At 46.9% G+C, this 71,261-nt stretch overlaps 1 protein-coding gene and 1 long non-coding RNA gene across 2 annotated transcripts in view; one reads left to right on the top strand and one right to left on the bottom strand.

Moving 5' to 3' along the window:
• MYOM2 (myomesin 2) overlaps nt 1-30,418 on the top strand; it is an 82,151-nt gene extending 51,733 nt beyond the window's left edge. Inside the window, exons 21-37 of the mRNA XM_059909387.1 lie at nt 271-385; nt 1,470-1,626; nt 1,716-1,822; nt 4,125-4,169; nt 4,725-4,861; nt 8,914-9,058; nt 9,178-9,237; nt 10,600-10,667; nt 16,030-16,143; nt 16,333-16,420; nt 16,947-16,985; nt 21,613-21,718; nt 26,126-26,283; nt 26,534-26,570; nt 27,450-27,472; nt 28,570-28,625; nt 29,752-30,418. Coding sequence (XP_059765370.1) covers nt 271-385; nt 1,470-1,626; nt 1,716-1,822; nt 4,125-4,169; nt 4,725-4,861; nt 8,914-9,058; nt 9,178-9,237; nt 10,600-10,667; nt 16,030-16,143; nt 16,333-16,420; nt 16,947-16,985; nt 21,613-21,718; nt 26,126-26,283; nt 26,534-26,570; nt 27,450-27,472; nt 28,570-28,625; nt 29,752-30,069 — 1,773 coding nt within the window. The 3' untranslated portion in view covers nt 30,070-30,418. The remainder of the gene's footprint in view (nt 1-270; nt 386-1,469; nt 1,627-1,715; nt 1,823-4,124; nt 4,170-4,724; nt 4,862-8,913; nt 9,059-9,177; nt 9,238-10,599; nt 10,668-16,029; nt 16,144-16,332; nt 16,421-16,946; nt 16,986-21,612; nt 21,719-26,125; nt 26,284-26,533; nt 26,571-27,449; nt 27,473-28,569; nt 28,626-29,751) is intronic.
• Nucleotides 30,419-40,267: 9,849 nt separating this feature from the next.
• Nucleotides 40,268-43,591, bottom strand: LOC132356541 (uncharacterized). The gene is made up of 3 exons (XR_009499907.1): nt 43,243-43,591; nt 42,166-42,232; nt 40,268-40,764 (listed from the first exon to the last, which is right to left on the bottom strand). It is a non-coding gene; the product is annotated as an uncharacterized LOC132356541 (long non-coding RNA).
• Between the last annotated feature and the right edge of the window lie 27,670 nt (nt 43,592-71,261).

Raw genomic sequence — 71,261 nt, 5'->3', positions numbered from 1 at the left:
TGATTTGATTTTAATTCTGCTTTAAAGTATGCAAAGAACAAAGAAGAGGATATATCAGAATAGTAGCAACCCTGTTTATTCTCGCAAAGTGAGGTCATGAGCCTGCCCGTCTCCTTTTCCCTTCTGCACTCCTGACTTCCTCTGCACGGCTATTCCGACTGGAAGAATAGGCTATTTGTAAAAAGAAAACACATCTGTAATAAAATGTGATGAAGAATGAAGTCATTTTCATCTATCTGTTCACATGTGATGTTTCCTTCTTCTTTCAAGGTCTGCAACCTGCACCAAGGAAAAACCTACATCTTCCGTGTCCGGGCAGTAAATGAGAGCGGGGTGGGGAAGCCCTCAGACACGTCGGAGATGGTACTTGTGGAGGCCAGGCCAGGTGAGCCTCACCTGCTCGACTGTTAACAGGGCAAACCTCACAGCAGGGTGATCTGGAAGGAGGGATGCGTGTGTGTGTGAACGGACGGCGGACGCATGGACGGTACCCGTCACATTTACAGAAGGAGTTGGATTGACAGACGCAGTACAGCATGTCTTCAAAGACCCACTGCACGCCCCCACCCCCAGCATTCCTGGGCAGCAAGGGGCACGTGAGGTCATTCTGCAAGGGTGGCGGGGTCTTCATTTCAGCAGTAGAACATGCAGGGATGACGATGGTCTTTTATGTTACTGCTGAGTTTTGATCAGAAATTATAAAGCCGTTGGCAATTTTCTTGGTTAAAAGTAGTAAGAGCCCAGCTGAGGGGACCTTGGCGGGGAAGTGCTTCCGAGGGGAGGTGGGTGAGCTCACGGGATATGCGGGGAGGAGGATCTCTGGAAACCATGTTTTCCCTGGATTTCTCCCCTCCGTGGAGATTGGCTCCATGGATATCCTGCCGCCCGGCTCTGGGCTCCTCTGCCCTCCTGGCAAGGGGCGCGTCTGTGTGCACCTGGCTCAGGCCAGCGTGTCTCCTCCAGTTCTGATTCCTAAGGGGCAGATGCTGACTGGCCTGTGTTGGGCCAGGTGTCCACTTGGTCAAAAAGGAACAAACAAACAAACAAACAAACAAACAATCCCCCAAAGGAAAAAGTGGAGAAAGTAGAGCCCGGGTGTGTGGGAAACAAGTGCCCTAACCACGCTGCCCAGGCCCCCAGGAGTGGCGAGGGGTCAGATCCCAAAGGGGAAAAGGATTGTTATGGCCGGGATCGGCAGCCCAGAGGGTTTTCTCCAGTGGTGCTGGATGCAGAAAAGGAAGTGGACAGACATGTGATGACTTAAAACCCAAACCTGAACTTCTCTGCTTTCCATCAGCTGCCCAGAGGGCTTGCTCTTTCACATCTGCCCCATGTCCTGGGTAGACCATAGGCAAAAACCGATAATTTGATATACAACAAGCTCTCCGCCTGGGCCATCCCTTCTCCAAAAAAAAGACTCGGAAGGACACTGTGTTCCTAAGATGCTCCCTGGCGTTCTCGCTCCGCAGGCACCAAGGAGATCAGTGTGGGCGTGGATGAAAAAGGCGACATCTACCTGAGCTTTGACTGCCAGGAGATGGCGGACACCTCTCGCTTCACATGGTGCAAATCCTACGAGGACATTGCGGGTGACGAGAGGTTCAAGATCGAGACCGTGGGGGACCAGTAAGTTCCACTCTGGAGTTGGCAATCACCACCTCTTAGGAACGCCTACAAACACAGTAATTAACATACTGGCTTTTCTTCCCTTTCAGCTCGAAGCTGTACTTTAAGAATCTGGATAAAGTGGACTTAGGGACTTACTCTGTGTCCGTCAGTGACACGGATGGTGTGTCCTCCAGCTTTGTCTTGGATGAGGAAGGTAACACCTGTAGGACATAGGCTTGCCTTTTGGGGTTTTATAACACTTTCAAAGATTGACCCTAACAGAGAAAAGACTGATTTGCTTAGAAAAGGGGTGTGTGTTTGCAGGAGGCTGGGGGTGGGGAATCCTTTTTAAAGCCAAAAATTACTTTGGAAATTACACAAACTCTTGAGTTTGTACTCTAGCCACTAAATAAATCACTGGTCCGGGAGTATTTTATTTCTTGCTGTATATATTGCTTTTATAGCCTTCCACTTGTACTTTTATAGATGAGTTTTAGTTACGTTTCATTAGTTTGGCAAGTAGCAGGTTAGCAAATAAGTCCGTAAAATTAATGAGAGGCGCACAGATGAAAGAATCCTCCCTTTTCTCCCAACATTGAATAATCGAATAATCGGATGATAAAAGAAAACACATACATGTATATATATATATACACACACATTTATATGTATATTTTTTTTATGTGTGTGAAATAATATTTAATTTCCATAGTTAAAATCACTCACTCTCTTATAAACAGAAAACAGCAGAAAGAAGTGAAGGAAGTCGGTTTACTATGACCCGGGGAAAAGCAGCCGTTTCTCTTAGGCAGGTCCCCGGGTCTGAGTCCCCCAGACAATGAACTGGCCTCGGGAGGAGATTCTTCCACTGCCTGGGTTGATGTTTGTGTCCAACCCTTATCTACCACCCCGTGCTGGTCAGAGACAGTTTTACAAGTTTGTACGATGATTCGTCAGTGATGTGGAGGGAACTGTGTAGCACTGGACAGAACCCTCAAAACTCCATGTTGGGCCTTTAAAAGCTTCTGAGTCTCTGAGAGCCCTCAGTTAAAATGCCTGAAGCTTGTTAGTCTAATCCTTTCCTTATCAGCTGGCATCTTGTTTGGCTGCAGTGAAGGGTGTGGTCCCAGGAGAGGGGTACAAGGGGGTTCGCCTAGGACGGGTGGGGAGGGGACAGGGTCTGATGGCTGCAGGTGTCCGCAGGTCCCATGCAGATGTTGGGGGCATTGGGGTGAGCCCATGTGCATTTAACGGGACCAGCAGGAGAACAGCAGAGGGGCTGCACCATCTCTGCTTCCTGGGTTCCCTGGCAAGCTCACTGCTCACAGACGGGGCGGGAAGGGACCGGAATCTGCTCACCTGCCTTTTAAGCTGCCCTTTCTGACCCTCACTCAGTGGCCTTCACACAGCTTTTTACTAGCAAAACATCCTTAAAAGAATTCTGACAAGTGATGTACTCCTCTGCTCCATTTGAAAGTTTGCAGATGACGTTTTCACCTTAATTTTAAATCGTTGCAAAGGATGAACATTTCCAGCACATTTTATGCTGTATACGGACCTCAAGTACATTTCAGGCAAAACCTTGATGCTGCAGCTTTAGTTCATTTGATGTATGGAAGTTCCCACTGTGAGACCTAATGGGGGTGTCAGCCCTCACCCTCAAATCAGCCGTCTAGGTGGAGGTACTTCTGGTCACAGAAAGTCTGCTTCATTGTTCATTTCAAATAAACAGGTGCATACGGACCTTTGTGACCATGGTCTCATTTCTAAATTCTAATTTTAAGAAGAAAGGAAAGAAGGAAGGAAGAAAGGAAGGAAGGAAGGAGGAGGGAAGGAGGGAGGGAGGGAGAAAGGGAGGAAGGAAGGAAAGAAGAAGGGAAGGAAGGAAGGGGGGAGGGAAGGAGGGAAAAGGAAAGAAATGGTTTAGAACCTTCAGTTTTTCTTAACTTACTCTTGGGACTCCTAGGGGCAATGCATTTTTGTTTTTTAACGTATCATTATTATTTATTATTTAAATTCATGATAATACACCACAGTGAAATTCTGGGTGGGTGAGAGAGGTGCTGAAGCAGGACACTTTTAACGCAGAAGGAAAATCACAAACCAGCCACGTTCTCAGCCAGCCAGACCAATTTCAGGAAAGAGTTCATACGGAATTAGAGGATCTGGAAATGGGTCCCTTTACATACCCCCTCTGTAAGTCTTCCTCTCTTCGAGGAATGCACCTGCCCCCCCAGTGCCTCCCACTCCTAGGGACCTCTGCCCTAACCCGTCCTAACGGGTCCCTTTAGTAAGTGGGTTCTTTAAATGGTGAGGATCTTAGCTGCAGTCGGTAATTCACTGGAGGAAGTATTCAAAGTTACAGTTACCCCACGTCTCCTTTGAACTCCCAGTTCTAATTTCTTTCACAGCCTCAAATTAAACTTGGTGATGTGATGTCAAATCTCTGCTTTGCTTTTAAGCCAGCTTCTGAACGTACAGGTCAAAACCAGTGATTATATTTTTCTTCATTTTAGAGCTGAAACGTTTGGTGGCGCTGAGCAATGAGATAAAAAATCCCAGTAAGTGAGCCTGGAGCTCAGAGCAGGATTGCGCTCTGGGAAGGCATGTTCGTTACCGCGTGCAGCTCTGGAAGGGACGCTCTGGGGAGAGGATGGCCTCGTTTCGTGCTCCAGCTTACACACTTGTCAACAATTCGCTCAAAACAAGTATTAGCTAATATTGTAACGCGTAGCAATTTTCATTGCATGCAGTGTTTTGGATTTCGGGTTGAGTGTGGCTGTTGAATCCAAGTGAGAATTGTATCAACTGGGATCTTCAGTTATTGGATTACATGGAATTCAGAAAGAATATATCCATCTGTGGTCACTGGGCCCATCAGGAAAGCAGACCATGCACGTGCAAGGCTTCACGGGGCAGGGAGGCTTTGAATGCAGCGCCAGGCTAACTAGAGTCTTATTTCTTTGTTTTGGTTTTCATAATCCAGTTCAATACTCCGGGGTTTCACATTCTCCAAAAATTTAATAATGAGGATTGATATTTTCCGACAGTATACAGCTATTCTTTCTCACAAGGATTCATGCATTATTGACTTGTGATTTCTTTTCTTCCTGTAGCAATTCCTCTGAAGTCAGAATTAGCTTATGGGATTTCCGATAAGGGCCAGGTCCGCTTCTGGCTGCAGGCTGAGCACTTATCACCAGACGCCAGCTACCGCTTTATCGTTAATGACGGAGAAGTCACTGACAGCGAGGTGAGTTCATGTGTGTGTGGCCTCTGGCTTTGGAGATGGCCAGGTATTACTTGGGAAGGTCAGTTCCTGAAAGTCAATATTCTGGGTCTGTTTTCATCCCTTTTCGAGCTGTAGAAGTTGGGGTGTAGAAGGCTGACTACATGAATGAGACATGGTTGATTCTTGCAGTGTTCAGAGATTTGGTCTCGGGTAGATGAGAGATCAGGAGGCCTTTAAATCCAAGCCTGTTGGAATTAAAAAATGACAAACTACGTTTTAGAGACTTGGTGTTGTGAAAAGGTTCAGGTTACGTGGGGTGGCGGTTATCCTCAGTGGATCAGTTTATTCAGTCTTGATGACAGTTTTGAAGGGGTATATTTTTGCCCTGATGTGAGCAATGCCTCCCTAGGCCCCCCTCCCACTGAGAGCTCCCCATGGAAGGCGTCGGCTGGGAAATTAGTTTCTGCACCTTCCCTGAGCTTTTAGGCTGCCCCCTTGGCCCGGCAAATCTGGGCAGAGAAAAATGTGTAGGATGCTATGATACAAATACTTTGCCCTTCTTCTACTTTTAATTGTATAGAATGAAGCTTACAGATATTACAAGGATTCCTTTTTTGCCTGTGGAACATTGTGTTTCCATATATGTCCTCTTGTCTAATTATTACAGCGCAACTGGGAACCCAGTTGAAAGACGACCTGTTTGATGGAGCCTTTCTTTGTTGTTCAGCGGTGCCCTTGGGGTCTCTCACATCCCACCATCTTTACCCCCTCTGCTCTCTTTTCCCTTGATACCCAATGCATCGTGTCTATTTAGCTATCCTACTGAGTCCTAAGTGCCTCAGCGGTGTGTCTGCTGCACGGATATTAACGGGATGGTTGAGATGTAGGGATTGCCCACGCCAGGTGCCCGGCCCACTTACTCTCCCTCTGAGCTGGGCTCCTCATCCCTAGTCTGGCCTCTGTGTCTGATGGGTTTTTAGTAAAGCTTGGTTAGACGAACGTCTCTCAGGAAGAAATCGTTTATGGACAAAGATTACGTGAGTTTTCTTATCCAGTCCATCTTCCCCATGAGAATAATGACATCCTTGAAGAACTGTACAAATTGGGGAGTTGGCTAGTAAGTAGAAAGCATGCGGTTTCCTCCTGGCTGCAAAAAAAGCCCACAGTATGGATACTGTGTATGAAAGAGCATCACATGATCAAGGTAATTGGAGACATTTTCTTTGAGCAGAGATCATGCTACGGAATGCAATGGAATTTAGTGTAATTGCCCTTTATTTGTAGAACATCTTTTGATGAACATTTCCTACCTGCTGTGGAGAGCTTGCTTTAAAAACGGATGTCTTTGCTACCTGGCTCATCTTTTGGAATACGGCTATACTATTTCATTCCTTAATTAGCAATCCACAGGTGACTTTTCCATGTGGAGATTGATGCTATTTTGTGAAAGTCACATAATAGCCTGTATTTATGGCCCCCATAAAATCATTGACCATCATCTTGCTGCATAATGGCAATCGCTAGAAGCCTGATTCTTTTCACAAACCTGCCCAGAGCCTGCGGTGCAGAAGCTGAGAAAATGGAGAAGGCTCTGGATTGTTAAGAATCCGGCTGGTGAGCGTGGTTCCTTCTCCCTTTGCAGACCTAATTAGAGCAGGTTCCTAGAGGCCTCTACTCACAGATGTTTGATGGGGGTGAACGTCTTACAGACTCAGAGCAGCACCGTTGTCTGATCAACTTGAAATTTGCCCCCCGTATTCAAAAGCAAATACTCAAAACTGCAAAGAAACTCAAGGACCCCCCGGCAAGGTGCACCTGTTGCAGCCCTCAGACTGCTGTTCTTTGTGCAGCCGCCAGGAACTACCGGAGCCTCCGGGGAGGGAACGGTGTCCTGCTACCCTAATCAGGAGGCCTCCTGTAATCGGTACCGCCTCCTGAAATGACCGCTCTCTCAAAATGTAATCTGAGCTCATGCCTTCTTGTTCATTGCTCTCTCTCTCACTTTATATACACCAAGTTCCCATCAAGAAAAAAATCTAAGCGATGTTGTCCAAGTACACAGTGTGTGCTTTACCTACTTGAAACAATATTGGAGTTTCCGATTTCCAGGTGATTTTTTAATGTTTCCTGGAAGTCAGGGCCTCTGGGCAGGGGTGGGCTTTATTCACTTAAAACCTGAAAATCATATTTGATCAAACAGAACCTAAGGCATCACGTTAACCCTTGGGACCTCAGACACTCATCTTCCTTTCCCCGTGGACGGCAGCTTATAGTCTGCAGATTGTTTTTGATTGTCCGCCGTAGCCTAGAAAAATGAGACGTAAACTTGCCCTCCTGGAGCTTATCCCAGAGTTGAAGAAATACAGCTTCAGTCAGAGAATGATATAGAAAGAATACAGAATGAAGAGCGTGTAAAACAGTACAGTGAGCACCGACTCAGAGAAGGCGGGGGTGTGGAGAGGCTGGAGTAGTTAGGGGCGATTTCAACAGCAGTGGATTCCTGGGTTCTCCTTCGGAGGAGGAGTGCAGAGAATGGGCCCCGGAACACGTGTACCCTGCAGCCTGCAGACGCGAGAGCTAGCAAGGTGGGGGGCCGGGGGGCGAGGAGGGTGGGCTGACCAGGGGAGTGGCCACAGGGCATCTTGGAAATACACTTGGATTAAATGGAAGGGGTCAGAAGACAGAGGTGCCTCTTCCAACGTCAGGCAGGAGAATTTAGAAACGATGCCCGATGCTGAGGGAAACGGGCTTAGGGATGTTGAACAAAGGTGCTATTTAGCTAATATTCATCTTCTCAGCTCTCTTGTGACACTGGCATTTGGAATCCAAAATGTAAATGTCACCTGAAAGAGGAAGAAGAGCATTGTGAAAATAAATACACATGGTGTGTCAGAAAATGGCCGATCTTACACATTTTCCGTTAGTTACCTGCAGATGGGAGTTCGTTGTAATAGTCTCATCGAGGTAAGGGTTGTAGAAGGAGTGCAGGTTCTCAGGGGAAAGAGTGGACTTTGCTCCTGCGCCTCCTGTTTCTTGGCTGCTGACCACAGGTTATTGGCGATGACTCGCTCATCTCACCCCACAGCCCCACCTTCCTGGGACAGCTCATTGCTCAGGCTGGGAAGCCTTTGCGTAAATCCCAGCTGGGCTCCTCTGAAAGGAAGCAGGAACGCCTGCAGGAAACATCACCAGCAAAGGTTGTCATGCTTTTGTTCATTCTGGGCGTAGCGTGGTGGGGGTCAAGGCCAGAGGAGGCAGCCCTCCTGTGGTGTTGGGAGTGATGTTCCTGAGGGGAGACCCGGTCCCGGCGCCCCTATGCTGTCCTTGCCCTGAATGACGGCTGCATCGAAGACGAGTCATTCTTTGGATGTTCTCCTTCTGCCTCCCTGACCCCTGCTAGATTGCAGATATCATATCCAAGGGCGGAATAAGACATGGTCCATTCGCAACCACACCTCAGTCTCTGTAGCTCATCACAGGCGATGAGAGCAGAGTCCGAGGGAGACGTGAGCTCTGGATGGGCGGCACCGGGAAAGGGTCCCCATTGGAGGCTGCCGGGATGGGGGATGCAGAGCCTGGGCACCTTCAACCCTGGTGCTGGTGGCGGTGTTGAGTAGGGGGCGACCAGTCGTGATGCCCGTGTCCCCAGAGTCCCCAGGACTGAAGCCCTCGCGGCTGTGGAGATGGTTGTGTTGTTGCCTGTGGTTTTGTGATCGGACATGGCCAAGGGCACCCCGTTCTCTTTCCCCCGTGTGCTGAGTTATCTCACATCAGGTGCACATTCCCGAGGAGTGTGCAGAGTTTCTGCTGGATTCTTTGTGTGTAGGTCACTCCCCACGCAGACCTAGGGCTTCATCGCCGAATGTCGCTCGTTTGATCTTTGGTTCACCAAGAGGTCTCTCGTTTGCCCTTTGGTTCACCAAGAGGTTCAGTGGCTGAAATTTCTTTTTGTGTGTTTTTTGGGCACCACGATCCCTTAAGATACAATAGTTGATGCAACTGTTAGGTGCCAGCGGGAAAACTGGAGGGAGGAATTTCACGGTGGAATTCTCCCCTTCCTTCTGTGCTCCCAGACACACAGAATCAAGTGTGACAAGTCAACTGGCCTTATCGAGATGGTGATAGATGAGTTTACCATCAAAAACGAAGGCACCTACACTGTGCAGATTCAAGACGGAAAAGCCAAAAATCAGTCTTCTCTGGTTCTCATTGGAGACGGTATGCTGTGTGGAAGGTCTTCATATGTCTGTAAAGGAAAATTCAAAGCAAATTCTTTCGACCAGAGAGAAGCAAATGTATTTCATTTCTATTTTTTTCCCCTTAAATATTGGATTTAGCATTCAAGGCTGTCCTAGAAGAGGCTGAATTTCAAAGAAAGGAATTTCTCAGGAAACAAGGTAGGTGGTTGGCTGGCTTCCCCACCACTAACACAAGACAAAGGTTTAGGGTTTGAGCATTTGCTTGGAGCAGATCCTACTTAATGCCAAACGACTCTAACTTCAATTTTAAATGATCGAGAAGTCAGACCACGTCGTAGCTGTAGAAGTTTGGATACTTTTCTGTTCTTTGACCTTTCCCTTTATTTCGACTGTATTTTCTTCTTGCTTCTACCTTGAAAAGCCCTGGAATCTATTGTTGAGTGTTCGTATTTTCCTGCAGTGATAAGGAAAGGGTGCCTCCATTACATGTCCAGATGGAGTCCAGTGATTGTGACAAAAAGGAATAAAGAACGGGGGTGGGTGAGTTGGGGGAATTATTAGGAGAAATGGAGAGAGGTCACTAGACCCAATTCCAATAGCCAGGAGCTTGTTATTTTACTTAAAATTGTGTGAACTTTTCAACTTTTAGATGTTTTAACTTTAATTACAAACAATACTTTTTAAATATATCGTTTTAAAAATGCATATTAAAAATAAATAAATAAGTAAAAAATAAAAATGCATATTAACTAGATACAAAGGAAAATGGATAAATTTTAGAAACTGAACTACAACCCAAGGGTTTATTTGAAAAATATTTTTTATATGGGATTTCTATAGTTTTTGAAAAAAAGTTAGAATACAGCTTTAAAAATATAAAATGAAGACATTATTTTCATTGTTTTAAGTTATTTTTATTTTTAGTAGTCAAAAATATTTATTTTACTCATTTCTACAATATGAGTTTTTTTCTACAATATGATTCTACAACTCTGTAGGATGTATTTATATGGAAGAAATCAATAAATACTTTCTAAAACTGCTTTGTATTTTTGTGTTGAATGTATTATTAGCATATGACTCCTGCATTTATATTAAGTAAAAATGATATTTTTGAAAGATATATAAATTAATCTTTGATTTCAAATGCTATATAAATATCGTGTGTTGACATAATTGCTAGGTCAAACTGCTTTTTCTTCATCTTACCTCAATTAGTTCTCCTGTTTTAAAGTTTTTCTATACTATGCTGTTGGATGTTGTTAGACACATGTCTTGAGAAAAAAATATAATATTTCATTATTCTTCCTTCTAAAGAGCAATAGCTATTAGACATCACTGAGAAGGAGAGATCAGACAGCATCATCCAGCTAGAAATAGAGATTTCAGTATCAGTATTGCACAAACGGACTTCGGAGCCCTGAAAATTAGTTTTATTAAATTATCTTGGTTTCAGACTGAACAGCTACTTTCTTCTGCCCAAAATGCATTTGTATGTGTGTGTGTATATGTATACATTTTTTTCCCTTTATTTAAACTTTTTTCCCTTTTTCCCGCCAGGCCCTCATTTCGCTGAGTATCTGCACTGGGATGTTACAGAAGACTGTGAAGTCCGGCTGGTCTGTAAGGTGAGGAATCGGTTCTAGCCAGAAGAGAGTGACACTCCCATTCTCGTGACAGTGGAGACAGTCAGGAAGCAGCTACGCTCAGATCACACTGGTGGTGTAGCGCGGGGGGTTGGATTAGGGGCGGGTGGTACTCAGACTTTCAGTCTCGTCTGTGGTCTTTGTCAACAGATTACAGGGGCAACCAAACGAAGATTCAAGTAGGTAGTTTATAAAATATTTATTTAAGATTTCAGTAAGTGAACTTATGGGAAAGTGTGCTGTGGTGAAATTTATCCGGTAATTTCTGTGCTGCTCATACGATTTCTTTAGGAAATAAAAGGTATGTTTGGGGAATAAGATGCTCTTAAGTTTTTGTTTGAGCAATTCAGTAATAAAGTAAGCCTGAATTACTACTAACTATAAAAACCTGTATTTTGGGGAACAGACTTTAAGTTAATGAGCCCCTGCTATACGGCTGTCTCTGTAGAAGAAGAGGCTGTGGGGAAAGCTCGATCGTGCATCATTTCTGTTCCCAAGCTACTCACAGACGAGAGAGAAAAACAAGCAGACAAGTCAACAAAGCGGTGAATCCTGAGCTGAGTGCGGGGGGAATGACTGAGAAGGATACAGGTCGACGAGGGTGGAAACTGCTCCCCTAGGCTGAACTGTGAAACAGCCGCGTGGGAAACTAGGAGCCGAAGGATTAGAGGGTGAATTATGAGTCGGCCGCTGTGGAGAGCAGTATGGCAGCTCCTCAGAGGTAATGCGTGGAATTACTATACAATCCAGCCTCAGATAGATACGTGTGCACCATGATGGTGGCCGCGTGATTCACAATAACCCAGTGTGGAGGTGGCCCAAGTGCCCATCAATGGATGGATAAACAAATGTGGTAAATTCGCGGACTGTCATTCAGCCTTAAAAAGGAAGGAAATCCTGTTACCTGCTACAACACGGATGATCCTTGGGTGAAATAAGCCAGACCCAAAAGGACACGCACTGTATGATTCCACTTACATGAGGTCCCTAGAGCAGTCAAACTCATAGACAGAAAGTAGGATGGAGGGGGGCCAGGGGCTGAAGGATGGGGGTGGGAAGTCAGTGTTTAATGGGGACAGAGTGTCAAGTTGGGAAGACGAGAAAGTTCTGGAGATGGTTGGTGGTGATGGTTACACAGCAACGTGAATGTGCGTAATGCCACAGAATTGTACACTTAAAAATGGTGAAGATGGTAAATTTTATATTATCTGTATTTTACTACAATAAGAAATACATAAGGTTGGTAAGACAGTTGGGGGCTGGACCAGAGGGCATCCAGCAGGGCAGAGGTGGGCTCTGGTCTGCAGACGGCGGGGAGCCTGCCTTTGGGGTTTTCAGAAGGAGTGTGATGACTCTGGCTGTTGCTTAAGGCCAGAGGGGAGGCTCAGTGAGAGATGGGAACTCAGGCGAGCATAGTGGTCACGTGCACAGAGGAGGAGATACGCCGGAAGACGGTTTAGGAGCTACGGTTCCGGCCGGAGTTGGTGAGTAATTGGATGTGAGCGAGGACAGTGTCTTGGACGATCTTAGGTCTCTGTCTTGGAGACCAGCTAGTGCTGTGAAACTAACCAGCACTGCAGGGGCAGGACCAAGTCTGAGGATTTTGAGGATAAATTCAGTTTTGCAAGTACTTCGTTGGTTACGCCTGTAGCACAGGCGATATGGTGTGCTACCATCGTCACTGTGAGCCCGGCCCTCACAGCAAGCTGAAGCTCGGCTGTGGAGGTTTATGAGGTGGCAGGACACGCGTGGCGGTGAGAACGACGCCCGTGGGTCAGGTTTGCTGAAGGTCAGCCTTTAGAGACAGAAAGATAACGGAAACTTGGAGAATTTTGGAAAATATCATGTTGTCAGAGTAGAAAAGGAGAGAAGAATTTTTAAGGGAATTACTGAGGGGAAGTCCTCAGAGAAATAAGAGGAGAAACAAGAAGCGGCTTCATGGAATGAAGAAGGTGAGGAATTCAATGAGTGAATACCACACCGCAGTGTCCTGAGTGAGGGGAGGGCTGACGTGGGGCCTGCCGCCTCATCCGGGTGGGCCGGTGGCCGGGGGGTGGGAGTCTGAACGGCGCTGGCTGATGGGATGGAAAATGGGTGAAGACTGAGCTGAGCCCATCACACCCTGGGAGTCCCAGCGGATCGTGGACGTGGGGGTCAAGTCCTTCTCTCCCTGCTGTCTGAATGGGGACATTCAATCATGTTTAGACGCTGAGCGGGAAAACAGAAGACAAATCAAGGGTGAAGGCCACCTGTCAGAATGGCCATCATCAAAAAGACAAGAAATGACAAATGTTGGCAAAACTGTGGAGAAAAGGGAGCCCTCGTGCACTGTTGGTGGGAATGTAAATCGGTGCAGCCACTGTGGGAAAACAGTGCGGAGGTTCTCAAAAGATTAAAAACAGAGCTACCATACGATCCAGCGATCCCACCTCTGGGAGTCCGTCTCGAGGAAGTGATGTCACTGTTGTGGAGAGACACCTGCACCACGTGTCCGTAGCAACATTGCTCACAATGGCCAAGACGTGGACACAACCAAGGGTCTGCTGACGAATGAGTGACTAAAGAAGATGTCACACACACACACACACAGGAATATTATTCAGTCATAAAAAAGATGGACATTCTGCCATTTGTAACAATATGGATGGATCTTGAGGGAAATAAGCTTAGTGAAGTAAGTCAGACAGAGAAAGACAGACACGACATGATTTCACTTATATGTGGAATCTAAAAAAAGCCAAACTCATAGAAACAAAGAGACGAGTGGTGGTTGCTAAGGGGTGGGGGAGATGTTGGTCAAAGGGTACAAACTGCCAGTTATGAAATGAGTAAGTTCTGGGGTCTAATGCCCAGCGTGGTGACTGTAGCTAATAACACTGTATTATATACTTGAAAGTTGCTGAGAGGGTGACCTTGAGTGTTCTCACCGCTCACACATACACACAGTGGTAAACATGTGAGGTGAAGGATGTGTTAACTAACTTCATTGTGGGAACCATTTTGCAATATATACGTGTATCAAGTTGTGTACATTGTACACCTTAAACATACACGGTGGTAAATGTCAATTAAGGCAGTGGCTATGTTGTAGTCAGTTGGCTCTTTTTTCTGACCAGGGTGTCCTGAGTACATGCTCACAATGGCGGTGGGACAAATAGGAATTCTGCTCCCAATGTGCTCTGACATCCTCCTAGTGGTGTAGGCCCTCCTGTGAATATTTGATAATATTTTAAGTTGCCTGATCAAAGTGAGTCATAGATCTTTAAACACAGATATTGGAGAAGCTGAATAACTATTGCTTGAGAAGTGAGTCTTTTGCAATTTAACCCACCTAGTCTGCATACTTGTGTCCCATCACTTCTGTGATTCCGTGAACCCTTCTTCCACATAGGTTTTTGCCTAATAATACTTTGGCAGGTGGTTATTTTTCTATTTACTTACATAACAAAACACATGGAGAAAAATCAATGTGAGGACGTATTCATATTATAACTTTACAGAAAACCATCTTTTAAAAGAAAAGTTTAAGGCAAGAGAAACCTCAGTCATGAACGGAAAGAAATCTGGGAGAGAGATTTCTCACACACCTCCAGTAAAGCTTTGGGGAGGACGCGCTCAGACAGTGAGAGTCGGGCAGGGCCCCGTGTGTCAGGAGGGATCCTGATGTGACCTTTTCCTAGATACTTATGTGCATGTGAGGTGCGCGTATTGAAAAAGTGGTAGAGGACTTCCCTGGTGGCGCAGCGGTTAGGTATCTGCCTGCCAACGCAGGGGACACGGGTTTGAGCCCTGGTCCCGGAAGATCCCACATGCCATGGAGCAACTAAGCCCGTGCGCCACAACTACTGAACCTGCGCTCTAGAGCCCGCGAGCCACAACTACTGAGCCTGCACGCACCACAACTACTGAAGCCCCCAAGCCTAGAGCCCGTGCTCCGCAACAAGAGAAGCCACCTCAATGAGAAGCCCGCGCACCACAATGAGGAGTATCCCCCGCTCGCTGCAACTAGAGAAAGCCTGCTCGCAGCAACGAAGACCCAACACAGCCAAAAAGAAAGAAAGAGAGAGAGAGGGAGGGATGGAGGGAGGAAGGAAGGAAGGAGGGAAGAAAAGAAAAAAAGTGGTAGAGACATTGCAGAGAGTTCAGAGAAGCGACAAATGAGTTATTTGGGGACGGAAGACACCCCCCCCACCCCGAGCTACAGGACAAATAAAGTAACTGAGGATATAGGTTTTAGGGAACAGAGGCTGAAGGTCACTGGAAAGGTTTTTATTTAGCACCCAAGGACCGACAGTGTAAATATCTTGGAAAATGAGAGTAAGAGGGAGCAGTGCTGAATTAAGGTGGAGGAGAGTCGGGGATTGGCTTGGCGTGGAAATGGACACAAGGGAGATTTTGAGGTGTTAGGACAAAGTACATCGTCTGCTGGGATTGTTTAGCTTCGCTCCATCCTACTGCTGACTGTCACCACGTGGTCCTGGCTTCAGAAGGAAGAACCTGCTGTCTGGGGATTGTCTCCCAGGGCTGTCACCAACGACAGCAACTGATGTAGCTGCTATGGGAAGTCTAAAATACGTTGCACTGCTACACTCTCGGAACTAATCACGTGCTCTCAATGTTTGTAATTTAGTTTTTGTCGCTGGCATCTGTGTTGTTGAGTCTGTATGGGATGTGAATGCAGAACGGTCCGTGTCACACAATTCAATGTGATCAGTACGTTCTGCTCCTACAGAACCAGAATTCTTCTTCTTCGTGGGTCGTGTAGGTCAGAGCATGTGACGTGAGATGCTTACTCATCTTTGGAATTCTGCAAAGCTGAGTTTCGAGTTCAAGCTTAGGGCAGAGATTGAATTGCAAGGAATTTTAGTAGAAGGAAAGTCCTCGTGCCCAGTGGGCTCGTTTTGTGTTAAAGTTTCTTTCCCCTGCGTCTGTGTGTCCGCAATGTCATGTTGCCAAAAAAGCAGTCACTCAACAGTTTTATAGACCAATAATGATATTTTATATTATTTATAAATTTAAAATACACTGCTTGCTTACATCTTGTCTTTATTACTGACATCTCACATGAACCAAAAAACCTTGCACCGTCTAATCTCATGGGTTAGCACGAAGAGGAATCATTTGTTCTTCCGAATGGAACTGTCACGACTTAATTATTTTAGAAGCTGAAATTTAGAGATGTATTTGCTATTATTAGAACCGACAGCTTTCCCGTATGCTTCTGTCTGAGACTGTCTATAATAAAAATTGATTTTTTTTAGGTCTGTGACTTCAAATCAGAATAGACTTTTTTCTCATGAGCCACAGCGATTCACATACTCAGCGTAAGACTCCTGTCTTGTAGGTTGCAAACACCAAGAAGGAAACCGTCTTCAAATGGCTAAAGGACGACGCTCTGTATGAACCGGAAAGGTCGCCTGATCTGGAGAAGGGGGTCTGTGAGCTGCTCCTACCAAAGGTACATTGTGTTAAAGAAGACAGATAGAAGCAAGATGAGAAAGTTCTCTCAAACGACTTGCGAATTCTGCATTATCTTCCAGTTTGCCTCCTGAATTTCCATGGTTTGCAAAGAGAATGTATTAGCCTGTATTACATTTTGTATCGTGGCGTCAGTTTTACGTACATATGGGATGTGTTTTATTTGCAGTTGTCAAAGAAGGACCGCGGTGAATATAAGGCAACCTTGAAAGACGAGAGAGGTCAAGATGTGTCTATCCTTGAGATAGCTGACAAAGGTAGAATAAAACCTTCTTCCTTCTACTAAAAGGAAATCCACTTCTCCAGCAGGATGGAACTGTGTAATGAGGACACAGCGTCTGTATCCTTAGTACATACTGTTTCTTTAGCGGGGACACAGGAAAAGAAAATAGATTTGTACTTGAGTTGCATTCAAAGCTGTTTGAGTGTTTTAGAACAAGGTATGATATTACTCTGGGCTTCAATGAAATGCCGTCTTACACCATCAGGAGCCAAGTTCTATCCTGTGACAAATGTATTAAAATGATCGAAACAGTGATGAAGAGGTTCAATTAAATGTATGGTTGGATTTATGTCGAGCAAAATGTTCTTGTTCCTTGTTTAAAAAGTGAGTAGATTAGAAGGATTTATCGCCACACATGAGCCTTTTATGGATAACTATTGCCGTTTTAATGTTTCATTTTTCAAATGAACTTCCTGATTTCCTGTATCAATTTAATTAAACATGAAAATGCTGCTGATAAAATTAGACATCATAATGGTACGTTTCCTTCTTCCTTTCAGTGTACGAGGATATGATTTTGGCCATCAGTAGAGTCTGTGGTAAGTAAATGCCTTCTAACTTTCAAGTCATTTTGGTGCTAAAATCGCTATTTCCTGAGAAGGGCATTTTCCACAGCTAATGGAACCACAGTGCATCTCCTGTGAACAGGCCCCAGATTCAACGGCAGAACAGTTATCTGACTGCCTCGGTGATGCTTTTTAAGGGGGTTTTCGACATTATATGCAGAATATGTTTTTCTTAAAAACAAAAAAAGAGACAAAACAAACTCAGTTTGGAGTCCCTAATTAGCCACTTCTTGTAATTTGCCTTAGGTCAACTCCGATGATGCTTTGTCCATAATTGCTATCAGCGTCTGCATTACAAATGCTGAATAGCAATAATGAATTTTGAAGCCTCTGGTTTTGTGTCTGGTTTAATACATACTAAACCACTTTTTAGCTTTGCAAATAAATTCTTCCTCTCTATTTACCCTTCCATGGAAACTGTGAGTACAAAGATATTGGTTATTAATTTGATAATAGTAGCTTATATTTGTAGAGGACTTTCTGCTGATTATAAAATTTTACGGCTGTGGGCTTTCTAGAGATGACCTAATTGATATCATCCGATCAGGCACCTAAGGCCTGGAGCAGTTAGGTGGCTTAACCGTGGGGCTCTGGCAGCCGGAGTCAGGACCAGAAGCTCACATCTCTCCCAGGTCTGAGCTCAACTGCTGCCCCGTAAGGTTTTTTGGTCATTCTTGTGGAAAACTTCTGATGTTTATTTTTTCATCACTTTCTCAAAACATCCCTGTAAGGTGGACTGTTCCTTTTTGCTTTTGCTTGTCACAGAGATGACCACATTTTGAATGCGTTTTACGCCTGATGATTATTAATGGGCCTAATACCACTCCACGGTGTACATGCCACTTTGCGAAGGTACATTAAAGCCACTTGAAAGGCGGCTTCACGCTTATGCTCCGTGGGATGACCTTGCATTAAAGCATCATGTGACCTGTAACATTGGTCATGCGATTGATCGTGGTGTCTTGAAAAGTGAAGGTACCAGTGAAGGGGACAGAGCAACACAGAAGGTAGTTTCCTATTGTATTCTCGTGATCTTGGGTCCCAGATGCCCGAGCCTGGAAGGACCACGTGCGTCTTACTGAGAGTTAGCGGGGCGGACAGAGAGAAGGCACGGGACACGCGACATCACCAGTTTCAGCCTCTGTCCTCCCGAGGAGCCAGGCCCTGGGTCTACTGGACGCTGCATGTCCAGTGCTGTTGCAGCCGGAAAGGAGCAGAGCAAGTGTTACTTGATCTACGATGTGGATGTGTTAGTAGCAAGCGGGGGCTTCTCCGCAGCCCACGTGCGCGGCCCGTTATCCCAGAGCCGCCCCATCTTCCTGGCCATCCCACTCAGGCTGCAGTGGGCTTTCCCCGCAGCCCTGAGGTGTCGTGGCCGCCTGGGGTGTCGGTCTGGGTGTGACATCTGTGGTTCCCACGTCCCCTTGCTGCATCCATCAGGGACCTCAGTCACCTCCATCCTCCGTCCTCTGACCTCAGGAAAGCTGTGTCTCTGCCTCTTCTGTGTCTTCTGAGAGCCCTGGGGGGTGCTGACACACAGGCACATCCTCAGACACGCTCACACGTACACACACCCTCACTCCTCCTCCCCCTGCCTACCGCGCGTGGAGGTGGCCCGTGGTCCAGATCGCAGAAAACGGCCCGGTCTCCACACGCCCGGGGCGGCTGGGAAGTGGCCGTTGTCTCCACAGGCCTCTTCCCTGCAGCTCAGAGACCCCCCCACCCCCCAGGAATATTTGTAATCCTTGAAAATGCCATGATGCCTGCTCGGGTTCCAAGTGGGCTCTTGTCGCCTGCAATCAGTGGCTTTTTAGACCTAATGCAGCCCCGAGTTGGTCTAACTGATAGCAGACAGCACTGAGCGCGTCGCTCCTGAAACAGCCGGAGTGAAGATGCGTCCGCGTCCTCCGCGCTCTGCTGACGGTCACGTGGACGCTGTGACGCGAGTCACGGTCTCGCCATGCGTGTCGGGTGCCTGGTGGCCTCTGCCTGTTGAACGAGGGTCCAGCTCCGCCCGGGACAGGCGTTTTGGGTCAGATTCTATAGTTCCAGGGAGCAGCATCAGGCGTAATGCTGGGCTGATACAAGGAGTACGTCTTCTGAATTCTCAAGTAGAGAGCTGTCAGAACAGTGATTTCCTGTTTCCTGGAGCACAGAAACGTTTCCCTATTCATTTTCTTGGCTTTTAAACCAAATTCCCCTTCGCAGCTTGGGGTGGGGGGCGGGGTGTGGGGAGATAGTGTTCCCAGAGCTTCTAAGACCAAACAGCCTCTGGGGTTTGCATGTTGGGAAGCAATCAGTGGCTCTTCTTGGGGACCCCCCCCCAAAATTTTGTTCGAATTTCAGGGCCAACTAGAGGCTTTGGATAAACATGGGATCCTCACGTCAGCCTCCTGGGCTTCCACCTTCCCGACCCTGATCCCATAGAGAGGATCCTGCAGCGGCTTGTGGATGGCAGAGTGTAGGGGGCTTTCCTGCCGGGTCAGCGAGCAGCCCACAGAACAGAACTGTTTGTTCTTCGTGTCCCGAAGGTTAAAGTCTGTGCTCGGCTGCAAAGCAAACCTGCTGTTATGGAGGGAGTTAGGGTTCCTCAACCTCCTCATCCTTCTAATCAGGAATTTGGACAAGGCGACATCCAAGTTCTCATGCAGATGTAAAGTTCTATAATTCTCTGGCTGCAAACATACCCGTTATAAAAATCGATGCCAAAGTTACAGTTCTCTGCGTGGATGGTGCTTTGTGTGTGTGTGTGAACATGCACATGCTTCTGTGTATGTGTGTACATGCCTTGGACATTTCTCTTCAATTCCATGCTGACTTTTGAGACGCAGAAAGCACGATTGGAGACTCAAACTCCTCGATTAGATTTTCGGCATCTCCATTAACTGTATCTGACAAGACGTGCTGAGGGACTCTTTGTATTTTTGCAGAACCTGAGAAGAGACCCACATTATCTAGATGAGAACTCTGGTCACTGAGAAGTTGTGTGATTTGTCCTGGGTCACTCAGTTAGCTGCTAGCAGAGTAGTCTCGTGTCCCTAGATTAGGAGTCCTGTCTTGCTTCTGCTGCACTTCGGAACTCCCCCCTCATCACGAGGTGTGTATTCTAAGACGTTACCCACCCAGCTCTTTAACGTTGGCAATCCTTCAATTTTACAAAAATGTCTAAGGTGTATTTTACCTAAAGGGGGCCAAGCTTAAACTATATACCTTGATTTTTAATATTTATAGAACTCTGAAATGTCTAATCAAATAACTTTAAGAATCAATTGTAAAACAGAAACACCAATGGCAGAACTTACTTTTGGTGTGGCGACTGTGTAGATTAAATACCTATCTGGTTAAATTTTGTCTAATAAGATATAAATGCCCCTTAAACCGTCAAAATCAAGGCTCAGTAAGGATGCAGCGGGTATAAAATCAGAAAATAGGGATACAACTTCCTAGGTCATGTTGCCCTGGTCAGCATCATTCTTGGAAATCAGGCTCTTGTAATCTGATTACTTGGAACATGCATCCTGCCATCCTTTCCTCCCTGTGGTGGGCGAAGTTAATTATCTGTTGATTTTCTATCTGAAATGAAACCCGTCTGGTTCTGTGGGGTAGAGTTTAATTCTGTGTGCAGGGCTTGATTCTCAGTGTTTAGGGAAAGTGCCAGGCACCATCCTTGCATTTGAGCTGAGAACTGCTCTCCTTCTGTCTGTCTGTTTCATGGATGGTACCCTTCCCTCCTCCCCGCTTGATTGGAAAACCTTGTGGGCTCGTGATCATTTATCGACTGCAAGTGTAGTCTGAAAAATGACCCTCGACTTTAAGCTATTCGGCCTCCTTAAGACTGCAACATTTCCGTATTTTTGTGTTCAAGGATGTGCAGCTTGTTACCCTCTGCATCTGGTCAGCCCACTGCCCTCCCCCACGTAGGGAGAAGCAAAGCAGAGGAAGGGGTTTGGAAAAATCATTTTCTGCCTTTCTCTTTGGGCAAGAGTAGAGAGAAAGAGGACGCCAGAGGCCACAGAGGTGGGGCATTCAGCTAGACGGGCTCCAGCCACGGAGCTCCATAAGGGGATTCCCATCCCTACATCATTTACATGGATTTTCCAGAAAGTTCTATAGGGGATTGAGTGCCTGGAGGCTCCATTCCCTTCAGGGAAAAGGTTATTTTAGCAAATGCCAGGAAGAAGGAGGGGAGAAATGCAAGAAGGTGGGTGCGATCTTGCAGACAGGGCAGACCCCGTCAGTTTGGAATCCCATCTATATGGGAAGCTTGTGTGTGGTCTAATTTATAAGTTGATTCCTGTGGTAATGTCTGGATGGAAGTGGTCAGGGACGTGAGAAGTGCCCTTAGGGAATATTTTCTTGGGGCCATTTGAGTTCCTTGATGCTATTGTCAAAGAGATTTTCAGTTAATTTTGGTGTGGCAAAAGCTTATTTAATGAATGAACATGGCCTGGGCAAATTGTAAGGATTTGTGGCTGATGGATGTTAGAATATATGCGTGAGGATGCATTTACAGCAGGATGTAACCTGGCCACAGGGCTTGTCCATTCTCACACAGCACAGACTGCTTTCCTCAGATCTGAGTATGTTTTATTTTCTGCAGGACCCTCTGCTTCTCCACTGAAGGTAGTCTGCACCGCAGAAGAAATAAGACTTCAGTGTTTCATGCAATATTTCAGCGAAGAAATGAAAGTGAACTGGTACCGCAAGTAAGTGTCCGCGTGCCGTGGACTGTGGCCGGGCCATCCATGGGGCGGTGCCCAGGGCTCACGGCTGGGACACGCGCTCATAGCCAAGTCTGCTCAAGACTTTGTAGTTTTGAGAAATGATGACAGCCTTGGGCTCGGGGCGGGACCATCACAGAAACTGGGGCGGCGGGTGGTGGGGTGGAGAAGGAGAAAGATAAAGAAGTGCCTGAAGGTACTGGAGACAAAGTTCTTCAGTGTCTTGGTTTGGACAAAGGTGGTTTTACTGGTGACACACATTTTGTCTGGCATCCAGCAGAGCTAAAGGAAAAATAATATTCGGAAAAGATGCTCCAGATTTCCAGTCTGTTGGTTTCTCACTAGATTGATTAAAAAGAAAAGGACCAAAGCAAACTTAATTGTACGTAAAAGAAGAAAGCGAGAGAGATGAAGCCCTGTACAAACAGCAGGTTTTCTCTGTATTTCATGTCTGCTGCTGGTTGCCTGTCCAGGTGGGCATGTTTGCTACTAAAACACTGGAGACTCTCATTATGGTCACAGCGTGTGGACGAGTGCCTGCCCCCAGCCCCCTGGGGTCTGCCCTTCTGACCATCCCCCCAGGGTTATCTCTAACGCACCCCGTCAAAGGGGGAGGATGGAGCGGGGACCGTGGTGTCTGTCTCTAACCTGAGGACATGGGCAGTACTTGCAGGCCAAGTTTTCAGTGATGTCCATATACCAAAATTGTCTGCTCCTCCACGGACTGGGACCTCAGAGTGTCCACGTCGTGCCTTTAGATGTTACTTTCCCTAATTAACATTTCAAAAGGCAAACTTCATGCTTATGACTACTTTACTTGTAAAAGCATTATTTAGGTGAATCTATTCGTGAGTAAATCGAAGTGCTGAATGGATAAATGTCTTGGGATATCTTTTTCCTATTTACATTTTGACGTGCTGTGCTTTTGTCTTAGATGTTATGATCAGAAGCATAAACTAAGAAGATGTATTGACGACTTAGTGCATCTGTGTTTGGAATCCTGTGTCTCTGCTTTTTGTAGTTAGTATGGAAATCTGTATCGGGTGTAGTCACTGCAGATCCCATACTAAGGGGTTTGTGGGGAAGTGGCTTTTTCTAGAGGACTCTAATAACAGGAGCTTTGAAGACTGAAACTCTGGTGTAGTTTTGTGATGTAATCGTTGATAAGGATTTATTTTTTAAAACCGATGAGTAAATGTCTATTTCTAGCTGAATCAGACCTCTCCTGGAAAAGGAGAATGAATCACTTCCTTCTCTGGGCTTCTTTGTTATTTACAGCCTATCATCTTGCAGTAAGTTGTGTGCAGCTGTGATAAGTGTCTTATCTTCCCTGGTAAACGCGTCTGTCCCCTGCAGGAGGCTGCTGCTTCTCCAGCTTTGCCTCCCAGGGCACGGCTCGCTCTGTGCTGGGTGCCAGGCGTGCAGAGGTTAAATACATGCCACACCCCGCGTGAACACGTGCCCGGGCACGCGGGTACATGTATGTTGTGTTACTGTGTGTTATACACTTCACGCACGTGATTTCATTTAACCCTCACAAAAGCCCTATGAGCTTGGTATTAATACTCACATTTTCTAGATGTGAAAACTGAGGTTTTGCAAGAGGAAGAGAAATCATTCGTTCAAAGTCACACAACTAGTAAGTGAAAGAGCAGGGATCGAACGCTAGTTGGTCTGATTCTGGCCACTACGGTGCTGAGGGCCATCCAGCCGAAAGGAGGGGACTGATTGCAGGCCGACAGACAGACTGAGAGATAAGGGCTCGGATCACATGTCTGCCTCATCAAAAAAGTTGTATCAGAAGAAACCATCCCTAGAGACCAACAGAGCTCGCGGTTGTGTTGCAGATTTCCACGGACTTCTGGAAGTGGTTGTTGCTGTGCTTTCTCTTCTCCAAGCAGAATCAACACAAGTATTTCTTCAGTTCTTTAATAACTAAAATATAACCTTTAGTTATTTTTTACTACTTGACTATTAAATAGTATTCAATGCTATGTTAAACTTTATTTTATAGTTATATTCTATCACTGAAATATAACCTTGGTTATTTTTCACTATTTGACTATTAAGTAAGTTCTTGTTAGACAACACTTGGAAAAATAGAGAATAATATAAAACATTTGTTGAAGTACAATCTGCGGGAGATCCCACATGCCGCGGAGCACCTAAGCCTTGCGCCACAACTACTGAGCCTGCGCTCTAGAGCCCGCGAGCCACGACTACTGAAGCCCACGCGCCTAGAACCCGTGCTCCACAACAAGAGAAGCCACTGCAATGAGAAGCCCGCGCACCGCAACGAAGAGCAGCCCCTGCTCGCTGCAACTAGAGAAAGCCCGCGTGCAGCAACGAGGACCCAACACAGCCAAAAATAAATAAATAAATAAATTTATTTATTTATTTTTTAAAAAAAAAAGAAATACAGTGTGCTGCTGGATGCTAAATGGCCCACCTAACAGAGTCAGGGACGCCCAGGGGAGACTCAAGCTGTGGACCTGAACATTCTGTGCTGATGAGTGGCGAGAAATCAATAGAGAATGATGAGGATGTGGGGAGATGTGGGCGTCAGCAAGGCCGATTGTTCTTTGATGAAATGCTGAGTAAGACATCGAGGGCCACTTAGAAGAAGGGCTGAAACCTATTTCGAACGAGTTTAGAAGCATACAAAGGGGAACTCAGCAGACATGTCCCTTCGCAAAAGGATTTTGTTCTCTTGCTCAAAGGTGAAATTACTCTGTCATCGAGGAAGGGCTAGACCTCAAATTGCTAAGTATGGACCACTGAAGACTTAGAAACATCACAGCCACTGAAGACGCCACGTGGCCTCTTTATAGAAGGAAACACTTTGGATTTTAATTCAACCTGGGAAATTTCGCATGCAGAGGCCCCTGAAATCTCAGTGAAGCCTGGAGCTCCCTGGGGGAGGGGAGATGCGGGGCCGCCGTCCAGGTGCGCCCACCACCCCTCCCCACCCTCTCCTCCAGCCCCTCCCCACCCCCTGCAGGGACCCATCTCCTGGGTTTCTTTCGCACAAATGAGCAGACACACCTAGGCTTTCTTCCATCTTCCTCTTTCTTACCTTAACGTAAGATGTTTTAAATTTAATTGGGAGTGAAGGGATTTGGTCATGTTTTGTGATCAAATAATAAAACCAAGGAAGAGGTTTTATCCGACTTGGCCCATTTAAGTCCCAAAACAGTAACAAGTAGTCCTTCAAGCCAAAGTCACTGTCTAGGGGGTAGCAGTGATAACAAATTCAATGCAGCCAGCAGCTGTGCTTTGCTACCAGGACTTGTTTGCCTTCTTATAAGTTGGCTAATTCAGCAGAAGCCAGCCGTAGCGAGTGTAGGGTGAGGGTGGGACTGCTGATCAGGGAGGGTTCTGGAATTTACCCCAGGGGTGGAGCCAGGCTGGGGGCTCTGAGCTGGGAGGGGGAGCCAGGTTGGGGGGGGGGTGTCTGCTGCCAGCCCTCTGCTGGCTGGTGGCTTCACATGGTGTCTGGGAACAACATTTCTGCCCAGTCCAGCAAGGCGTCGGGGCTGTGACAGAGGCGGGGTCAGAACTCAGGTCAGGGGTTAGGATGGAAGGCGGGTGGCACCTTTCTGGAGCTGAGCTCAGGGTCACGCGCCAGGCTGTGCACATGCTGGCTCAGGGGGCCGTGGGCTCCTGCGCCAGAGCCCAGAGGGGGTTAGGGCTCTGAGAAGGGCGCCCAGCGGGTTGCGTGTGGTTTGGCGTTCGGTGGACGCCTCCTCCAGTTCAGCATGTACCCCTCGTCCTGGCTGTGCTGATACCGCAGTAATTCTCCTTTTGTGACTGGATCGTTTCACTCAGCATAATGTCCTCCAGGCCCATCCATGTTGTAGCAGTGTCAGAATTTCCTCCCTTTTTAAGGCTGAATAATATTCTATTATATGGATGGACCACAGTTGGTTTATCCATCATCTGTCGATGGACACTTGGGTTGTTTCTACCTTTTGGCTACCGTGAGTCATGCTGTTATGAACATGAGCGTACGAATATTTGTTGGAGCCCCTGCTGTCAATTCTTTTGGGCGTGCATCCACCGGATCACATGGTGACTCTATTTTTAACTTTTTGAGCAGAAAAATGCCATACTGTCTAGAGTATTTGATAGTCTATTACCTATTACCAACAAGCGTATGTTAAACCACAAGGTATCTTTAAAAACTAAGTATCAGATTTAATTTCAGAAGGTTTTCAGAGCTGAGCTGCTGATATAGTTAGTAAATGTGTAATATCCAGAACAATCTATGATGACATCAGCTCTAGCAAGTTAGAGGAGGCTCCCCCGGAAAGATGTGTAATATTACCCCGCGGGTATCTTACATATAATATGAGATTCTAAATTGAGTATGTCCCTGTGACTTTTTCAAAGCGATGCTAAGATTGCATCAAGTGAGCACATGAGGGTTGGCGGGAGTGAGGAGATGGCCTGGCTGCGTATCTGGGAGCCCACCGAGAAGGACAAAGGGAAATACACCTTCGAGATTTTTGACGGCAAAAATAACCATCAGCGGTCCCTCGACCTGTCTGGTAAGATCATTATTCTTTAGTACCTAATAATTCTGTACTTAGGGATTACCTTAGTGATCAAGGATCCTGAGAGGGAAACAATCTGATTTTACCATTTTCCTTCAGAGAAGATTACTTGATTCATTTGGCTATTTCATTAAGCAAACCAGTCAGTTTTCATTAAGCAAACTCATGAGCAGAGCAGCTAAGGGAATGAATAAAAGCCGAACACGTTCAAACGGTTACTGATGTACAAAATATTTCCTTGCAGCTTTTGATGAAGCACTTGCCGAATTCCAGCGGCTCAAGTAAGATTTGCATGCTTGGCTATTATGTTTCCGTCTGGGGTCCAGTTGACGTGGTGTCATTTTGGCTGAGTGTGGGAACATCTATGGATGTCTGGCTGACCCAAGGAATGTGATACTCCTAGGAACTGGGATAAAAATAACAATTAAGCCATTCAGTATCTAGAAGAAGGCATTCTTCCAAACTAAATGCATCTATCAGTTAATTGTAGAGTTATAATAACCCTGGGTTAATTTAAATGAATTTAAATGCTGAATTTCTGAAATAGGTATAATTATAACAACACATCACACAGAGCAATTTTTTAATGTTATATATTTAGGTTCTTTTTTAAGACTTTATATTTCTGGGGCAGTTTTAGGTTCACAGCAAAATTGAGAGGAAGGTACGGAAAATTCTCATTTCTTTTTAGCTGAATAATATCCCAGTGTTTAGAGCAACTTTTTAAAGAATAACTGGGGGATTTCTAAACGTGTGTCTAAGTTTTAGAGCATCCGACACCGAGAAAACTCTTTGTCCCATACTAGGTTATTCAGGAAATATTTGTTGAATGGATGAATGGACGATTTAGGTAAATCAAATACCAACATTTTCAAAAATATCTAAAAATCTCCAATGTAATCTGGTGAAAAAAGAAACTTTTCTGTGAGTTCTATCAGCTGGAAGACAGGGCAGCGGGAAACGGCAGGAAAAGTCCATACATACGGGTCCTCAGACCCTGTGACCCGAATGCGTTCTTCTAGGAGAAGCAAACACGTTTCCTTCTTCATTTTGCTTTCATCTCTAGCAAACCTCTGAAATGTGTGATGCTTTTGGTTGATAGCATTTGCTCATGACTCTTTTATTATTTATTATTCTCTCTGCCCCCCTTTAATTTTCAGGTCAGCTGCTTTTGCAGAGAAAAGTAAGTACATGTTAGATTATAACAAGCACAAAATATTATTTTGGGTGGGACAGAGGGTCTGTACTTAAGAGTGTTCATTTTGTGCATTAAATGATAGACAGCGAACCCTGTGGCCCGCTTGGAAACCCTCAGGACTGTCCACAGCCCCTGCTTCCCCAAAGCCCGCCTTCCAGCTCCCCTTCCTCCCCCCTCCCCCCTCCCTGGCCTCCTTTCTGCCTTCACCTTCCGCCACCTGTTCTGTGTCCTTTTACGAGCTGCTCAGTCAGGAGCGGCCGCCGGGGGAGGCTCAGGACAGGCCCAGGAAGGACGGTTTGTTGGGCTCTCGGGTCCTAGAGGCAGGGCCACGCCGGGCACGTGGGGGGATGGCCAGGGGGTCAGGGGGCAGAGGACAGGGCAGAGGGAAGACTGAGGGCACGGCCTTTACTGGGGTTCCAGGGGAAAGGCAGGCGGGGCGGGGGGAACACGTACGATTGGCTGGTTTTAGTGATTTTGCTGGGCTTTGGGTGACAGGGCTGTCCCGAGCCTCTGGGCACCTGGCCTGGGTGTTTCGGGCAGAGGAGTGTCACCTCCCCGGGGGCGGGGCAGGCGGAGGAGGCCGGCCCTGGCCGGGCTGTTGGCATAGGTCACAGGCGGGCTCCTGGCTGGGCCCTTGGCTGGCGGGGGGTTGTCTCTGCCCAGCCAGACGGGACTTACGATGTCAGAGCATCACAGGAGACAGAAAATGAAAATATACCTGCAATACACCCCCCTGCAAAATCCCCTCTCCAGAGGCCTGGCCCCCAATTCCCGACTAAGTTACAGAAGGACGGGGTCTGCCCTGTGTTGAGCCCCTGGTGAGACCTTCCTCCTCACGCCCGGCTCGCGGCCGCGTTTCCTCTCGACCGTTTCACGACCCCTGCGCTCGGAGTCACTTACTCCCTGCTCCCACCCTGCACCTTAGCACGGGTCCCCCTACCGTGTGCCTTGCCCTGTGTCCTCTCCCGGGCCAGCGCTCCCCTCCCAGCTCCTCTTGTGCCCCTCAGTGCTCAGCCCAGGGCCCGACCCCCAGGATCGTCCCCGTGGACGGTTTTCTCAGCCGAGTCGCTTTGCTCTTGCAGATTGCGGCAAGGTGCTCGGCGGCTTACCCGACGTGGTGACCATAATGGAGGGAAAGGTGAGGGCAGGCAACGGGGTGCCCAGGGAGGGCGGCCGACGTGGGGGGCCCCCACGGCAGGCCCAGTGCCAGCAGCCGGGGTGGGGCGTCCTGGGTCCTGCTGGGCCCAGGCTGCCTCTGGGAAACTTGTGTCCTCAAAGGAGGGAATAGTCTAACCCTCCGAATGCACACAGAGCACCTTTCCCACCACGGGGAGACACATTACATGGTGTGTTTGTGACACCTGGTGTTTCCAGCCCCGGTGTCCACCTGGCTCTGACGCCACGGGTCCCGGGGCCAGTCGAGGGCGTGAATGAAGGGGCAGGTGGGCCACACCCACACCCTCGCCCACGCGACCCACCCGCCTCGTGTGAAGGTGGGAGCTGCCTTGTCAAGTGTGAAATAAAAAGAGCAATCTCCGCTCCAATTGTCAAGGTCATTTTGGGGTGTATAATGGAAGCCATTTATTGGAGTGCTAATCGGTCACCTGTCACTGGAATTACTGATATCTAATTGGTACTTCTCTGGGTGCTTGAGTGACTCTATCTCAGTGTCACAGGGACATAGCTACTTGAGAGAATTTTTATTAGGCCAAAACACGAAAACGTAGAGCCCTTTTCTTTAGCAGCTGAGGAAAACCTGGCGAGCTATACCTGGAGGTCATGGATTGAGGATTAGCACTAGTTTTATTTTATCCTGGACCGAAAGCATGCTTTGCTAAGTGTCCACAATGCAGTTTATCATAAGACAACGCAGTCTCTGGATTTGCCAGAAGAACTGGTAAAGGGAACCCATGAGTCTGAATATAAAGGAAATTTAGAACCAGGCTAAAAATATCTACCGGAAAACCCAGAGCTTGATTACCTTCAAATTCTTTAATCAACTTACGCATGGATTAGATCTGGGAATAAATAGAAAAGATTACCTTTGAGTCTTCTCTCCAGCTGCCCCAGGAAGCTGTGAACTTCCTGCTCTTTTTGGATCCCTGGTGTCTAGTGTGGTGCCTACATACGTAAAGAGCGTGTTGACTAAATAAATGTCCTGAAGGGCAGATCAGTAGCCGAGTGGGTGGAGGGCCCAGGCTGCTCGGAGGCCGCCAGGCTTTTCTTTCTCTAACTCTCCCCTCTCTGCCCACCCTCCCCCCAAGACCTTGAACCTGGCCTGCACGGTGTTCGGGAACCCGGACCCGGACGTGGTGTGGTTCAAGAACGACAAGGTCATCGAGCTGAGCGACCACTTCGTGGTCAAGGTGGAGCAGTCCAAGTATGTCTCCGTGACCATCAAGGGTGTGACCTCCGAGGACTCGGGCAAGTACAGCATGCACGTCAAGAACAAGTACGGGGGCGAGAAGATCGACGTGACGGTCAGCGTGTACAAGCACGGGGAGCAGATCCCCGACGTGGTGCTGCCCCAGCAGGCCAAGCCCAAGCTCATCGCCGCGTCCACGCCCTCGACCACCCAGTGAGGGGCGGCCCAGGAGCCAGATGGCGCGGGTGCTCGTTCCCAGCAGGTGACGAGGGCCCGCGACATCCAGCGTGGCTTGATAGTCAATCGTGCGTTACGGTTTTAGTCTTCGTGTTTGGTGGTTAGGGGTTTCTGTCCTTCTAAGCGGAAACGCGAATGTTTTCCGGGAGGCTGCACCGCTGTGTCTGCAGGCGCTGGGCGGGGTGGGTTGGAGGTGAGCTGACATTGCCCTGGGGTCGTGCCCTCTAGTGCCCTCAGGCCTAGGGGCGCTGAAATGCTGGTGGGACAGCGTGTGTGCCTCGTACTCCCAGCTCTCTCTTGCTTCAGGTGAATAAAACTTTCAAAGGCAACTTGCGGTGTCTCTCCTGTACCATCGCGTCCCCAGCACATCTGCCTGCTCCCCTCTGGCTTGTTTAATTATGGGTCACGGTGCAGCTTCACAGCTGGAACAAGCGGGTGATGCACCCCAAGCCGGGAGCCTGGGGCGGGGACCAGACTCCCAGCACAGCCCGCTACCCCCAGCAGCTTCCCCGTCAGGACTTGGGCCCGAGGCTACTGGACTGGGAAGGTGACGTCTCGTGTGGGCTTAGAAATGTCCACTGGGTGTAAAATCACTGTCGGGAAAACAAAATACGTAGATGGCCGCGTGCTTTTTGAGTGTGTTAATTAAGGCATTTCGAAGGGAAGAAAACGCTTTTGAAACGATCACAGTAGTGGTCATGGGAGGAAACGTGAAACTTGGCCATTTACAGAAGATCTCTTGGTGAAGATTTAAAAATGTGTGGGATGAACATATCCTTTCTTTGAACTTTTCTCCCTTTTTTGGAAAGAGGCTGAAATTCCTCTGGCATAAAAATCCTATCTCCGTATTTTAGTTTTGTACTAAACGTATTGCTCCATAACAGAGAAAGCTTTGAGAGTCCAGAATATTCTCTCTCTGTGTCATTAAGGCCAATCCAAACTCTATGACATTGGGTTATATTTTCCTAAGGTAATCAAAGAAATCCTGACATGTAAGTACGTCCCTCCCTCATAATGCCAGCCAGCTGAGCAGGCTTCTGTGAGTCTCGATACGAATTTTTAAAATCATTTTTACCTCTTCTGTTGTACAGGTGATCTTTAGCTGAGTTTCTTATTACTGCAAAGTCCACCAGTGTTCCCAAGAACATCGTTGGCAAGGGTAGGCCCAGGCAGATTTCTCTATATTTGACCTTTATTTAGTTAGAAAGAACTTGCTTATTTTTTAGTTCAAGTAGTCATTTTTGTTTAGCCGTGGTAAAATTCCCTCTGGGTCCCAAGCCCTGAGAATCTGGGGCCGATGGGGTTCCTGGTCTGAGTCCAAAACCTGAGAAAAAGGCGCTCCGAAGTCGAGGGCAGGAGCAGACCGGACTTCGAATTCCCTTTCTCCACCTCTTCGTTCTATTCAGGCTCTCAGAGGATTGGATGCAGACGCCCACGCTGGGGAGGGTGATCTTCACTCAGTCTGCAGATTCAAACGCTGATCTCTTCCAGACACACGACCTCACAGACACGCCCAGAAACACTGTTTTCCCAGCTCTCTGGGTATCCCTCAGCCCTGCCCAGGTGACACACAAAATCAGCCAGCCCCCTACCACAGGGTGCGGCGGCCTCCCCGGGGGGCACGTCCAGAAGCACGATATCCCACTGTCCTTCACTGGAAGTTGAATTTCCCCGGACGACCCGGGGTAGCTGCTCTGTCTGTGTCCCTGTGGCTCACAGGCCACCATCTGCGGGGGCGCTTTAGGACCAGGTAAACACCCTTCTCCTCGGCGCTTTCCCACCCGGATTTACCTCGCACTGATAAGTCTCCTCTGAATCCATCTTCGTTCCGAGGGTTGAGGAGGGTGGTGTTTCTGACAGCCGCACCCTCCAGGCTTCTTACTCAGCATCCGGCTCTGAGCAAGGGTCCCCTCCCCGTCGGGCGTGGGTTTACGTGTTGTGCTTATGTCTATGTGAATGTCTATATTTATCATCTTCACATTGGACCCACGGATTCCTATTTTATTCAGTGGATTGTAATATCTTACTGTCCTTATTTATTCTTATTCCCAACTTGTCCAGATTCAGCTTGAATACCGTGTTCTGTGTTTGGCACCTGGTGTGGGGAGTCTCCTTTCTGGGGGTTTTTGTCTGGGTGTCACCCGTACCTCCGACCTCTCAGCGTCCACAGGCTGGGATTTTGTGAGGACTTTCCTCCTGGTCATTTGAAGTTTGCGGTGACCTTTGTCCCCTAATACCGAAGATGTCAAGTTCACATGTGGCTTCATTTTCACTCCTGCCTCAGTATGAAAGCTTGTGATGAGACACATCTGCCTCTGTTTCACGACCTCAGGCCTTGGTAAGGACGACTCCTTGCAGAAACACGGTGCGTGGAGCCCAGGTCCAGCAGCGAGTTCCAGCTCAGCGAACGGCCAGCTTTTTATTACGGGCAAGCCATTTGGATTCTTTTCTTTGGAAAACATAATATTTAATTATCATAGCATAAGGTACTCTTTTTTTTTTAAGGTAGAATAAACATTTAATAAAAACATAAAACACAATCAGACACAAAGACAGATGAAAATACCCTCCCATGTACCTTTTCTTTTTTTTTTGCAATCCTATCATAAATGGTATACATTTTTTTATACAGCAGGTTCTTATTAGTTACCTATTTTATACATATTGGTGTATACATGTCAATCCCAATCTCCCAATTCATCCCCCCCCAACCCCGCACTTGGATTATTTTAGGTCTTGTTTTCTTGCATCTACAAAAATGGAGGAAAATGATGCCTTCTACGAGTGAGTGTGATATGTATTCTGATAGCTCAGTTATAGAAAGAGTGAATTTCAGATTCATATGATTATGAAATGTGGTAGGTGAGGGTGGATTGGGGGCTTTTAAAGAAATCAACCCTCAGTTAAAAATGTCTAGTTCTCTGGCCACCTCATGAGAATTGTTAGGTATAAATGCATATGAATCAACCATGGAAGAAGGCTTCATCTGGGAGGAGAACAGGTTGAGCAGGTGGGAACGTAAAGGATTGAAGTGTGACTCGGCATTTGTAAAAATGACGCTTCACCAAACTGATGATGTTACCAGACATCAGCTTCCAGTACTGAGACAGGACCTACTAAGGGGACCACAGACTGAAACATTGTTTTGTAGCTTAAACATTCCTGCTAGCTGCTTATCACCCAGAGAATGTGTCACTGCTTCTGTGTGTACGTTCAAAGGGAGCGAAATCACTGTCTTGAAGAGATACCTGCACCTCCACGCTCCCTGCAGCGTTATTCACAATAGACAAGACATGGCAACAACCTGGGTGCCCATCAAGGGTGAGTGGAGAAGGAAGATGTGATGCATATTTGTGAACACACACACACACACACACACACACACACACACACAATGGAATTCTGCTCAGCCATAAAAGAGAATAAAATGTTGCCATTTGCAAGGACATGGATGGACGTCCAGGGCATTATGCTCAGTGAAAGAGCCAGGCAGATGAAGACACACGTGAAATTTAAAGAAGCTGAACTCAGCAACAGAGAGTAGAATGGTGGTTACCAGGGGCTGGGGGGTGAATGGGGAGATGTTGGTCAAAGGGCACAAACCTCCACTTACAAGATGAATAAGTTCTGGGGGGTCTAATGCACAGCATGGCGACTATAGTTGATCATACTCCATTGCATACTTGAAAGTTGCTAAGAGATTAAATCTCAAATGTCCTCACCACAAAACAGAAATAGTAATTATGTGATTTGAGGCTATGGCGGGGTCATCATTTTACAGTAGACACACGTGTCAAATCATCCTACATCTGAAACTCATGCAATGTTATACATCAATCATATTTCAATACACCCAGGGGAAACGTCTGTGTTAACTCGTTCAACTCACGTGGGAAATACAGAGATTTTGTATCTTCTAAAACTGGGCATTGAGATTGCCCATATCCAATTTTTAAGCAATAATTTTGAAGTTACCTCATTCACGTTCACCTCTCTGCCCTCAGGCCTGGCCAGAATGAAGCTGCGTGGGGTGAGAAAGTGAGCCCGAGGTTCCTTTCCGGGAACGCTGTGTTTTCAAGCATCAGAAGGGCTTTTTGGCAAAAGCAGGGCTTCCTGCAGTCAGAACGCCCAGGACCAGGGCGGGTCCTGATTGCGTAGGATTCAGTCCCCCTCACCTTCTGTCAGATGAATCCTGAACACCAACGCCCTTCCTAAAAGAATCCGCCACTTTCTATAGTCAATAAACATGAAAATGAAGCCCATTGCTTATGCTGATGCCACCTGCATTTCCGTTTTCAGAAAAGGAGGCCCATGCTGGATAGTTACCTCTATGGTGGAGAGTGTGACTGATGCCATTACTAGGGCTTGAATTTCATAAGTCTGCCTCATTCAGCCCGTGACAAATGTGCCGCTTTCAGTAAAACGTGTGTGTTTTTTTTCCATGAAACGTTTTCACCCAGAAGTGCAGTGAGAATCCACATGTGAACGTTAATGACTTAGAAAATTAAAAACCATAAATAGAGAAATTAAAATTCATAAAAAGTACACTCGCATTAACGAAACATGAAACAAATGAACAGACGCATATTTGTGACACATCTGAGAGTGTCTCATTAGTGGGTGGATATTTATGAAAGTGTTTTTTAAAAAATGGATTCAAACAATTTTTTAACTAAATGAAGGTCGGTTTGTGTGTCTATCAACGGGGAAAAAAGTCGGTAACTGGAGAGCGAAGGCTTTGTTTCTACTTCACAGAAAGTTGTTTCTCACGTTTGGGGTTCTGGGCTAGTGCTTGAGAGAAGTTGGGGTTCTGTTAAGGTGGGCTTCGAGCAAGGGTGAGAGCTGCATTAGGAATGTGATCAAGGACACAGGGAAGTTGGGGTGCCTTCGCATTCTCAGGGGGAGAGGTAAGGGGGGCTGTCTATGGAGGTCAGACCAGCGCGGTTCTCCTGATTTTCTCCAGGAGTCGGGGAGTCTAGGCCTGGCGGGGTCTGACCTCAGCTCACCTTTCCACTCTGGAGGTTGGGAAAGAAGATCCTCAGCAGATGGTCAGGCGGCGTCAAGAGAGGAAGGTCCCACTTTGTGTTCTGTGTTTTGTTTTTTTTTAAATTGATTTACTGGTTATTATGTGATTGTTGGACAGTTATGAAAAACCAATAGGAAGATGTCAGAGGTCACATTAATTTCATGAAACCACTTTGTGGTCTTACCGCTGGACTGATCCTGTCCACCGGGGTCAGCCGACGGCCCACCAGTTCCAAAGTGTCTTCTCTTTAAACTGTCTGGCAATTTCCAGACTCTGACCCAGACGGCCCTACGGCTGCCCTCCGTTTGGTGACCTTAGGCAGGCTTCCCCCCGACTCGACTCGAGCCTGTGACTCCCTCAGAGATGCAGGGAAGCCTTCCCCCGGCCTCCTGCCGGTTTCACAGCCCGGGCCCTGGAGCCCCTCTGCGATGCGACCGTCAGGGGGACAGGGCCCCGTCTCCCAGTCTCTGTGGGCGTCAGAATGTCACTCCAGGGGGCTCCCAGTGGCAGCCACAGCCCGGGGAGTTCAGGTCAGATTTGCCGCCGGTTGGTTTATTCTTCAGAAATAAGGATCCCTCTTCTTCCCCCCAGCCCTTCCTCCCTCCCTTCCCCCTCCCCCCACCATGTCCCTGTTTAATCTCCCAGCCCCTCTGCACCGAGGGGGCCAGAGCTGTGAGGACACTGGCCCTGCCATCCACGCACCAGGCGCCGGGCACAGTCACCGACCCAGGTCCTCCTCCGTCCGCTGTGAAACGGAGACAGTGGTGGGACCTGACCCCCAGGTTCCGTATGAAGCTTGGTGGTCACGTGACGAGCACAGAGAAGGCGCTGAGGCCGGTGCCTGCTGCACAGCAAGGGCTGCGTCCGTGCTTGCTCTCACGGTGACCGTCACTGTATGACTATTTAATATTAACATTTAATATTTAACCCAGATTACTTTCCTCTTGACTTTTTCCCCTCTTTTTCCTCATCCACACTTTGTTGCTTTTTCTCAACCATCTTTTCTGTGACTTGATGTAAAATCTGAGGCCGTGCTTCACCATTTCTCTTCAGGGACGTTTTCCGCGCGTCGGGGCCCGTCCCCGTCCTTCGCGGTCGCTCGCGTGGAGCTGCGGAGCCGCGGGACGGTGTCTTCCTCTCCGTCCCCGTGCTCCCTAAACACTCATTTTAAACTGAGGCCGCGGGGATGCTGGGCTTTGCACCTCCTTTCCTTCAACGTGGTGGTTTTGCGGCCTTAGCCGTAGGAGAGGGGATTGTGGGTAATCAGTGGCAGTAGTTCCATAGCGACATGGGTCACGCTTACCTCTCCATCACGGACGTTCACAGGGCACTGCAGGTCGCACCGTGGCTCTGGTGTGAAGCAGTGCCCCACGCCGGGCCTCACACTTCTCTCCATTTGGTGCCACAATCACACGCAAACACACGGCGGGATCAGCCTCACACACCAGCCTGGCGACCGTGGTCCCTCCAGGCAGTGGCAGCCGGTGCCACGGGAGCTCCCGTGACCTGTGACCCCTCGGGCCGCAGCTCAGAGATGCAGCACGGCCGCCCGCGGGCAGGGGGACAGGATGGTGGCCGGTCACTCAGAAGGCAGGTGGGGCTGAAAGGATGCACTACCGGCAGGGTTTTTATAGAAGCCTTTGCTTTCCTCGCGTCACCTCTGATGTGCATCTTGTTTGCTGGAAAAAGAACTCAATATAACAGGCTTTGCAAGGCCCGCTTCTCCGCGGCGCTGGCTTTTAAGCTCAGATGAGCACTACCGGCTTCAAACGGTTTCTCTGTCCTCAGTGCAGATCTGCCCCAGACCCAGGTTCAGCCCCTTTCTGCCGGCACTCTCTCGGCTGCGTTCCCACAGTTCCCGCTTGGAGTGAAGTGATGAGATAAGCCAGCTCTTAGAGATAATAGTTCTCCGCCTCCGGAACAAGCTCTCAATGCTAAATTAATGAACGTGGAGAAAGCTCTCCCAGCCAGTTCCTGTGCTCGGGGCCCTGAAACCTCTAGATGGCACTCGGAGAACAGGTACCGAACGCCTGCCTGCACGGGCAAACCGGATCCATCTTTTTGATGCAAACACATTGCTTAGTGAATGGAAGATTATTAAAGGCGTTATGCTTATCCCAGTGACAAGGACAGGTCCAGCAAATTATTGTGTCCAGGAAATAGCAGGTCATTGTGAAGGCAATAATATAGCCTCTTAATCTTCACGTGGTACACATTAGAAGGAATAAAACATACCTTGTAAGATATTACAAGGCTCTTACTACATCAGTGAAGTCATAAAAAGATGTGATCTATCTATACATTAAGTTTGGGGTATGAATGTTAAATATTCCGTGTTTCAAAGAGGCATGTCAAACGCAGCAGATGCCCTCATTTTTCAAAGCAGTGAATTACAGCATTGGAATTTTTCCCATGATGATGGGAAGCAAATTATGCTGTGGAGCTGTCGGGTGAGGGTGTGGGATCTGAACCAGAGGAGTTTCTGGATCTTCGGGGAGCTGTGATCACCCAGGTGCCCTTGTTTGTCCTTGAGCACTTTCTCAATGGTTGCCCTGCTTCTCGATTTTTCAAAGGACTTTTTCACAATGCATGTTTGGGAGAGGAAGCTGCCAGGGGGGCATTAGCAATCCCTATCACCTTTTGTCTCATAGTGGACAAACATGGTTAGTTTTGGGGATCTCTAATTTTTAATTTTTATTGCCCCTTGGACGTATAGTTAAATAAGAAATGGAACAAAAGATTACACATAACAATCTCTCTTTTTTTTTTCCTGGCTTAAGATAGCTGAAAATCCATTTAAACCTCATTTTCGCATAGAATTATGATGGTAGTTTTTAAACAAAGGGGGCATATAAAAGAGGTACATTAAAGGGGTATATGAAAAGCGAAAATGAAGGTAAACAATCCCCACTCAATTCAGCTTTATGACGCCAAGGCCACACCACGTCTGCTCTTCTGCTTCCTCTTCTTCACTCCGCTCCCTGCTCCAGCTCTCACTCACCAGCCACACTAATGTATCTGCTTTTATTTTATTAAAGATGTTCCTCCGCTTCTCCGGTAATGCAAACATCGTTTCTTTCGTTGTTTTTAATACATTGCTGTAGAAAAGTGGTGAACACAGCGTCGCGGGGAGAGCTCAGGATCTAGTCCTGGCTCTGTTGGAACCCAGCTGCACAGCAACCTTGGGCAAATCTTTATCTTTCTGTGCCTCAGTTTCCTTATCTGTAAAAGTGGGACCAGCAGTTCTCCAACTGAGCTCCATCCATGTACCACAGGGGTGTCACCACATCACCAGCTCCCCAACACACTTCGGGCCCCGCCATCATGACGCTCAGCTTTCGGCTCGTATGCGGGGCTTTCCAAAAGACTCCTTTTCAACAGGTTCTTGGGATTTTTCAGGCAGTTCAAAAGTTTCCTAAAGTACTTCTCAGATCTGAACTTTAGGACATCAGCTTCTCGTCTGTCGTTTTGACGAGGAGTCAGTTCAATATCTCAGCTGCCAGCCAGTGGGCGCGCGGAGGGCAGATGCGGTGCAGGCGCAGGTGGGCTGGGCAAACACACCTGCGTGCCGCCGGAGGCGTGGTGGAATCTGGGCTCCAGCAGGTTCTCTGGCTTCAGGGACGGCTCCTACCCCCAGGATGCCCATGCTTTTGGCTTTGTTCCCACGTCCTAGTTGAACCACTGAGCGCGTTTAAAGAAACAGATCACCACGTGGCAAAAGATGGCTGACCCCCGGAGACCACCAGGTGAGAAACAGAGAAGCAGGCCGCCTTCGAGAACACCTGCCACCCGCAGGAAGCCGGCTCTGAAGGGATGGAGGACGCCCTAAGTTCAGCAGGGCGTTCATTAACCAGGAAGGGTGTCAGGACCCTGGGGACAGCAAAGGGGCTAGAAGGGACCTGGAATCCAGGGACAAATCTTCTGAGCATTCAGGGCCCAGACAGCTCAGCGCTCTGGGTGAACAGAGGCGGGAGGCCCAGGGCCGCCCATGCTGGGAAAGGAAGGGGCACAGTGAGCTTCCGGGGTGGGGGGCGGGGGGAGCCTGCTCCAGCCGGTGGGTGGGGCCTCTCCTACAAGTGGGCGGCACCTGCTCCAGCCGGTGGGTGGGCGTGGTGCTTGCTGTACCTGGTGGCCGGGGCCTTGGGGCCTCCACCCCTTCAAGACCCCACTCAAGGCTGTCATCTGGTAGCTAGAGTGACTTTTTTAGATGCCCCAGTTCTTTTGACCAATGGAAGAAAACGCCCGGGGAACAGGTTTCCTTGTTTTCCCTTCTAAGGATTAAAAGAAGAAAAAGAAAAAGCAAGTGCTCCTGTTTATCACCTAGGCTACCGAAGTAAAGGGATGCTTAAGTATTTCCCACCCCTACGCCACTGCTACCTGCCTTCCAGTCTTTTGAGAAAGGGATCTGTCGGGCTCCAGCCATGTGGTCGTCACCGCTCATTTGCCTCCTCACTCCGGGAGCGCTGGGACCACCCAGCCCTGTGCCCCCCACCGCTCAGCGGTCAGTTCATTTGATTGCTGCTCATTACACCTTTGCGTGAAGCAATAGAGGCGGCGAACTTTGCATTTTTCCAGCAAGAATTCACGTCTTAGGCCTGAAGTTCCCGTGTTCAGCTGGCAGAGCGTCTTAGCCGTCCGAGGCCCGGGGACGCCGGCCTAGCCCACGTTTCCAGCTCTCTCCCAGGCCGCTGCTCCTACCACCAGGGGCTTCACAGTCCTTTACATATTAAAAAAATTGTAGTAACAGCACTTCTACAGAGGAGTTTTTCTCTGTAGGAGAGAGTTTTTCTCTGTAGGAGGAGTTTTTCTACATTACCCTTGTCTGCCATGTTTCTCGAAAGGGCACCCTTAGGGAGTGTGAGTATAAAGATGGCAGGTGAAGATGTGTTTTAATTAAATCCTAGCCTTAAAGGGTAATACAGGGAACATGGGCTCTCACACACGCGGATTCCTTCATGTGGGTCGCAGCGTTTGTGGCCGTCCAGTCGATCTTAGATTATGTTCTAGGCCACAGACGTAATTTCTTGTAGTGCTGTCTGCTATGAGCTTTCTGTCTGGGACACTACTTAAAGATTAGTGGCAGTTTCTGCAGAGAGATGATTTCTTTTCTTTTTTTAAAAAAATTTTATTTATTTATTTTATTTTTGGCTGCATTGGGTCTTTGTTGCTGCGTGCGGGCTTTCTCTAGTTGCAGCGAGCGGGGGCTACTCTTCGTTGCGGTGCGTGGGCTTCTCATTGTGGTGGCTTCTTTTTTGCCGAGCATGGGCTCTAGGCGTGCAGCTTCAGTAGTTGTGGCATGCGGGCTCAGTAGCTGTGGCTCGCGGGCTCTAGAGCGCGGGCTCTAGAGCGCAGGCTCAGTAGTCGTGGTGCACGGGCTTAGTTGCTCCATGGCACGTGGGATCTTCCCGGACCATGGCTCGAACCCGTGCCCCCTGCATTGGCAGGCGGATTCTTAACCACTGTGCCACCAGGGAAGCCCCAGAGAGATGATTTCTTAACTTACCAAACGTCATGCTCTTTAACTAAATGACTTCACTTGTTAGTCAGCCTACATCTTGGTATTTACTTGTACATTGATGTAGACCATCCTTGAAAGGCTCTTCTCTTCCTTGAGGCTGTGACAGACTCCAGAATGCAGAGTGGCCTTGGCTGAGGGGCAGGTAACACGGAGCAACGTGAATATCTCATCATTTATAATTGACACTCCCTTTTCCAGTCTTTTTGTGCCCTTACAGTTCAAGCCTTTAATCCCTCTGACCAAGACTCTCCCTGGCTTCCTCCCTGGGCACTCATCCTCCGACTCCTCCCAAAACCGCCTGTTGCACAATTAATCCTCCGAAAGCAAAGCATTGATAAAGAAAGTTTCTGTTCTACTGGCCATAAACAAGAAGGAAATGTTGCCATTTGCAGCAACATTGATGGAACCGGAGGGCATTGTGCTACGTGAAATAAGCCAGACAGAGAAAGACAAATACTGTCTGATCTCACTTATATGTGGAACCTAAAAAAAATGCAACAAACTAGTGACTATAACAAAAAGGAAACAGACTCACAGATATAGAGAACAAACTAGTGGTTACCAGTGGGGAGAGGGAAGGGGGAGGGGCACGACAGGGGAAGGGGAGTAAGAGGTCCAAACTATTATGTATAAAATAAGCTACACAGATATACTGTACAGCACAGGGAGTATAGCAAATATTTTATAACTATAAATGGAGTATAATCTTTAAAAATTGTGAATCACTATGCTCTACACCTGTAATTTATATACTATTGTACATCAACTAGACTTCAATTTAAAAAAATGGAATCATACCAAACAAAAAAAAGAAAGCATCTGTTCAAATATCTTTACATGACTCCTTGTTTCCTGCAGATCCTCAGCCTGACTTTCATTTGATATAACACACTCTTTCGTTCTGCACACACGTGGTCTAGAGGAGCCCCGCCCATCTGTCAGGGCTACCCTCACACTCCACCTCTGTTCTGGAAAAGAGCGTCTGCCCTTCGTTGGTCCTAACCCTCTTCTCTGCTGGAGCTCCCTCCAGCTGATCTGTCTCCCAGATGCCCCTCTCCTCTATTTCTCCCTTCTTCCATTTATCAGAGGAACCCTCATATCATGCCTTCTCCATGGAGCTGTTTTTTGATTCTTCTAAGAGGTGGAAGCCACTTTATACCATCACTTCTTCCTGGAACCAGTTTTTGCTCATATTTTCTATGAGGTTTGTTGAATCTGATGGCACAGTGCTGGTCGTGTACTTTATTTCCCATGTTAATGGACTCTTGATCCCCAGAAGGAAGCGCATATTCTCATCCCTCTAATACTGTTTGTGTTCCCTTTCCTGAACATTCTGTATCATCCCACATTCTTATTCAGTTCTCACATTCTTATTCAGTTCTCACATTCTTATTCAGTTCTCACATTCTTATTCAGTTCTATCTGGGCCCATTGCTGCTGGGAACCTGTCTGAGCCTCCGCGCTTTTCTCAATCTGGCAGATGTAAGCCCCACAGAGACCCCTCCCGCAAGCCCACTCTTTTGGCTCCTCACCTGAACTGCTTTGGCTGGGTCATACTTCCTCGCAGGGGCATCTGCATAATGTTGCTGGAATTCCCACCTGAAAAGATCCCCAGTTAGAGGGCCATCCCAGCCCTTCCAGAATCTTAGAATTCAAGTCGATTCTATCTGTGCCCATTACTTCACTCCGGGTCACAGAAGCATCCCTGTTGGCTCCCAGCTGGTGGTGTGGTGGACACCGTTCTTTCCGGATCTGTGGCTTATTACGTTTTCTGATCTGTTTTCCTGAGGTTTCACTCCCACTTCCTTCTATACAATGTTACCCATAATTTTTTGAGAATTTACTTCTTTTCTATTTTTATGTTCAACCGATCAGCATCATTTTTACAATGATGTGGTCTCAATTGAATCTAGTCAGGAAAATGGGTTTTTTTTCCCAAAATTGCAGCTAAGGGTTCCCTTGAGGCCTATCAGTATGGTAACACAGACATTGATTTCTTTATAAATAAACAACCATTTAAACCTCAAGAATTACAAAGAAAGAAAGAAAGAAAGAGGTAACTACATGGGTGATGGCTGTGTTAATTAGCTTGACTGTGGTGATTATTTCACCCTGCATATGTAGTATCAAATCATCATGTTGTATGTCTTTCATACGTATACTTTTTGTCTGTTGTACCTGGAAAAAGAAGAATTAGGTGCTAGAACCTCAGCATTGATGTTTCCACCCAGATCAAGTTCACATGATCTTTAAGACAGACACACTGAATAGGAACTCTTCTCCCGATAGTATTTATTTTTCTTCTGCCCTCTTTTCCATTTATCTTAGTTTTGGTGTTTATTTTTTACACAATTTTTTGGTAATAATGGTTAAATTGGGACTCTTCTTTGAAGGAATAAATATATTTTAAGTTTGATGAAGTCGTTATAGTCTGTGAGGACGAGAAATAAAAATCAAACGATAAACAGTCTCACAAATCAACCAGGTCTGCTCGTCCAAAGCTTCTACGGGATCAGTGTGGTTACATGAACAAGTCTCAATCTTAACACGTATCGCAACATTGAGAAAATTGCTTGTATAACGTCTGGTGTAACAAATAGAAACTGTACCTTAATGTATCTCAGTGATAACTGCGGAGTAACGGCAGTTGGAGCTAAATTGTACTCCTTGGTGGAGCTGGAGAGCATGTCCTCCGGGATTAATTAGTTGTTCTGTTCCCAGCATCGAGCACCGTCTTGTCTCTGCTGCTCAATCGACGTGTCAACTGCCCTCAACTCAGACTCACGAGGCGTCTTTAACTTGCGAGTTTACCATTTACTCTGGAGCCTCAGGAGACAGACCTCTTCGCTGTTCAGCTGCTCTTCCTCACGTTTCAGCTACAGACACACGACACGCATTCTCTGGACAGGTTTCCAGAAACGCAAGCAGCCGCTGGCTGGTCCTTGCTGGGCTGGGAGGGGCGGGCGGCATCCCTGGTCCCCTTAGCCTGATTCTCCATCGCCCTCAATTCAGCTTGTGTTTATTTGCGGCGAAAATTCCCTCTTACCTTGGCTAAAAAGATATGAATCGTGTACAGACCACAAAACAATAAGATAAATCAAGGAGGTGGAAGCTACAGAAAACAGCCGTTCTCAGGGAATGAGGGCAGGTATCCGCTTTAGGCTGGACCCCACTTCTTAGCTAGATGAGGGTCAGTGACCCCTTCTCTGGCCTTGGGCTCCTGATTGTAAACAGGCACTCGTGGGCGGCAGGGGTATGAGGGCTGTGAAAGTCAGACCCCTGCCCTCGGAGTAAAACTGCCCGCTTCTGCCTCACGGAAATGGATAGTTGCAGGCATTTGAGCTGATTTGGGACAGATTTCTTAAACTAATGTCAATAAAATATGTTCCCTGGTATGTTATTCTTAACACCGATTTGTCGCATAAGAGAAATAGTGAATCGCATTTCCCTTTTTGATTGTAGGAAGGGGATCTCCCCCAGACAGCTATTACTAACCTGGACACAGATCTGGCCTAAGGGTTAAAGAAAAAAAAGGTTTGTTTTCTTGTAGTTTTTACCAGGGGAAAAGAAACACGTGAGGTAACGCTGTTCCCTGCTGTAATTAAGTTGAAGATAAAACCTTACTTTTTTTTTTTTTTTGTCCATCAAGGGTAAAAAGAGCAGATGAATCTCTCCTTTTCTTATAGTAAAAGCATGTGAAGGTGATGAGCAGGGTCTTGGGCCCAAGGCGGGTGCTGCAGGTGCCTTTGCCGGGGTTGAATCGCCTGGGTTAACAGAAAGAAAGCAAAATACAACCACCACCAGCAACAAAGCACCGTATCTACAGGCACAAGAAAGCCGCTTAGAATCTCCCCATTCCATGGACGGAAAAATACAGCCTTTGAGGTATTTCCTTTGATTACTTCAACCAAACACCATAACCTATGTATTGCCCCTTGTTTAGATATTGTTTTTTGACTAAATGAGAAAACTTGATCACTTAATGATTTTATCATCATCAGTGGAGGTGCCACTCACCAAGAAACAAAGGATAAAATAAGGAAACGATTTCGAAAGACGATGTTCTTCACATCAAAACAGGAAAGCGGCCCCAAAGTGTTTGGGTGAGATGGTATAAGTGAGCATTTCCCACGTTCGTGTTTTCGTTGTTGAGCTTCCGTCCTCCATGAAGGCAGGGACGCAGCACAGAGACTTTGGGGTCTGAGGTCTTGAGTCCAACGTGGGCAGCACGTGAGCTACGTGCTGGGGACCTTGGAGACCTCACCTGTGGGACGGAGAGATGGGTGCTCCCAAGTGGTGGTCCAATGACGTGTGGGAACCAGGAACCTGATGGTAACTTGAATAATCATGTGAAACGGAGGCTGCCCAGGGAAGGGGGTGGATTCACACTCAGTTTCTCTGATTTATGAACCAGCAGGTCCGCAAGCAGGACTGTGGAAGCGCGATGAAGATGTAGCTGCCGCCTCACGTCGTCTCAGAGGCAGAAGGATGGAGGAGCACGTGAAATACACCACATCTATTCAGAGACAGGAAACCCTCACTAGCCCAGCACAGAGCTTTGAGTCTCAGCTAGCTCGTCTCAGCTAGCTCCCCTTGACACGCTCCGTATCTCCAATGAGAAGAATACTCAGGCGGGAGCTTTGTTACCTGTCAATTGCAACAATTTAATTTCCAGTTCCATGGAACTGCTCACCTGTTCAAGTTTGTGAGATTTCAATTTAATAAACATTTGCAAACTCTTTGAGAACGTGAGTAAATAAAAAAAAGATTTTGTTTGCTGAATCTATAACTCACTGAAAAACTGTGAGACTATGTGGTACCTTGGCCCCTGGGAATGTGCCCTCAAGCTGGAAGATGCAAGATGATACGCCTTGGGAGTGTCCTGAGGGATTTCCGAGTCTGCCTCCCCTGGACCCAGCCCTGTCCTGCAGCCACAGGCCTCCAGGTGGCCCCAGTGAGGCTCCCTCTTCCTGGACCCACTACCTCTCCTTTCAAACATCTGATGCGTGGCTTTGCCATGTAAATTTGGTTTCTTGAAGTTTTCTGTTCCTGATTTTTTTTTTTTTTTTAAACATCTTTATTGAAGTATAATTGCCTTACAATAGTGTGTTAGCTTCTGCTTTATAACGAAGTGAATCAGTTATACATATACAATATGTTCCCATTTCTCTTCCCTCTTGCATCTCCCTCCCTCCCACCCTCCCCATCCGACCCCTCTAGGTGGTCACAAAGCACCGAGCTGATCTCCCTGTGCTATGCGGCTGCTTCCCACTAGCTATCTATTTTACATTTGGTAGTGTATATATGTCCATGACACTCTCTTACCCTGTCACATCTCACCCCACCCCCTCCCCATATCCTCAAGTCCATTCTCTAGTAGGTCTGTGTCTTTATTCCCGTCTTGCCACTAGGTTCTTCATGGCCTTTTTTTTTTCCCTTAGATTCCATATATATGTGTTAGCATACTGTATTTGTTTTTCTCTTTCTGACTTACTTCACTCTGTAGGACAGACTCTAACTCCATCCACCTCATTACAAATACCTCCATTTCATTTCTTTTTATGGCTGAGTAATATTCCATTGTATATATGTGCCACATCTTCTTTATCCATTCGTCTGTCGATGGACATTTAGGTTGCTTCCAGGTCCTGCTATTGTAAATAGAGCTGCAATGAACATTGTGGTACATGACATGTTCCTGATTTTAAGGGGCTTGCAGAATCTTTCCCTGTGGTTACTTCACTCACCACCAGGCACTACCTTCAGATTGTGTGTAATTAAAACACCTTGAAAAACCATTAGGAACAATTAACCTTGTCAGCTAACAATGGATACCTTATAATTATCTCTCTCCTGTTTATAATCTTCTTTCTAACAAGCTGATTTATCCTATTTCTATAACATTAAATGGTGGAGACCCAATTAGCAAAGGCTAACTTGGGCAAGCAGGTACGAACAGGGGAAACACTTTTCTGAAGAGAAACATAAACTCAAACCATAAAGTACAGGCTCAACACAGAGGTCAACATGTCCACCACGCATGGCCATTGAGGACGCTGGTCACAAGCAGAGGAATGTCCAGTGTGTATGTCCACAAACACAGCGGCTTCGGGGTCTTGTGGGTACTTGTGCCCAAACTGGCTGACACCCCAGGAGGTCCTACTTCCTCAGAGTGCACGGGTTTCCCCAGGGGTGTGTACAGAATGTTGTAGAACAAGTCCAGTGCAGTGCCCACTGCCAGGACCCTCCAGTCCAGGAAAAGGGGACCTCTTGAGCCCACAGGCTGCTGACCACATCGCAAGTTGCAGGAACGAGACACTTGCCAAGCTCCCTGGACCCTCGGTCTCCCATCCCTTCCCGCTGCCTCTCTTCCCAGTGGTACTCAGGGAGCAGGGAGAACAGAGGCCACTGTGCCAGTGAACTTCACCTTCACCTCCTGGGCTCACAGGCTCTAGCCTTCCTCCAGCCCAGGCTAACCTGTGTCCTACGGTGGGCTGTAGCTTTTTAGAGCATCAGTGCTATGGCGCATTCTACCTTATCCGTGGTCCTTTGTTGCAGTTTGAAGTTCTTTGTCATTTATTCAGGACGGCAGAGCCTTTCTATCCAGCAGGGGAGGCAGGTAAGGTGTGCAAAGCTGGTTGCAAAATCAGCGCCCTAGGAGCATAGGTGCAGGCGGCAGGGAGCCTCCTCAGGCGTCTACGAGGGACACGGCCCCTGAGTGACGAGAGGTTTGTCAGGTAGGGGGTGGATGGAACACCCGAGAGGTGGGAAGTGTAGCTGAAAAAGGAGAAATTTTGGCACCGGTTGAAAATTCAGGAAATGCTCTTCTTTTATTTATTTCCTTTTTAACGTAAAGCAATGATTATTAATAATCATGTGCTGACGCCCTTTGGAAGGGGTCCCTGACCATCGAACTCGCCTGGCTTCTCCCCAGATTAGAGGGCACATAGTCTGCATCTCTGGTGGATCCTGGAACCTCTCCTGTATCTCACCTTTGGGGGATGATAGGAAACGTTATGTAGTGATGCTGTAAGGAGGTGGCTCTCCTCAATTGTTCTACTTGGTGTGCAGGAGCTATTTGTCTCCAGTTGGGCTGGACTGTTTCTAGAACCTTCTAAAACACTGTGGTCTGTCTTCACCTTGTCAACATCTTGTTGGCTGGTGGAGGGAACGTCATCCCAGTTGACTAATTGCTGCTTTCATCTGCCGTTTACTGTTTCAAGTACCAGATGTTGAAAGTTCAGCGGGAATCATTAATCCCTTGTTTGTTTTCATCACAATATGTGTTGATAATAAAAGTGACCGAAGCTGTAACCAATCGTTTCCTTATCGAGGTGCCAGGGTCTTGAAGAAAATCACCTCTGTTCTCTCTGGAGTCCTCTCTCCATCTGTAAAATCGAGACAGTAACTCTTTGCAGGGTTATTATGAGATAGAAAAACAACTTGCCCTGTGAACAGAGCAGACACGGGGCCTCGTGATCTTGAAACTGATGGCTTCTCCCCTCAGTCTTTGGTTCACAGAGACGTCACCACCTGCGAATGTTCAAACTTTGTCAACTTCAGATTTAACAGTGATTTGACTTCCTCTCCCTGAGCTCTGGTACATGCATTTCTAAGAAATTGAGACTTAGCAGTGAGCTGACATCTTCTTAATCCAATTTTCCAAGTCAGACATGGAAAAAGGATGGAGCAGACATCCATCCTTTTGAAAGGGAGCATGATTTCTGTCTTTCTGAAAACGTTAGCCATTTTTATCCAGTGTTGTCATTGCATATTTCAGAACGAGGAGGGGAAAGGCTTTATTTTTAGAGCGGCCACCATCCTGGGCTGTGAAGGATAATGAAGAGACTGCTGTCTATGGAACAATTTGTGCCAATGTTCTGCCAGCGGGGGGAGAGGGTGAGGGTGTGGCTGACAGTTTTAGCAGGAGCTTATGCAACAGACGACCCACACACACCAGCTGTCATGCTCGTTCTCCTGATGGAACGCGCCTGTCAGCGCTCTTGCCTGATGAAGTGTACGCTTGTGTGGCTTATGTAACTCAACAGGCTATAAATACTCCCAAGTTCAAGGTCATCTCCGCCAGCATGTCTGGACGCGGCCTCGGGCCTCAGAACTTCAGGAAAATCATCCTTTAAAAGTCAAATGCCTTTCTCCTGTGTTGTCCTTTGCAACCCAGTATAATTCCTGTTCCTTAAAGTATGGTGTTGACAGGTTGTTTAGCTGCTGTAAAAAAAAAAATTTCTTTAAAATAGTATTTAGTATCATTAATATTATTAAAATTAAAATAATATTTAAAAATAAATTTATTCATGAAATTTGTGTCAAAGTAGGGGAAAGTGGAGAAATTAGGAAAAAATAAGAAGAAAATGAGAAGTGTGTGTTTGTGTGTGTATATGTATGTGTGTGTATGTGTGTGTATATATGTGCGTGTGTACCATTTTTAGATTCAATGTTTTGTTTTGTGTGGATCAAAATTTTCCTCTGGATTTCATTATTTTTCATTATTTAAAAAGAAAAGTACCCACCAAATACATAAACATGTCTATTTCTAAATGATTAATATATTTAATTTTAAAAATCTCATGGACCTTATTTAATTTACCATAAATCTTATCTACTAAGCAAACACAAATAAAATCATTTAATAAAAACAGTTCATGATTATGCTGTTAATATTCTGCTATAAATTTGCTGGAAAATACATGTCTCTCAACTCTTTTGTGGAGAGTGAATTAAACATCAGTGTAGGTCTCTCTTTGCTCTGTCTCCAATCTTAGATAATCCATTTGTGCTTCTATCTTCCAAATATAAAGTGAGTAGGGACTTCCCTGGTGGTCCAGTGGTTAGGGCTCCACGCTTCCACTGCAAGGGGCACAGGTTTGATCCCTGGTCAGGGAACTAAGATCCCACATACCTGGTGGCATGGCCAAAGGGCAGGGGGAGGGGGGGGATATATATATACATAAAATGAGTGAGTATATAATGAAAGAGTCTTCTGAGGTACTTTAGAATAGATCAGAAATTAGGTTATCAACAAGAGTTGGTGAGGATGTGGAGAAAAGGGAACACTTGTGCACTGTTGGTGGGAATGTAAATTGGTGCAGCCTTCGTGGCATTTTATATGTAGAATTTAAAGATATATTACATTTCAACCCTATATTTGTTTTATATTCATTTATATTTCTAATATTTTATCTATGTAGCATTTATTTTTATAGAGTATGTATATTTCTAATGTCCTGCATTTTTAAACTATTGAAAGTAATAAGTGCTCATTGTAAAAAAAAATACTGGAAAGTGGTAAAAGGAAAATAAATCCTTGCTCATTTTTATTCCAGTTTCCTCTCTTGTGCTCCTTTCCTTACCTCTCAAACCACGTAATCAGTGCTAAGAATTTCATTTCTGTTCTTCCACATGGGTGTAGAGGATTAATAACATCTTAAATTATCCTATCTATCTATCATCTGTGTATGTATGTATGTATGTACTTATCTATCATCTATCTAGGTATCTATCACCTCTGTATCTATCTACCCTGTTTATCTACCTTCTATCTATTCATCCATCCATCTGGTCAGTCAACCTATCCTGCCCCTCATTTCAAAAGTGCTTAGAGATAATTCTCAATATGTACAGTACAACGACACAAAGTGAGGGGAAGTTAGGTCAAAGAGAAAATTAAAAGGGAGTATTAAGATTAAAAAATTAACACACAGAAATTCATGCGGAGGTGAGAACTTACCCAATGATTGAATACGGAAATAGTTTATCTCTGAGCTCAGTAGCGTCCAAAGACAATGAGGAAACCTGAGCAAGACTTAAGAAAACACTAAAGTGATTCTCTGGGTGCCAAGTTCTTGGATGTACTGGGAAAGGTAACAAAAGGGAAAATAGCTTCGATCTTCAAAGTTTTAATATATGTTTAATTAAATTAAAAAATAATAAAACCATCAGGCTGTGATTCCCTTGAAACATGTTCTAAGTGCCCAAAAGTATGTCCTGAGTGAATTGGCAACAGAAACATAAAATAACAGCGAAAGCTCCGGTTTTCCCAGCTCCCTTGGTGCGCCAAGCAGTTCTTTTTATCTGTTTATAAACACGCGTTCATTTCTTCTTGGTTCTTGAAAAGCATCTTTTCAGGTGGCGTCAGGAGGCCTGGCACTCAGCCTGAGTAAGTCGTCCACCAGGGGCTTCCGTGCAAAATCGCAGGTGACAGGCATGTGGCTGGGCAGTGGTCCTGGAGGGTTCTCCCCCGGGCTTCACAGCTGGTGATGGTACAAGCACTGAGTGAGAAGGATGCCTGCCTTCTGTGTGAGAGGTGAAGTATCAGAAAAGAAAAGAAAAGGAAAAAACCGCAAGCTTCCAAAAAGCGTGCAGCTCAGCAAGACCCACACGCAGTGCATACATTCCCAAGGTCAGGTGTAATTTATCTGACTTTGAGGCCTTTGATGAAACACACCCAAAGAATGAAAAGTGTGTATCTGTGCAGGAATGGCTGCTTCCCCAAGGGTTTACAAGCCGGTGCTGTATGAACATGTGAGTATATTATCCCGTGTGCGCCCAGCACAGCCCACTCAGGACTTCTCCCAGCCCCGAACTGTTCCGATTCCTGCCAGCTCATGCCGTCCAGGGTCTAGGAAGCCGTTCTGACCTCGGCCCTGGTGGGGAGGGGACCCTGAGATCAGGTCAGTCCACAGTCCCTATTTCCTAGGTGCGCTCGGTGGTGGAGTTTACAATCCAAGGACCAGTGCCGCGTACCTGGAAAAGCCGGTGTCCCTGAGCCGAGCCCCCCTGAGCCACCTGCAGGAGGGGTGCCCCCTCCCTGCCAGCTGCCCCAGGGTGTTCCCCCACTCCAGAGTCCCGTGGTTGCAGTGTTTCGGGGGCTCCTTCTGTTCTTTCCAGCTCAGATGCTCCCCCAGGAGCCCTTGGGACCAAAGACAGGATGAAGACTGAGCACATGGTCATTCTGCCCCCCCTCCTTGTGCCCTGTGAGCACAGCAGCTTTCCTCCTCTGGTCCGATGGTCACTTGGACCGTCCTTCAGATGGAAGTTACCGCTGGGTGACGCAGAGGTGGTAGGTGGTCCAGGGCGCCCCTCTCTGTAGGAGGATGGAGGCAAGAGACACCGGCAGTGGTCCTAGCACCTCTCTTGATGGCGAACTCTGGGTCTCTGAGAGCAGTTCTGTCCTTGGTCCAGACAGGAGCCACCCTGACCCGTGATGTGACCCTCTCAGGCTGTGTTCTGACTGGTGGGGTCCAGGGGACGTGCCCATGGGGCCTTAGATGCCCTGGAGCTTGGTCTTGATTCTAGGGGCTCTTGGGCTCCTTCCCCAGGTCCCTTGACTGAGGGACACATCTCTTCATCAGTTTGCAGCCAAGAGGCACCCATTTGCAGGCGGACAGAGCCTGGGTATCGACACTCCTCTGTGTGTGTGTGTGTGTGTGTGTGTGTGATGCCACTTGCATCGTGGGAGTACCCTGGGATGAGAAGCCCAGGGTGTGGGGTAGGCCCGGGGCCCAGCCCTCCTTGCAGCTCGCACCCCATCCAGGTGGAGCTCTGAGAAGACCAACAGTTTGTAACAGGGAAGAGCCAATTTTGACTCCATCTTGGATCTGTTTCTTTGACTTTAATCTTTGCTTTTGTTATTATAATCATACATAATGGCCTGCCTCAGGGAACCCTGCCCCTCTGCCAGAATGTTAAACTAAAGTGCCTTTGTTCAGCTCACAGGGAGACAATCTGACCCTGCCCACCTGTGAATGGCTGCAGAAAGGAAGAAATTAACACGTCCCCTCCCTGATGCTGGCCACTGGGAGATGTTTTGCAAGATAAATGGCCTTTTTACCTTACTTCCTCACCTCCTCCCCCTCTCTGTTCTGTAAAAGAAACTGGCATCCAGGCCCCGATAAGATGGTTTTTCAGAGACACTAGTCTGCTGGCTTTCCAAATAAAGTTGTATTCCCGGCCTCAACACCTCGCCTCCCGATTTATTGGCTTGTCGTGCAGCGAGCAGAGTGAGCTTGGACTCGGTAACAAGTTGTCAGGTAGAACCAGACCTTCCTGGATTTCATGAAAGCATATCTGTGAAGGGGAGTGCCTCCGAAGCATTCTACTTCACGGCTAGTTAGCTTGACTTTAACTTTACTATAGTTAGTGATGTGACACGTGGATCTCCATTTCTACTCCCCTGCCAACCTTGCATATTTTATGAGAGGATATGCCGAAACATGCAAAAAATGGACTTCCCGACATACGTCTGTAGTATAGTTTGTGATCCTGCCAGGCGTGAAGGAATGAGTTACCTGCGCGCCCTGGGCCAAGTGAGAAGAGCTGGGATTCAGTGTTCATCCTCCTATTGCAGGGACAGAGCTGAGTGCTGAGGAAGGGACCCTGTCAAATCAGGATACCTTCTGTAACCAGAACAGGTGGCCATGTGGGCAGGTGAGGCCTGGGAAGCATTCAGCATCAGAAATGTCCACCTGGGCTTCTGGAGGGGCCGCCCCGGAGCGGGAGCGGGGCTGTTGAGAGATACAGGAGGGCAAGAGGATCATGACGGACAGACGGGCCAGGAGATGTCAGAATTCCTGGGTGGGAGATGAGGAAATCGCAGGAGTGCCCAAGGGAGGAGCTGCAACATGGAATGATTGTGTGTTTGGGACACAAGGACAAAGCTATGACCCATTTAATATGCCTGGGGCACAACGGCAAGGACCAAGACCAAGCAGGGAGATCCCTGAGTAAGGACCCCTGGCTTTTCCATCCTCCTCACCCCCTCCCCGGGGACAGGAACGGTCCCAGACCCTGGGTGGATACCTGGATGAGAAGGAGCCTTACTAAGGAGAGGGGCGCACTTTCAGGACTGGGGGGTGTCTGCCTTTGGGGAGGAAGTGGCTGTGTGTGGTGTGTGCTGGGCAACGATGCTTATGTAGGACCTTCTGTAGCAGCTGATTCCCTGTTACTTTTATTGTCGAAGAATCAATGTTTTATTTTTAAAAACAGGCAATGGTTATGCATTTTGACGCATCAACAGATAAAAAGAATTGTCGTTAATTAGCTTATTGCAGCGTGCTCTGTGTGGTGAACAATTCTCAGGAGGGACTGAGCACATGTGATCACATTATTGTTAACCTTCTCTGACTTCATTTATCAAGCCGACCTGTAAAACAGATGGGTTTGCCTGGATGTAACCTTGCTCCGTCTTACAGCCTCAAGGAGAATTTTTGTTTATTTATTTTGCTAGTAAGGGATTTCCCCCCAATAGTGTTTATTTACTCACTCTCATCTTGAATTTAAATTACTTCCCATCAGCCAAAGGGGCATTTTCGTAAAAAATATTTAACACTTTTAGCACAAGGTGGCTACACTAATCCTGCCAGAGGTGTGAGTAGTAAGTGTGGTTCCTCAAATTTAAGACACAAGGAAAGGGCTGGGTTACTTTTGGCTCCATGTGGCTGAAGGATGCTGTTCACTGAAGTGCAGATGGGAACTGGCCCAGAGCTGCTAGGTGACATGGCACAAGGCACTGCTTCAGGTGAGGTGATGTCAGAGCTGCATTCTCCGCTGGTCAGTCTGTAGGAGATGCGCACAGCACCTTCCTGAGGGGAGGAGCCATGTCAGCCTCCCCCAGGGCTGGGCTCACAGCCCCCTGGTCCCCACCTTCCCTCAGAAGCCTCTCCTGCAGAGGGAGGGGAGGAAGGAAGGGAAGTGGGGAGTCCCCTCCATCCCCTTTTCTTCCCACATCACTTTGTAGTTAGTTGGGGGACCATCCACAAATACTCATTTCTTTACACCCACAAAACTCAGGGAGGAAGAACAGTCACTTTACAGATAAAGACTCACACTTTGCAAGAGGCTGAAGGCACAGGAGAGGCATTTCAACCCCCTTGCTCGGCCACTTGGAGCCCTTCCTTTCACTCCCCATCCTTCCTGGGAAGTTCATCAGGGTAGAGCGTCTCCCACCAGAAAGGCTCAAGGTCACCGCAGAGTCTCCGAAGATTGATTTCATCTCCTCCTCCTAAGCCATTTAATTTTTCTTTGCTTGTGCATTTCTCAGCCCTCAATGTATCATTTCTGCAAACTCCAAACAAACAGCAAACACGCATGCAGCTCTGTCACGGAATGCTGGAGAGCCCAAGTAAAATGAATTTGGTGAAATCCTCACCGGACCCCCTCCTTTCTTTTAATAGATAAGAATTAGTCTCACTGTCAAGCTGCTTGTTTGGCGATCCCTGATACAATTAAGGGCATTTCCATGTTATAGGCACATACATTCCGTTCCGTCACCCCAGCTAGCTCGTTCAGCCTAATGAATTATCGAAGTGCCTGTTTTGTGTTTCCCTCTAAGTTCGTGGAGACTTTCAATGCTGTCAGTATGTCCCTGCAAATTAATATGCTGAATTAAAAAAAAGAAGAAAATGATTAAAATGCCTTTGAAATGATCTATAAATCTTTCATTTTAAGAAAGGGCAGCTCACATAGTACATTATCCTTACAATCTAAGTGGGAATAATTAGTCTCCCTCCGGTTAAAGCTTGAATTACGTATGTATTGGTAGATGCAGTCTGATATCTTGATATTTTTTAAAAAGACCATGAAAGGCACTCAGAGTCACGGAAAAGAAGCTTCACGGCAGAACTCTACTCTGTTTAGAGGTCATCGCATTCAGAAACATACACCCAGTGGTGAACCCCAAAAGGGCTACCAAACAATATGACCCAAACAGCTAAGCATGAGATCTTAGCCATCCATTGTGGGTCAAGATTCATGCAGTGAAGGTGGGATCCCTGAATCCTCTGGAGTAAAGAGATTATCCCTGGTTATTATTCTCTGTGATTTTCCACATGCTTTCATGTTGGGCGGGGTGACCTCTGAGCAGTATCTCCGTGGGACTCAGAATGTCCCTGAGATCACTTAACCCAACCAGCCTGCACTGGTGATAGCACAGGGGATGCAGAGCAGGTGCTGTGACCGTGGCAGGTGAGCAGGAGGGAGGAGCCCGCATGGGCCGGAATCCTCGGGGACACATGCCAGCCTGCGGGCACCTGGCTTCTCCGAGCCTCCGGTTTCTCGTCGGTGATACCAGTGGCAGGGATGGCTTGGACCACTGTGAGTTCTTGTTCTCTACACCTGTTTTTCCTTAGGGATGTGACGACAGCCTGGAGGAATGGGAGGATACCTCTCATGCTCTGGTCCAGGATCCCTGGGGGGAATCCCACGCCAGCCTGGGGTCTTCCAAAATTCCTGAATGTTTAATTTGATTCAAAAATAAAATCCCATCAGCGCATTTTGAGAAATAACTTGGAAAATTAAATACTCCAAACTTGCCAAGAAAGAATTAAAATGTACTGTTGTTGAGGTTGGGAGGGGGAATTTGCCTGACGAGAATATGCTACAAAGTCAGTGTCATCTCCTCAATATGGTATGGGTCTGAGAATAAAGAAATGGATCAGAGAACTAAATTGTGGGCAACACCACAAATCCCATCACAGAAGGAGACTGATTACACAGCAGCCAGTGAAAGGGACAACACCTGGTGAAACTTTGCCCTGTACACCATGTGCACTTGTCATAACTAAGAGATCTACTTCGGCAGTTACTTTTAACTCATCTCCACAGGGTACTGGGATTTCAATAGTTGTTTCCTTCTGTCCTTTTCTGCCCTGGGATCCCAACCAGGACATCACACTACATTTAGTCGTCCTGTCTCCTTAGGCTGCTCTTGGGGATGACCTTTCTCAGCCTGTCCTTGTTTTTGATGACCTTGCTGGTTTTGAGGATTACCCGTCAGGTATTTTGTAGAATCACTGCAGTTGGGATTTGTCTGATTTTTTCCCTGTAGGTCTGGCTGGAGCTATGGACTTGGGGGAGGAAGATGAGGAAGGGAGAGTACCACTTTCTTCACTTCCCTTCAAGGGTGCGGGCTGTCAAACTCAGTCTCCTACAGCTGGGACCGAGCCCTAAAGACCAGGATGGGGTAATTCGTGATGCCCCATTGCCTCTGGAGTGAAAGTTTCCAGTTAAGAAATGGCACAGTGAAAGCAGTTCCTGAGGAAGGTTCACCCCCTCTTGCTTGTGGCCAGGAGATGTGAGGGTCAAGATGGGTGCGTCCTATTGAAATCATCGTGCTGAGAGGGGATGTACCCAAGATTTGAGGGGTGGAGTGATCAGAGCTTCAGCTCCAGCAGCAAAGGAGAACTTCGGACAGGTTGTCTTTAATCTTCCCTTTGCCCTCCACATGGAGAGATGATTTTACCTTTCTGAATCTGAGCAGCGGAGAATTTGCAATTGTCTAAAGTCCTGTCCTAAAGAATCTCACAATCTAATGAGAGAGCATTGTGCACGCCAAATGTATTTCCTGCAGTTCACAGTGTGGGTCAAGCACACAGTAGGCACTCAATCCATTTCTGTTTAATTAAATTCAGGAAAAAAATTATTTTCTCCATCAACCTAGCTGCCCAGCATATACCTCAATATCTCATGGCAAAAATATCTATAAATAGGAAGAGAAGTGGTACCTTTGAGAATGTGAAAAATTGTTTTGAGAGGTAATTCATGGTTATTTCTGTAGATAACAGATGTGATGCTGTTCAAATTTGGCTGAAATTATGGCATATGAATCATGGATGTGATTTGTATGGCTATAATCTGAATTATATGATATGATATGAATCATGCAGCGTGATTTTTCCTGCAGATTCTCCTTGCTCGGTGCTCAGAAAATGAGCGTAGATCTCAAAGGAGTAGCTACACTTAAGCAAGCTGAGTGTGATTGAGGAGAAACTGATGCATATTCATGACAGAAAAGAATAAATAAAAGGGGATGGATAAACATAAGGATGAAAGTTGCAGAATACAACAACTGTGCATTCTGGAGTCACGGTGCCAGCAGCTAACTTTGCACAGAGGTGCTCCTTAAATAGTGCTTTTTTTTTTTTTTAAAGATTTATTTATTATTTATTTTGTTTATTTTTGGCCTGTGTCGGGTCTTAGTTGCGTTACGCGGGCTCTTTGTTGTGGTGCACGGGCTTCTCTCTAGCTATGGCGTGAGGGTTTTCCCTCTCTAACTGTGGCGCACAGGCTCCAGGGCGCATGGGCTCTGTAGTTTGCAGTACATGGGCTCTAGCTGAGGCGCGTGAGCTCTGTAGTTGTGGCGCGCGGGCTCAGTTGCTCCGCGGCATGTGGGATCTTAGTTCCCCTGACCAGAGATCGAACCCGTGTCCCCTGCATTGTAAGGCAGATTCTTTACCACTGGACCACCAGGGAAGTCCCAGCACTTTGTTTTCAACTTAGTAATTATCTGTGTTTTCTCTCCTTTGTTTGCTTGTTTGTACTCTGAAAAATCGTTATGCTAATAATTCCTGAAGGGTGCATTAGGTGATGAATCATAACTAAACCTCATGACATCAAACTGGAGATACACAGCATTTTTCCAGATATAGGCATGTAGATGGGTTTTATTCATTTTAAAATTTTTAACAAAATCTTGAATGTGTAACAAAATACTATATACATTGTATAGTAAGTTTATTTTCCTTTTAGCATTATATCGTTAGACGGCCCTATCTATTTATCCCCAAATTTCTGTGCACCCACACGGGCACAAATGCAATTTTATATGGATAGATTCATGTTACACATGCTGTATTTTTACATGCATTTTTTGCTTGACTTTTCTCTCTCCCTCTAACCCCTAAATCCACTGGCATTCATGGGGAATGGATGGGGTATGTGTGTTGATATCAAAATTTCTAATTACCTACCTTAGCAGGCAGGCAGTGGTTTACTCTGCAGGCCAGGCTTCACAGAGGTAACCACAGTCACCGCATCTGGAAACCTGAGGGTGACGGCAGGCATTGGGTCCCGGGGTGCAGGGCTGAGGGCGGCACAGAGACGGGGTGCCGTGATGGACAACAGGGTAAAACTGCTCAGACTCGTCTGATTCCCGTGGACCCGTGGCCTTGGCTGCTGGACCACGGTGCTCCCAGAAGTGAAGTAGGTGGGATGCTTGCTAAGCTCTTATGTGGTTAACTAATATGAAATCAGCAAAAGTGGGGAGAGGGGCTCCGTTTTCTTTACATAGAGCCTTTCTGGGGCTTTAGACTGTACCAGTGAAAGTTTCCAGAAGGCTCGGCACGGACCAGAGGAAGGGAAGCCTGAGAGTGATGTGTAACGGCGGAGACGCACGATGAGATTTCAATCAGTTCCCCATTCACCCTCTTCGGAAAACCCAAGACAAGGCCTGGTCCGCAGAGTCCCATCCACGTGCCCTGGGCCGCAGCACCCCGGCTCTGCCGCCCTCAGTGCCTGCCAGCGGCTGGCTCTTCTGAGCGCTACATGTAAGCTCCTTTTCACTTGACTCCAGCTCTCAGATCTGTGCCGAGAACTCAGAAGGCTGTTACAGCCCATTATACGGCTCGCGTTGGTTTATTATCCTCTGTCAGGCTGAGCTCCTTTCTACTTTAGATCCGGAATATATTAAGCCTGGTCTTTACTTAGGCAGTTAATCAAAAGCACTGCTGAATTGTTGCCCTGTGTAAACACCAGAGCGGGTCCCCTCTCCCCCGCCCTCGCTGTAATTGATTCCAGGGCTTTCCCAGGTTCCAGGGGGCCTCTGGGATCTTCTATTTCCAGGTAACGCTTGTTTGGAGACTCACAGGCCAGGCCCACTGGGGCCACTTCCCCTAAGATGGTTTGTGGGGCTGGGAAGGTGGTTCTGTGGGGACGCTGGGATTACCGACTGGTGTGAAATGTATTTCCACGTCGGTGGGGACTGCTCGGCCCAAGCATCATGAACTAGGAAGTGCAGCTGGGTAAATGTGGCTGAGTTTGAAAATACCCACAAACCTCACCTTTTCATTCTCTGGTGTCAAGGGCAACAGACAGATTCGGGTTACATGAAAGTGTCTGAGTCTCACTTTTTTTTCCCTTTAAAATTGTTTATTAGTATATTTCTTCCTTCATCAACCTGTGGTTTTACACAGTTAATGATGGAAAGAACTTACGAACGTTAGAATGTGCCGGGCGCTGTTCTCGGCACTTTATACACATGAAGTCATTTACTTTCCATGACGACCCGCGGCGAGGTGTCACAATTATTGTCAGAGGAAACTGAGGCCCGGAGGTCAGTCCCTCCCCCGGAGGGCGTGTATCCTGTCCCCTGTGACCAGCACGATGCCATCGGTGCTGCGGGCCGCGTGTTCTCTGGGCGGCCCCGCTGGTCCAGACCCCCTTAGACCACAGCGTCAGTGTCCAAGTGGTGGCCACTAGCCTCCTGGGGCCATCCTGCACTTGACACGAGGCTGGTCCAAACTGAGGGGTGCTCTGAGGGCAAAGGACACCCTGGTTTTTCAAGATTTAGTATGAAAAGAAAGATGTAAAATACCATGTTCATAATTTTTATATTGATTGCATGTTAAATAATATCTTAAATGTATTGGGCTAAATAAAAGATGTTATGAAAATTAATTTAACACTTTGCTTTTTCAAATGTGGCTGCTGGAAGGCTTAGAGTCACCTGTGTGTCTCCTGTCGGGTTTCCCAGGGACAGGGCTGGCCTGTGATGTGGGAGAGGGCGGGCGAGGAAGCCCAGCCCTGAGGCGGGACTCTAAATGGAGATTATTGTGTGTCCCATGTGAATCCAGCTGTTTTTCGTCCTCTTTTCTAATTGGAAGGAGGAAGAACGCCTTCAGCAAATCGATGGCCACACACTTTCTGGCTGGGCCCTCAGGAATCTGCTGTGGAAACAGCACTCGGGCTGGGCGCTACCTGGTGACACCCGGGCTGGTCCACAGACGTTGGCCTGCATACAGCCGTCCCCAGCGAGCTAAGGGGGGCGGGGCAGGGACCACCACCCTGCACTCCCCGGGCGCACCTGACAGCCCACTGGACCTCACCGAGCCCACATCCGTTCTGTCAGTGCTCTGTGTGAGCCCAGCCCTCATGGGGTTCATGCATCGCTGGGGTGCAGAGCTGAGCAGTGGCCACAGAGACATGGTGTCTGCAAAACCTGACATACGTGCGGTCTGACTGTCCACAGGAGAGGTGCGCCCGCCCCCCTTTACGTCTTTAATTAGGGCCCTAAGCTCTACTCCCCTCCCCGTCCCCGGGTGTGACAATGGTTTTGATTTGACATCTTGGCCAGGGCTTGTGGGCAGTTTCAAAGTTTCCCATTTGGCCTCTTCACTGTGGTCACCTTTACACCAAGGGCCTGCATCTTGGGTTCTCCAAAGAAACAGAAGTAATAAGATGGATGGATGGATAGATGGATGGTTAGATAGATAGGTGACAGAGACAGATAGATATAGACAGATAGATGACTGAGATACAAGAGGAGATTTGTTAGGAGAATCGGCTCTCGTGATTATGGACGCTGAGATAGGCTGTCTGCAAACCAGAAACCAGCAAAGGTGGTGATGTAATTCAGCCTAAATCCAAAGGCCCCAGGACGTAGTCAGAAGATGGGCATCCCAGCTCAAGAAAAGACAGGGAGAGAGTTCTCCCTTCCTCCCCCCTCTTGTGGCTCGGGTAAAGCTGCCCACACTGGGGAGGGTGATCCTATTTACTGTCTGCAGAGTCAAATGCTGATCTCTTCCAGACACACCCTCACAGACCTGGCCCAGACATGCCGTTTCCCCAGCTCTCTGGGCCTCCCTCAGCCCCGTGCAGGTGACACAGAATTGCCGTCATAGCCGGGCACCTAGCGAGGCGGCTCCTGCAACTACAAGTACTTCAACCACGTGCATCTCAGTCCCGCACGTGGGACTGGGGGAGGGACAGGGGCCACCGTGCGCTGGGGAGCAGGACGCCCCTCATCTCCTGGCCGTGCAGACCCTCACCCTCCACTTGGATGGGCGGCCGCGGTCACGCTCAGGTGTCCCCACCCAGCGTCAGCTCAGATGGGGGCAAGCAGCCCTTTGCCCGTTGAGTGTCCTCTGTCGTCCAGGGGACAGTCACCCAGCAAGTGGTCCCTCTGGGGGAGCACGAGGGGACTCTCCACAGATGCTGCCCTCGTGTGGCCGGGTCCCTCCTGGGGTCCTGCTCACCACAGTGGAGCTGTGCCAGGGGCTTAGCATGTCTGAGACCCAGATTCATTAATTGTGTGATGGGAGCGATGATACTTTTCTTTCCTGCTTCGCAAGGTTCTTGGGGAATCGAAAGGCATGATGCATGTGATATAAATAAATGAAATAGCAACATCAACAATACAACACCATTCAACACTTGTTTTCAAAAACAAAATTTACAAACACGGCTTTTATCTGGCAATTAGGATCACATTTTCTCCCTGGAGGAAGAGGTGCGTAGAGGGTCAGAGACAGCGAGCTCTTCCTCCGTCAGGTCCTGCATCCTGCCTGTGTCAGCCCCGTTCCAGCTTTCCTGCCTCCTAACTGCTTTAATGACACTTCTCACAGGATGAACATCCACTGGCAATTTCAGCGGGTGTGACCTCAATTTCCGAGCAATCATGTCTGTTTCAGAGGTGAGCGCCGTTGCAAATGCTTCTGCACGACGGTTCTGAGGGACGGAGGCTATGGTCCAGCACTGGGATTTCCTTGCTTCTTGGAAACGTGGAAATCACTTTGTCCATCAGGCTGCCTTTATCCTTTACAAAATGGGGACCATGACACCATCACATTTCCCCAGAGAGGCAAGATGATCATCCTATACCTTGAGACGTACGCCTGAACGCACAGGAGCCCTTCACCAGCATATTATTTCTCTCTCGTAAATGCATGGCAAGGGGAGGAATGCCGGCGAGACTCTGCACTAAATCATTCAATACTCATTTTAAGCCTTTTCCCCTCAGCATCTTCTGGAATCTCTCTTCTCATGTATTAGATCTGTAACATTACTGTGAACAAATTAATCTCCTCCTAGATTTAACCTGAAACCATTTTGAGTGGTAAGGATGACCGTTGAGCTAATTGTATACGAATCCCATCCAAAGAGAAACGCTTTGATACAATTCAGAGAAGCAGGAGGAACTCCTGATCGTGATGAAGCCCACGGGTTTACTTGGTCCTGTCAAATTGCCCCTTGAAGTCATTAAAGGAAATACAAGCTAACAGGTTGTTTAGTGATATGGAATGATTCTGTCCAAGTCTGTGTCTGAGGCATAAGAAAACTCTGGGAAATTGTCTAAATTTCCACTTGAAGCTTGCACAGTCCAGGCAAATAGAATAGCCGCGGGGGGCTGAGATCAGCTACATCTGTGGAGGTGTCTTGCTGCCCGTCTGACCTGCACGGGGATTGGCCCTGTGTGTTTGTCACCAGGGAACCCCAGCCTCTACTTGCCCAGTTTCACAAGCACGGAGAGTGTCAGGCTCTCGCTCCACTCTTGTTTAAAGTCCCCAAAGCAGGTGACAGGTGTGGTGATGCCTAGTGGTGCTCAGGCTTTTAGAGCAAGAGACTCTGCCGATGTCTTGTTCAGGGCGGGAAGGAGGGGGCTGGCATGGGGGGAAGATATAGGATGGTCCTTAATAAGCACTTTTTGTTCTTGAAACGAAGGTGATTTTGCACCACTGCCCATGGCCCACGATGCACATTAGCTGAGGCTCTCTCTCTGATGCTGTCGGCTCCCCGCCCCATGGAGTGGATCTGAACTCAGACTCTGGATCTGCCGCCAGCTTCGTACAGCATCACGGCCTGAGAACTGGAAAGACCCTGGATTTGAGCTCTTCTAGTCTCTACAGGGAGTGAGAAGGATGCCGCTGAGAGAGGAGATGGGTGGGGGCACTGGACGTCACCAGGGGAGGCATCTCATTAATGCATCTGCTGATTTAAACCCACAGCGTCTTTCAGACTCAAGCCTGGGTTCCCTTAGCTTGGCCTTAGGTTTCCCTTCTTCCAAATGGTAACGGCAAGCCCGGCACAGACGGACTTTCCCAACACACTGGCCCCAGGGACCAGTGCCGAGTGTAAATCCAGCTAAAATCAATGACTACATGTAGTCTGGGTGTGAAGGGCGACCAAAGGCTGCTTCACACTGATGAACAAATACGTGTTCAGTACAAGAGTCGCAGTAAGGGTGGCTGGGCTTTGCTGTGTGCATTTTTAAAAACTTGATTGAAACCTGGGTGCTTATTTGATAACATTGCAGTGAAGGTCTGCACGCCTCCCGCATTTGGGCAGATTAATGAAGCCACCTGACTGGGGTCTCTTTGGAGCCACAGATATGGTGTAGGTTTTCTACTAGACGTGTTTACCATACACTCTAATTAAGAAACACCAGCTTGGGGCTTCCCTGGTGGCGCAGTGGTTGAGAATCTGCCTGCTAATGCAGGGGACACGGGTTCGAGCCCTGGTCTGGGAAGATCCCACATGCCACGGAGCAGCTGGGCCCGTGAGCCACAACTACTGAGCCTGCGCGTCTGGAGCCTGTGCCCCGCAACGGGAGGGGCCGCGATAGTGAAAGGCCCGCGCACCGCGATGAAGAGTGGTCCCCGCACCGCGATGAAGAGTGGCCCCCGCTTGCCGCAACTAGAGAAAGCCCTCGCACGAACCGAAGACCCAACACAGTCAAAAATAAAATAAAATAAATAAATATATTTCCAAGGCAACTAAATGTAACTTTAAAAAAAAAAAAATATTGAAAAACACATTTAAAAAAAAAAAAAAAAAAAAAAGAAACACCAGCTTGAACATCAAGGCCGACTTCAGGTCAGGCAGTTCCCCTGTTCTTTAGAAAACTGTCCTGTTTTTTTCCCTGGGGTACCTGGGACTGCCCCTGTGGGATGGTGTGTGGAGACTAGAGTTGCCCTCTCCCCACCTTATAAATATCTTTCCTGCCTGCCAACCAAAGAGTCGGTTTAGATTTTAGGGTGAGATCTTCTCCATGTACCTCAAAACTCAGTTATACCTGGAGTCAGGATCAACAGGGACCAAAATAACCTCCCTCTTGGGATGAGGTGGTGCTTTCCCTGAGAGAATTTGGGGTAAAGTCATGTCTTCCTTGCTTGCGATAGTACATAGTATACAATTACACTGAGACCTTTCCCGGGATGTGCCTGACAGCTGTTTGCACTTGAGTCCTAGACCGGTGTGTGTTTATTATCTAAGCTGGTCACTGTTTCAGGTTTATTGTTGTGCAGGACAATGAGGTGAACAGGAAGCACCTGGTGTGCATTGTGGCCGGTGCCCTGGAAAGAACGCTTTCCAGCTCTGTGATCAGTAGGACTGATGGAGATGAAGGAATCTTCAGTCAGGTGCCTTAGACAGTCGAGGTAAAGGATAAGGACCTTCCAGGTGGGGATGCAGTCAGAGGACTCACAAACTGAATAGCACTGAAGCGCACCTGAGTCACCAACAACTGACGTTCCAGGGCACGGCCGCTGTGTCAACCCAGCCACCGGGGCCACCGCAACGGGGATTTTGGAGGCTTTCAAGACACCCACAAAGCCTGCTCTTGCCCTTCCTGCCATCCTCAAACCAAATAATGGGGGCCCCATCCCCAGGTGGTCAGGGTACCCCTGAGAAGAACCAAATGTCATCATCTGGTCTCTTCCTCTGAAGGAGACATAATGGCAGGAATTAGGTCTTTGAGGAGAATCTGCTGCATGGGGGACCAAGGCTGGAGGAGACCAGTGGAGGCAGATAGCGCCTGAGGTGCTGCCCCTGCTTCTGCAGATAAATGGGAGGCTCCGGAACATGTCCGGAAGTCAGGATGGCTTCCTGGGCCTCAGGGAAGGTGGGGGGAGGGAGGGGCGTCAGACCTGGTGCTCAGGTGAAGGAAAGGGCGTTACTCAGAGCAGAGGTCTCTCCCGAGCACTTTGGAAGTGTCCGAGGACATCTGAGCCCTTTTAGAAAATCAGATTTTTCCACCAGCTGGTCTCTCTGTTGGCCACATGTGCGTTAATGTGTGCTGGAGGGGAATTCCACCCAACTTTCCAGTAGAAAGATGATCACTAACGTGCCCAGTGGATGACAGTTTAGCCCACATCTTAACCGCTACTTTAGGAGGCCAATTTTTTGATGCTGTAAATAGCATCACCGTTAATTCCATTTTGAAACACTCACTAAGCGCTCACATGAATCAGCTATTGTTTTGTGCATGGGTGAACCGTTAATATGCCAGTCCTGCCTTTAAGGAGCTTAGTGTCAACAAATAAATCAACAAATAAGTACCATGATGCCTCTGCATTGTTCTTAGTGCATCTGCACAACTAACCCCATGGAGTGTCGCCCAGGCATTGAGAAGGGAGGAGTGCTGCCTGTCTGAGGGTCTGTAGGGGGGGGCGCTTCCAGAGGAAGTGACGCAGAAACTCAGCCTTGGAACAGCTGGGAGGATGGATTGGAGAAAGAGGCTTGCTGGCTGAGAGGAGGACAGAAGCAAAGTCAGAGTGATGGAAATTTCCCCTTACACTGTGGGGAATTCAAGACTGGATTTTGTACCATCGTTTGGTTGATATCAGTTATCAGTTGCTGATCTACTAACTCTTCTTGGCGGAAAACTAAATTCCTAGATAATATAATCTGTATTTCTCATAAAAGTATTGAGTCATGAGTGAATATTATTAAATCACACTTTAAAGACAATTGATAGAAAATGATTCCAAAACCCTATTTGAAGTTATTTTATACTAAGTCCCAGGAGATTGAAAGATCTGCAGTGTAGTAGAGTATGTTTGGTTTCACTTCTGCCTGTTGAGAGCTAGTCCAGTCACTAGAACATAAAAAGCGCTCAAAATGCTGAATGAAGGAATGGAAGTAGGTTCTATAATGTTTAGTGGTTGTGATTTAAATTTTGGGAGCATATTTCCTCTAAATGTATAGTGAAAGGTTGGATTAGATCAGCATTTTCTGAAAGTACTCAAGGAGTATTGTAACTGGAAAGTAGCTGCTTTTTGCTGGATACCATGAAATAATGATGTATTTAATTGCATTTTCAAGTAAGGGATAACTTTTCCACTCACTTGGTGAGATACACACACACACACACACACACACACACACACACACGTACATATATATACAAAATAAACTTAGTATGAGCACACAGTCCCAACAAAAAAAGACAAAAAATAAAAACAAGCTACAGAATCACGAATGATGGTAGATCTTCACATTTTGGGGGTGATATTTCTTTGTGACTTATTTTGATATTAATCTTTCATACTAGATAAAAAGGAACAGTTGTCAAAGATTGGAGGGAAAATAACAAGAGAATTCTTTCTATAGGTTTCCCTTCCCACCTCTGTGAAAGCTGGGAAAGAATCCCAATTTTGGGATTTTGTAAAGGCCTCAGATCCACTTAGGAGGTCCAATGCATATGACTAATTAAAGAAAATGGGACACATTTTGCTTTTTCTAATGAAACAAACCAAGTCTTGGTTTACGCATCATATGTAGATTTGATCCAGAAGGATTATTGAAAAACATCATTAATACTTTTTACACCTGTAGTTTATCCTGACATTTGCAGCCATCTTCATGAGAGTGTCTTGACTTCCTTGTTACCTACAGTTGACCCCCGTTATTCACAGATTCCGCTTTTCCACACCAGCCTAATTGCTGACATTTATTTGCGACGCCAAACTCAGTACTCGTGGTGATCATCCTGTAAACCATTATTTTCGTGGTCTATTTAGTGCCAAGTTTTCGTGTATTTTTGTGCTTTTTGGGGAGATGTCACTGGTTACAGTGGCCCCCAAGGCCTGTGCTGCAGGGCTGGCCAGCGGCCCTTAGGACAAGAAGGCTGCGACGGGCCTCACAGGGAAACACGCGTGTCAGAGAAGCTTCCTCTGGGCCTGGCTTATGGTGCCGTTAGCGGTGATTTCACGTTAATGAATCAACACTATGTATTAAGTAGGATGTCTTTGAACAGAAGCCCACATACAACCAGGTTCTGTATGGACTGACTGATGAAAATGTTGTGACCCGTGTTTCCCCTACGAGCAGTGATTAGGTATTTGCTAGTTCAGTGTTCGTGGGGCCTTCATAGCACAGAACTACCATGAATAACCGTCCTTTTGAGATTTCGTGTCACTGAGACAGCGTCACTGGGATTCACTCGGGCTGCCCGTCTGACTCTCCAGACAGGAAGCATATTTATCCCATGTTGACCGAGGAGAGATCAGAAAAGACTGTGACGCAGGAACAGAGACTGTTGTAGCCCAGCAACAAGCCCGTGATTTCTAACCTGTATTGATCTGTAATTAACCAGTAAGATAAATCTCTGTTTTCAAGGACGCATGGAAACATCATAACGACTTAATGCAAAACTTACTATAGAATATAGAAATATGGCAATGACAACATAGAGACAAGGACTCGTTTGCCAAGGCGAAAGTATACTGAGCGTCTTGCCATCCCACTGGCCAGGGACTGTATAATCATTCGTGCTTTTGAATTATTTGCACTGGGTTTCATCGATACGCCCTCTTCTATCCTCCTTTTTACTTTCAGTATGGCAGTTTGGAAGCTAAGTATCTCAGGAGAAACTGAAATGAAAATAGATTTATATCAGGAGGAGCTGACAGTTCAGAGTTTGATAGTCTCTAAAAACTTGAAAATTTCACTCTTTTTTATTTGGTCCTGGGGCATCAACTATCGACTGAGCTGACAAATGCAAGCTGAGGCACTGCAAGAGCATTTCATCAATAGTATCTCTTTTGCTTATCTAGTAAGTAAGCTCAGTATTAAGGGAAAAATAATTGCTTGGTGAAAATATCTACTCCTAAACCACGGTAGATTGAAAAGGCTGTAAATCCAGTTATGATTCAACTAAAGGGTATTTGGAGCAGCTTTCCTAAGAGAAATTCCGCAGGGTCATTCCGTCAGAGATGGCTGAGGAAGGGCAGCTAAGAGGACCCACCACCAAAAGGGCCCCTCTGACGCTGGACATTTCCAGATGAGGCCAAGTCACGACTTCTCCGGGTTACTAGTCACTGGTAAGGGCAAGGGCTTTGGACACTGACGTGGTAATACTATTGCTTAATTTTTTAAGAGATGCAGATTTTATCTTGCCTTATGTCCTGAATCTGTGAGGATCTCTGATTCCTAGTTCATTATGATTTAGGCTCCAGATTCTAGAGAAGCAGAAAATCATTTAAACATTTTAAACAAAAATATCAGATAAGAGCATTGGAATCTCTTTAAAATTCAGCTGGAAATGAGCACAGCTGGAAAGGACTCTCCAATGTGAAAGAGATCTCCTAGTGAGAATGTTTAAAATAATTATAATACGGCAATTGGGGTCACTTTTTCCAATTTTAGTGATTTTGTCTTACTACCACTGTATAAAGTAGGGGTAGTTGACCCTTTTACCTAGTATTATGTCATTTGGAGAATGAGATAAGATGGCGTTGACAAATGTCTCCAATCTTGAAGTTCTATTTGACATGCTGTGCATGTGAATTCTAGCCCCTTCTCCCAACCATGTTGAGGATTTCGGGTAAGACCTCTGTGCGTTTGGAATTTCTCTAAGCTGTAAAATAAGAATGGGCCCAATCCTGCCAACCATGCCCTTCGGGTGGCTGCGGGCCGTGCAGCCTCTGGGCTGTTGTTTGTCCAGACGCATCTCACTTGGCACGTGGCAGACACACCAAACTTCCTGGTCTGTCTTCTCCTCCACCCACAGGTACGTTGCAGAGCAAATTTACAAACATTTTACTAACACCCAGAGAAAGAAAAACCTCAAATGTTTTTAATGATAAACAAAACAGAATTTTGCAGGTCCAGAATGACTGAAGTTAGGATTTGTAATATGGCATTCCCTTTGTCCCATGTTAGACCAATAGTATCCTATTTTGATGAACATGAAAACAGTTTCCTAGATTTCTACATCTTCACTGTTATCCTTGTTCCTACTAAATCATCTTTTAAAAATATATGTATATAGGTGCTTAGTTTATTCCGTTCTATAAATGGACATGAAAAGTTGAAATAACTAAAGTCGTTTCTATGTGTCGTGTGTAGACCAGAATCATAGAGATGGTTTCCCTAGTTTTATATTCTCTTTCCATTTCATCTTATGAGAATTTTTTTATGTTATTAGTAGTCCTCAGCAGTGCCGCATTGAATGGCATAATAATATTTCTTCTATGGATCAAATATGCCTACTTCTTAACCATTTGTCTGCTCTTGGGCATTTGGATTGTTCGTGGTGTTTTATCATCAAAAATGTTTGATTGTCCTTGGCCATACATTTCGCTGACTACTTTACAATAATATTTTCTTACAGATCTGTACTCACTATTTGCATATTCATGGTATGACCAGTGTAATATTTTCATACGTGTTAATCACACATATGCATGTATATACTCTATACATACACAGGCATTTGCGCAACTTATTGGTTTTCTTCTCATTTTGTTTGTGCTGTTTCCAAGGGTTTCAACGCTTGTACGGGAAGCTTTCGCTTGCTTGGTTTCCTGTGATCCTTCCCACAGTCTCGTGAGATCGGTTTTGTTCTCGCCGCTGTGCTGGGAGTGCCCTCAGCCAAGGGTTGGTGCAGTTCCAGGTGCCCTGCACCATCCTTCTGCTCACTGTATCTCTCCAGCGTTATTACCAGGACAGGATGAGCTAATTCAAGGGGACAGGACCCACTCTGGAGAGGGTTCTTACTAAATTCTCCTGGGTTAAGTGCAGTAAAGAAGAAGGCTCTGAGCCTGTGCTCCGCAACAAGAGAGGCCATGATAGTGAGAGGCCCGCGCACCGCGATGAAGAGTGGCCCCCGCTCGCCGCAGCTAGAGGAAGCCCTCGCACAGAAACGAAGACCCAACACAGCCAAAAAAATAAATAAATAATAATTAAAGGTGTTAATAATTTAAAAAAAAAAAGGTAAATTAAAAAAAAAAAAAAAAAGAAGAAGGCTCTGAAAATCCCCTTTCCTTCTACTCTTAGTGATTCTGTGACTCCAGGTAATATTTCCATGCATATCAAGCACTTTGTTGATTTTGAAATCACTCTTGCAGCTCAGGTTTTCTAAAGATTTTACAAATCAATTAGAAGGCATTTATGTAATTTGAGATTAATCAATAAGCTGATCAATTACGGAAATGAAACATTCCCAGTGTGGCCTATGAATAGACAGTTTATGACTCTGAAACACCATTTTGGTCCTTTGCTGATTTGGACCTCACTCAGGCAGCTCTGGCTGCCTTTTAAAAGTTTTCTAAGCAAATCGATTAGAATGCTTTTATTTCATGTGAGATTAATGAGTACATTGATCAGTTATGGAAGTAAAACATTCTCAGTGAGTTTCATAGATAAAAGATTTAAGCAACAGAAAGAATTAATCTGCAATTTTTTTTAGTTCTGACACCCTTGCATGTTGTAATTAAGACAGAGCAAAATCATACAGACACAGACGTGTCACTTAAAAGGACTTGATCTTTTTCAGTTAGTCTTTTCAAACGAAGCTTAAAGAAGTCAGAAATTAAAAAACTATGCATTTCTCGTTAGAGCCTATGCGAAGGATTAAAAAAAATCTTACAGAGAGAATAAACTTCAAAAGAATGATGACATTTCCTAGGCAGTGCTTCTCCTGGCTGCTTTCCTGTCCTCATATCAGATACCAGGCAGCACCCTTGATCTCCACTTTTATGTGCTCTGCTTTGAAAACAAAATGGGTTATAAATTGACTCACAAACTCCTGGAAAATCCACTTGCTTTCAGAGGGGGA

This window comes from Balaenoptera ricei, chromosome 21 (assembly GCF_028023285.1).
Source record: "Balaenoptera ricei isolate mBalRic1 chromosome 21, mBalRic1.hap2, whole genome shotgun sequence".
Taxonomy (NCBI): domain Eukaryota; kingdom Metazoa; phylum Chordata; class Mammalia; order Artiodactyla; family Balaenopteridae; genus Balaenoptera; species Balaenoptera ricei.
The sequence above is the reverse complement of the archived record's forward strand: the minus strand, read 5'-3'. Positions and strand labels throughout refer to the sequence as shown.